The 72,089-nt window shown below is 37.3% G+C and overlaps 1 protein-coding gene across 1 annotated transcript; it reads left to right on the top strand.

Moving 5' to 3' along the window:
- Window positions 1-41,493: 41,493 nt before the first annotated feature.
- On the top strand, window positions 41,494-42,324 carry LOC116416466 (GATA zinc finger domain-containing protein 14-like). The gene has a single exon (XM_031925162.1). The coding sequence runs from the start codon at window positions 41,494-41,496 to the stop codon at window positions 42,322-42,324; it is 831 nt and encodes a 276-aa protein (XP_031781022.1).
- The last annotated feature ends 29,765 nt before the right edge of the window (window positions 42,325-72,089 follow it).

Raw genomic sequence — 72,089 nt, 5'->3', positions numbered from 1 at the left:
TAGTTTGTTTTGATTTTCAATTTTAAATTGTAAATAATATCGCATATATTGTTGGTGCATAATAATATTGTTTGATAGTTATTATTTTTCTCTAATTATTAGTGATATATGTGAGAGTATGTATATAATTTGTTGAATTGCACAAGTGTTCCACGTATGCGTATCCTGCCTTCAATAAAGTACTTTAATGGAATTATTAGATAAGTGATTTATTATAAATTAAAAACAAAAATTATTGTTTAAAACTTTTTCTATCAAGCATTTACTTTGTGGAATTTATTCTATTGTTGCAGGTTCTTCAATGTTTCTGATGTTTGTAGCAGATGAATTTTTCTATCAGCTTCATGAATAGTAAAGTATATTATTTTTAATTTATTAAAATTATTATTTATCTTGTATATAAATGATTTTGTTGCATTTAATTGCAAAGTATAATCCTGGCTGAAAATAATCATACGAAAATCATATGATACTTTCGACCGAATCCTCATATGAGAATCATATGAATGTCGTATGATATATCGTAAATTCTCATAAAAATAAATAATTATTTTACCACTACTTGATACTTATTAATTATATATCTTTCTTTGTACTGCTGATTTGTAAGTTGCATCGAGAATGTATTTTTACATAAATATTAAATTGAAAAAATTCTGGATTTGTGGAGATTTGAACCCAGAACCTCAAGATTATGAAGCAATCGTTTTACCACCGAGCCATCGTGATCTTTGATGTCGATCACTTTAGTAGAATCAAATAGTCATTATATTATCTAACACGTCCTTGTATGCTTTATTGATTTTTAATTAACTATAATGAGTTTATTTTATTAAAACACACTAATAGTAATTGAGTAATAATAACTAAAACATACAAGGGCGCGTAAGTTATAATAACTATTTCATTCTACTAAAGTAATCGACAATATCAAAGATCACGATGGCTCGGCGGTAAAACGATTGCTTCATAATCTTGAGGTTCAGGGTTCAAATCTCCACAAGTCCGGATTTTTTTCAATGTAATATCTATGAAAAAATAAATTCTCGATGCAACTTACAAATCAACAGTAGAAAGATATAATTAATAAGTATCGAATAGGGGTAGAACGATTATTTATTTTTATGAGAATTTACGATATATCATACGACACTCATATGATTCTCATATGAGGATTCGGTCGAAAGTATCATATGATTATCATATGATTATTTTCAGCCGGGATGTCATTGATATTTATTTATAGTCAAAAATTGCATAAAAATTTGTTTACGGTTAAAATTATAATTAAAATATTGTTCTTATTCTAATTTTTATTATTACTATTATTAATTTTTCAATGCAATAATAATTGTTATTTATGTATCTTGTTCAATATTTGTTTAAGAAGTCGATTCTGTAATGCAGTAACCATATATAATTGAGTTAATGATTTACATTTTTATAATTTATATGTATTTTTATAATTATGAGGCATAGTGTTACGTTCAGAGCAAGGAAGATTAAAGATTTATCGTTTTAGACTTTGTGTTTATATGCGGTAGTTGTATATGTATGTTATACACATCTACACATATGTAAGTGTTTAGTGGATGCAAGAGTATAATAAAAAATTCACCAATTCAAGATTTTAAGTAACATGCAAATATTAAATGTATATATATATATATATATATATATATATATATATATATATATTCTGTCTTCGTATTGTGATGATGCGAGTGCTTTTAAAAAAAGGAGTGGTAAGAATGTAACAGGATTACAAGATTTACGAAGACAGAAGAAAGAGAAGGTTTAGTCAGAAAAAAGGTAAAAGGAACCCTGGCAGAAAATTGGCTGGATAATCTGGCCGCGAAACTATCTTTTGGGCAGTTCTCTTCAAAAAAATATCAGCTGTTTATATGCAATAAGATATCAGCTGCGTTTACTCAGTGTAAAACACATCCCAGGATTATACCAGCTGTGTTTTGAAATATTTGCTGTCTGCTAGCGGAACAGCGGAACGATCGCTCTGTCCTTCTCCGACACATTGATTCTAACTTTTTGACAGGTGGCGCGCGGACGCGCAATATTTGAATTCTAGAAAACTGCTTTAAACAATGAAAAACCTGTTGTCTTCACTTATTAATAGTTATTGTCTGTTGTATTCATTTTTTTATTTATTTTCTAAAATTTTACACCTAAAAAAAGTCCAACTGAAGTATCTAGCAAAGTAAATATTACTAAAGACAACAAAAGATTACTGTTATCTATGTCTCAATTCCGACATTTTTCTGCTATCATCTGCATAACGTTCAAACGTTTTTTTTATTTGTTTTCATTTTTCTTTTTCGTTAGGGATTAAAGATATCGTTATCATTTAATATAAAAGTAAATATCGTATTATGTATTACAAAAGCTTCGCAAATCCACCACGGAGTATTTTGTATTTTCAAACTCCTAGGAAAATAGAAAGTCCGATCGAATTTTTCTTTCGGTAGAACGATTCATTAAACTTAACACTACGGCACTATAGACTCGGTTTTTTATTTGCAAGCTTTATTTAAAAAGTTTTATGTAAAATTAGATTTTAATGTTGGCGCTGCAATCGCACGAGTACGACAAAGTACGCGTAAACATCTGTTTGTATTTCCAAGATTTTAGAACAACAAAAAGTCCGATCGAAATATTCTTTCGGTAGAACGATTGAGTAAACTTAAGGTAGTTCACTGAAAAAATTAATATTCTTACAGATTGCTGCAATTTGATAAATATATCCTATTTAGTGCCCTCTATAACGTGGTAAAATTTTGTACCCCCCAAGCGGTATGATTTTTTAAGATATCGGGTCTTAAAGTTGTGTATTTTAACATGGGAAGCATAGGCTAAGACTAAATTTAGAGTACATTTTGTTTAATTACTAAGAAAATAAATCTTACATCTTTTTCAAAAACTATGTAAAATCATAATACGAATCAAGGATATAAAAATTTGATAGGGCAAGCGGTGCTTTTTGAAAAGTTACAGCAATCGAAAATTTCAATTCCATGCTATCAGTATATCTATATATGCGCGCAGTGTTTCTCACTTTTCTAAGTTTTGAGTATATTTGATTCTCTAAGCACTTTCTATCAATATTTTAATATACAAAACTAAAAATTCTAGAGTTTTCACCTTGATAACACTGCATAATATTTTAAAAAATTTATTGTTTAATTCAACCTCGAATTGAGCACCACTGGGCCAAGTGAACTACCTTAACACTACGGTGCCACAGACTCGGTTTTTCATTAGCAAACTTTATTCAAAAAGTTTTATGTAATAGAAAAACAGTATTTTTTGGGACGACATCCCCTTAAATATCATCACAATTAATTTGTTAATCGCGAGCAAAGCAAGCGTTTTTTGCTAGTAATTTCATTAATAAAATAACAAAATCTAATTTAACAATCAAACATAAGTTAATTTTGCGTTTTCATCTTTATAAGTTAGAATAATTCTTCTATGCTAAAAAATATAATGATAATATCAAATTTAGATTATAAATATCAATCTTATCTTCCAAAATATTTTTTAAATCTTTTACTTAAAAGTATACGTGTAAACTGTACAAAGTCATAAATCAAAAATACTTTTGAATGCTGGTATTAGAATTAAAATTTGACCATTTAAAGAGCAAAAAGGCTCTCGACAAAAAAATGCTTAAAAAAAATGAAATTGCAATTGCGAAAAAACTATTGGTCCGACAGTGCTTGCATTGTTATGACATTTTATGCATATTTTAGAATCTTATTTTTTATTTATTTTAATTATTTACTACTCTTAACTTTAAACTATTGCATATTTCATATGATTTATTATACTTGATTATTACCACTATTAAATTTATATTTAAGTCTAATTATATTTTAATAGATTAACAGTTAAAGTTAGTTAAATAAAAATTTAGGTAATTATATTTATTTACTCATTGTTATATCGAAAGAATGACAGTTTCAACCCTGTTAAACGCAAAGTGTATTATTAATAAACAAATAAACTCGGATTAAAATCTAATTTTTTTCTCAGTCTACATTCTCACACATACAGACACACACACGCACACACACACGCCTGCGCGGGATGCCGATACCCCGTTGTGGCGCGTCCCCTGGGTGGCGGATAGGGGAAAGCTCATTGGCGCGTCGAGGTCTCCTCAACCGGTTGAAGGGTGGAGCAGAAATAAAATATGCTCCGCGGACCAAACAGGCTAGGGGAAGAAACCCCGAATATAAATCAAACACGGATAGTGAGTTAATAACATTACTACCCCAAGCGGGTCAAGCCACAGTGCCCAGTCCCGCCGTCGATTCCGATCGGGTGAAAGCCCCGGTGGTCGACGCTGGATCCATGGATTTTGAGGGCAGCCAAACTCACCTAGAAGACGCAGAGGTTTATCACCTGACCACTGCTGCATGTAGAGACGCAGGTGATATGGAAATGGAGGTTGATGCAGACAGAGATAAGAGAGCTGCATGCATAACGCACAGGAATGCGCACTTGGATCGCCTTGGTAGCAGAATCGATAAACTGATGGAGTATGTCAGGGGCAGACACAATGTGCACAAGCAAATTAAAGACCTTGCCTGATCCATAAGAGCGAGCTATAAAAATCTCTGCATCGTAGAAGATAACTTACTGCAATGCCAGCGCCCAGGAACACAGGGGAGGGAAACCCAGGCAACCCCAAGTCTCAGATCCCGGAAGGCGGGTACAACAGAGGAAGTCCCAACTACTTCACAGAATAGACGTAAAGGAAACAAAGGAGCAGATAATCAAGATGAAAAGACAGCGTGGCAGGAAGTCGTCACAAGGAAGTCAAAGAAAAAGGAGAAAAAGGCAAGCAAAAACGATAAAAGTGTCCCTGACGTTGCAAAACAGAACAGGGCCAGCAAGAATGAACAGAAGTGGGCAAGACCTCATAGACCGGATGCTTTAATCATCAAGGCTGCAGAAGGAAAGAGCTATGCAGACATTTTGTCCAAAATGAAAGCGGCTACGTCACTTAACACACTGGGTAATAGCGTAAATAAAATACGCAGAACAGTTGCAGGTGATCTTCTGATAGAGCTTCAACGCACAAAAGAAGTCAAAACCTCAGGCTCCCAAGAAGCAATTAAAGCGGTACTAGTGAAAGGTGCCACAATAAAAGCACTCCAGGAAGAAGAAACCATTGAAGTAAGAGATCTGGACATGCTTACCTCAAAAGAGGAGGTACTAGTAGTACTACAGAAGGAAATTGGCGAGGAGAACATCATAGAAGTCGCTACGATAAGATTTCTGCAAAAGACGTATGGTGACACGCAGATTCCAGTGATACGGGTACCAGCTCAGATAGCGGCTAAGATCACTAAGCTACAGAAGATCAGAATAGGATGGTTCATGCCTACGCTACATAAAAAAAATAATAAAAAAAGCACACACACGCACACACAGACAGACACACAGACGAAATCAAAAATAAAATTTTCACTACCAGTCGACGATGTCCAGGTGTCAAAATCACCTTCCGAATGACGAGACATGGTCAACGCATTGTTAGTATACAACAAACGTACTACTAAAAGAAAATTTCCACTTCCAGAAGACGATGACCAAGTATCAAAATCACGTTGTTGATAGCCAAACGTGGTCTATGATACAGTGCACTAAGTATACAACAAAAGTACCAAAAGAAAATTTTCACTTCCAGTAGACGATGTCCAGGTGTCAAAATCACTTTCCGAATAACGAGACATGGTCTATGATACAACGCACTTAGTATACAACAAATGTACCAAAAAAATGTGTACTTCTAGTAGACGATATCTAGGTGTCAGGATGATCCTGAAGTTAATCCATTATAAATGTAGTATACATGATATATGATGCTTCCTTCCAAGTTATACAAAGTTTAACCACAAAAAAACTCGTTTATAATCATAAATATATTATTAGCGTCAGAATTCACTGAAGATTAAAATTCCAAGAAGTCCGGAAACATTACCTGAAAAACCCGGAAAGTGCAAAATTTAATCTTTACATTAAAATATCACAATATTGTCGAACAAAGAAAATAAAACGGTAGAAATGTTCTTAGATGTTAGAACTAATGTGACAGTTAACAAAATTTCAATTAAAATTGGAGGAATTTTGAATAATTCGAACTGGAAATGACGTTTTCGACAGAAATTTAAGCAAATTAATATTATGTAGATAGACAGTGTGACTGTAAAGGACCGGAGAACCGGAGAAAAATTTTTAACTTTTTAACACTTACTCATGCTTAATATAATGTATAATATAATATAGTATAATATAATTTTGTATCTTGCATCCGAAAAATGAATTGATTTATTGATATTTTCATCAAACATAATTCTCACCCATAAAAAGTGTACAAGATATCGTTACTTTTAGGAAATTTAAAATGTCTAGTTTTTTACATTTTACTTAGCCAGTTTTTGCCCTCACGACCATTTTAAATGGGTGCTTTTCTACCAGGCTAGCAGGAAAATATTTAAATAACTATTGTCTGCACAGTCTTTTCAACGTTAAGTCGGCTATGGTACTACAATGCGGCTTGGATCATCCTGTAAATGAGAAACCATATTAGAAAAATACAGATAAATTACACTTCAAAAATTTACCGGAATTAACGCTTTAAAGTTCAGAAAAGACTGAGCAACAAAACCGCTATCTTGGATATTTATACACATTTTAAAAATGAAAACTTCCCACTATATTTATATCTATGATTTACCGACCTTATCGCTTCCGGTCAGAGAAGGTCAGAGCAGAATGAGCACTGAAACCAATTTTTCACGCTATTTATACATATTTTTGTTCCATTTTTAGTTCATTGCTATGTATTTTTTGCAGTTTTTATAATCTTTGTTTTTTTTTCTAATTTTTAGGCACGACCGCGACACGGAAGTACCTTATAGTTTTGTTATCGAAAAATGTGTGAGATGCGATATTTCACGTAATTTTTGTTTGAGATTGAGATTTGAGAACAAAAGCTTTAATTGATTGCCTGACGGTCGTGCCTTACACGCAAAACGCAAAGCGCAAGCCGTAAGGCCGCGTGTGGAGCGCTAGTTTCTCTTCTAAATAGCAATTATTACTGTTATTACTCTTTGTGTAAGCTTCTCTTTTACGCAGTGTTTTTGCAATGATCATCTAACAATATAGTTATATCGAAGTGATGAAATACATTAGAAACTGTCATTCCATCATCATTTTCCATTGGAATAATATAACCGATGTGAGTTATTTTATGTCCACTATATGAATCCATTATTTTTTGTTGCTCAATAATTAATTGTCTCTGAATATTTTTTTGTGTCATTTTAATTTCATTGGAATTAAAACTATGACTTATGGTTCTTCGTATTGGTATTACTGTAAAATCATAGTTCACTAGGAAATCTAAGTGCGCTTCGCGCACTCATTATCAAGTCATCAATTATATCTTTTTGACACTATGTGTCCGAAATTCGATTTCTTCTAGCTGCTTTGCGTATGCGAAATGCTGGATTTCCACACTAGTGCGCAAAATACAGATTTCGCACACTCAGTGCGCGAAATTCAGAATTTCACACACTGCATGTGCGAAACTCTGAATTTCGTGCACAGCGTGTGCAAAACTCTGAATTTCGCGCACGCTCATCTGCTAAGAACGTAGGTTCGCACACTCGTGTCAAAAAATAGTATACGATACTTTTGCGCGTGGGTGATCATCACACTCGCATTTTGTCACCCTCGCTACGCTCGGGCGACAAAATACGCTCGTGCGGAAATTACCTACTTCGCGGACTCGTATCGTAATATACTATTCCAGAAAGATTTTTAATTTTGCCGCCTGCTAAGAACTAATAGTTTGAAGCGTTTGTAGGTTATGTAATAAACTTTCTATTCCTTATTTCTTGTACCAGGCGATTAATCATCAATTAAATGCTTTATAACAAAGTCCATCACTTTTTTAAGAGAGGATTATGTAAGAAAAATTTGGTAAAATTAGAAACATCGTAATGTTACGTATTTCATATATTTTCAATAAATGTGAACGCATTTGAGAAATGTCAAATTGTAAATTGTAAGCGCATAAATTGAAAACAATAGAAATAGCAAAAGTTATAGCGAATCTATCACAATCATAAATATTATTTTGTGATTGTACTTTTTTGAAAGTAATGTTTACATTTAAATTATTTGGTAATAATCGGTTAATATAAACTTTGCGTTCGTCCTGTAAACATTTAGCCGTGCACTTTTTTGACTGAAGAATCCCAAGATGATTTGAGCATTATTGTTCACTGACATACTCTTTTATTATAAAAAAGCTGCTTTCTTACCAATGCATTAATTAGAAATTATAGTTAAGGATACAAAATATGATTATACGACAAAAAAATTTAGATACATTAATGTAAATATTTGTATTTTATAATTGAAAAGTCGAGAAACCAATATAGAAGTAAATAGTGTTGCGGCGTCGCAGGTTCGTCTGCTTCTTAAATCGCCTTTGCGAGTTTCTCGCGTGAAAATATGTATAAATAGCGTAAATAATTGGTTTTAGTGCCCAGTCGGTTTTGACCTATAGGAGCCGAACGAATCAAATTATGTAACGTTTAAAAATAGTTTTATAGGGTGCATAGCGGCATCTCGTAAGAATGTTAAGTCTTGCGAATAACACTGGACTAATTTTTTATTCAAATTGAATACAGAATCAGCATATATCGCCGTATGCCAGCTATAAAACTCCGTGCACTCCTAAAAGTTCATACTGTTCGGTGAGTAGCTATTTGCTGTGGATTCGCACATATACAATTCATTTTCTGTAGTGTTGACCGACGCAGGAAATATGTTTTATTTTCACACAAGCATCGGGACCGAACGTTTTCAGTAAACCAGACAATTGAGACGGTACGTAATTGAACAAATCGATAGGAATGTTTTTTTTTTTTAATTTTCAATGTTATAATACTGTGGCTGTTTAAAATCACTTCTGACTGCTCGCAGTTATCCATCAAATATTATAAAATAAATTGCGCGTCAAGAGTCTTCGCATTGTGAAAACTGCTTCTTTTTTAGGAACAAGAAAGTTTACAAATTTATCGATACAATCTAGGCCCCCTAAATAATATATGTTAATAATTAAAATAAATTCAATAATATATTGAATTTATTTTAATTTTTCTAAAAATTATTAAAAACTTTGCAGGAGACTTGCCACATTCATGCTTTCTTTTATCGTGATAAACGACTCTGTCGCACGTTTGACACAATCTGTAAATAGTAAAGATGTGCCTGTTACAAGTCGAGTTTTATTTTTAGTTACTACATTAAGGTGCATATAATCAAACCAAATATATAATAATACATTTTAAGTGCTTAGATTTTAAGGATTTCAATAGATTCAGAAGCGAAAAAATGTTGAAAGGTTGAAAAATAAGCCTGAATAAAAAATCAAGTTATTTTTAGACAAAAACCTAAAAAAAGTTCTTAAAGCTTTAAGTAACATATCACTGTTATAAAACAAGGAAAAAACTACACTATATGTTATATATGTGCAAAAAGTGTATAATCGTGAAGTTCAATTAGATTGTTATCATTCCATACTTTATTGCAATCAAACTAAAAAAAGTTTTGCTCGCACATCTCTTGTAGACAGATACATACCGAGCGTTTCAATTTCCCATAAATACAATTTTTATTTTAAGCCGGATCCAAGTTTTTGATGGATTGCTAAGCAGTTGTCGTCACAGAAAGCGCAGCCGCAATCGTCATAACCAAGAGGTTTCCGGACTGCACGGTATACCTCTGTGTGCTAAGACACACGTCGCATAAAGCTGCGCACGTATGCTGATTAATCGCGGCATAGGCAATGCCTATTGAATAGTTTGAATGCATGATATTAAAAGAGTCTCTTTCAATTTGAGCAAACGACGTCGGAGAAGAACAGTCGCTTAAGAAAAAACAAACAGAACGACAGCCGTCGTCAGTGCTAGAGTCGCGATTATTCGTTGGGACGCATGATTGCTAAATTAAGGGGACACTGACCGCTAAAAACTTAAGTTTAAGGAATAAAAAATAAGAAGAAATAAGGTTAAATAATATCCTTATTCTTCGTGTTCCCTCTTATTTTAAAGCGTGACGTACCAAAACTACGACTGGTCCGGGAAGCGGGGGCGGGGCGCGGTCCACACACACTAACACACCCGTTTACTTTTTAAGTAAAAATTAATAAGTCACAAGAAACGGTTGCAAAAGTGCCAGCAACAAAGCAGCTCCCTAGCTCAAGCCAAGTCCTCACGGACAGTATTTTGGAAGACCGGGCGGCAGTCGTTAAGACGGTAAATACCAATGAAAGTTCCCAGGTGTCACCGGGCGGCTGCGGTGTCCGCCCCAGCGGCAAATACCGGTGCCTCCTTGGGAACAGAAAATAGTAGAGAAAAGAAACAGGCATTGAAAGAGGAAGCTAGCTTCGGGGGCGAAGCTAAGGGCTAAGCTTCTGAAGGGCGCTCCTAGGGGGTCTCAGGCTGGGACCCTTACAGGCGCACCCGAAAGAGAGCACTCCAACAGCTCCACCCCGAGGGAGCGTAAGGAGAGGTCGGTTGGGGACGCTCCAAAGAGTTACAGCCAAGCGGTGGCCACTGATTTGAAGGTGGCCATCGTTCCAATCAAGTACCCGGAGGAGCGTCTTGACGAGGTCCAGGGAAAGAAGGCCCTGGAGGCCTTGGAGGGGGAGACTGATGACGCCCCGGACGAAGGATATTTTCCAAGTTTCTTGGACTATTGGTTCCAGAGGGGTGCACAGATCTGGTTGCTTAGCAATGCCACTAAATTGTCGTGTGGGGAGGCACCCAACTCAAGGCTATTGGAATGGGGGACCTCCAGAAGCTGGTCAGAGCGATGATCTACGCCCCCGGAGTGCATACTCCAAAGGTTGTGGTGAAGCGCTTGAAAAGGCAGAACACCACACTTGCACCGGATACCACCATAGAGTTCACGCAAATTAATCTGCACCATTGCAAGAGTGCCTCGTCCGTTCTAGCTAGACGTATGGCGGGGGTGCGTACAGGTATTTGCCTAATCCAAGAACCTTGGATTCACAACGGCAAAATAACAAGCTTAAACGGAATCGCTACACTGATCAGCGGCAGTCACGTTTCGACTAGAACGTGCCTTATTGATAAGGGGATTCAGGCAGAGACAGTGCCAAAGTACTGCTCAAGGGATCTATGTGCGTCTAGAGTAAGCTACAAGGGTATTGAAGGTGAACGGAAAGTCATTATGATTGCCGTGGCATACTTTTTTATGAGGAAACGTGCCCACCAGAGGAAATGGTCGCATTAATTAAAGAATGCGAAGCCGAAGACACCAAGCTTATAATAGGTTGTGACGCAAACGCGCATCACATATGATGGGGCAGCACAGCCTGCAATCTTAGAGGAATAAGTCTATTAGAGTTCTTAGCAGCAAAGAACATGGACTTTCTCAATACGGGCAACAGACTCACGTTTCGAAACGCCGTAAGGGAGGAAGTCATAGACATCACCCTGGCCTGCAGGAACGTGTGGTCCGAGGTTATGGACTAGAGAGTGTCGGAAGAAGTCTCCATGTCAGACCACCAACATATTGTGTTCAGACTTGGCTGACAAAGTACGCTCGATCAACTCATAAGGAACCCTAGGAAAACAAACTGGGTAGGCTACAAAAAAGAACTTAGGGCTAAGATCGGTCACTTTTCTGTCACTTACGGGACGTTGGAGGACATCGATCAGTGCAGTAAGATCCTAAGGAACATAATAATAAATTCTTTCGAGAACAATTGTGAACTTAGGCCGAAGAAGCCAACGAAGGGCGCTCCCTGGTGGAATAAGCCACTAGAGAAACGCAGAAAGAAAGTAAGGCGGCTATACAACCGGTCCAAGCACACGATGAGTGAAGGATAAACGGGTGTATAGAGCGGAGCAAAAGTAATGTAAGAAGGAGATAGAAAAGGCTGGTGTGGATGCTTGGAAGCGATACTGCAAAAGCCGAAGCACGTTATCAGACACGGCCAGACTGTGCAGTGTCTTGCAACACCCGAAAAAGACACTGATAGACTCAATCAGATTGGAAACAGAGGACTGGGCAAAGAATTAACAAAGGGCCTGATAAAGGGCAGGATAGAGGGCCTGATGGAAAACCACTTTCCAGTCTTTAGGGATGGGTCGGGGTCAGAGGCCGTATGGCTGATAGCCCGCGGAGAGGACTGGAGACTGACGAAACGAGTATCAGACAAGGCAAAGATCAGGTGGGCTATAGGAACGTTTAAGCCCTACAAGGCGGCAGGTTTGGACCGTATTTTCCCAGCTCTGCTGCAACAGGGTATGGACATATTAGACCCAGCCTTGGAGAAATTGATCTGAGCTTGTCTGTCACGAGGATATATGCCGGAAGAATGGAGTCAGACGAGGGTGGAATTCCTGCCCAAAGCACAACACACGATCGTAAGGGACTTCCAGCATGACCTCGTATTTACTTTAAACTCTGGAAAGGCTGGTTGACAGATATATCAAGGAGTCATCACTGGTAGAAGCGCTGCTGCACAGCAATCAGCATGCCTACCAGACAGAAAAGTCGATGGACGAAGCGCTGGTGGAAATGGTAAGATTCATTCAAAAAGGCATGAAAAACAGGGGTTTGGTATTGGTGGCTTTCCTGGACATCAAAGGGGCTTTTTGGCAGGTGTGGAGGAGCACGCAGTACCAGCAACTGTCTCTAGCAAAGGAGTGGTGAGGAAGGGATGCCCACAAGGAGGGGTGCTGTCACCGACACTATGGTGCCTGGTGGTGGACAGCTTGCTTTGCATTCTGAACGAGGCTACTATAAACGCACAGGCATATGCAGACGACATCGTCATCCTGATTAGGGAGAACGACGAGCACATGCTAGCAGGTCTAATGCAGTTCGCACTGGGCTTGGTAGAGAAATGGTGTAATAAAGTAAAACTGGGGGTTAACCCCAACAAAGTCAGTATCATGCTGTGTACGAACACGTATAAAACCAAGCCGATGGAAGGGCTTCAACTCCATGAAGTTCCCTTGAAATTGGTAAACGGGGTCAAATACCTGGGAGTCACGCTCGACACTAGACTGAACTGGGGGAAACACATTTAAGATAAATGCGAAAAAGCGATAGGCGCTTTCTGGGCCTGCAGAAGGGCTTTGGGCAATACTTGGGGTCTAGAACCGAGTAAAGAGAAACGGCTATATGATGCAATCATCAAACCAAGACTCACTTATGGGGTACTGGTATAGGGTCACAAATGTGAATTGAAAACTCACACCGAGGCATTAGACAGGGTGCAAAGATTGGTTATAGGAGGAATCACGGGGTTCGTGCGAACGTTACCTACGGTCGCTATGGAAAGACTGTTGTAAATCCCTCCACTAGGCAAGATAATTAGGGCAAATGTGGCAAAGATGTTCTCGATCGTGATCCCAGAAAGAGGGAATAATGGAAGACGGGATCACGCGAACTCCTCAAAAACAGTGTAGTGTGGTTTACCGATGGCTCAAAAAATGAGAACGCCGTAGGAGCATGTGCCTGGAGAAAGGGGGACACACAAGAGATTGTGGGCTCGCTCGACCATCCTGCTACGGTTTTCCAGGCAGAAATCAGGGACATTACAGAAGCAGCCAAATGGCTGTTGGAGAGAAGCACAGGGCAAAGAACTATAAGCTTCTGCTCAGATAGCAAGGCTGCTCTCATGACGCTAGATAATATCAGTATCTCCTCAAAAGAGGTACTAAGGTGCCGACAGGCGCTAGAATCACTGGTGAAGCACAACGCGTTGAGAGTAGTGTGGGTACCAGGACATTCCGGCGTGGTGGCACAAAAAGGCAGACTGGCTTAACTCGCAACTGAGCGACAAATAGACTAACGCCAAAGGGCTAAGACAGGCTAGGGCTCTGATGGGCGGCAGCATACCTGAGGAGTGGCTGCGGACCATTAAGGGCTTAAGCAGGAACAGGCTGAGACTGGCCGTTCACTGGCTGACGGGACTTTGGAGGGTAGGATACCACCTGTGGAACCTAGGACTAAGAGACTCCGGGAGCTGCAGATGGTGCGAGCATGAAACGGAGACCACCTACCACCTGCTGTGTGAATGCCCAGCTTTTGCGGGCTCAAGACAAAGGGTGTGGGGTGTTCCCATGTTGGGGTTAGAGGAGATAAGGTCAACAATGGTTTATAAAGTAATTTCTTTAGGTATAGGAGGCACAGCTCAATGGGCTTCGCCTGAGTGCTCGACTGGCACGTTCCCGTGCAGGGGCCGTCGCAGATCACCTCCGTCTAACTAACTATGACTATGACTACCTAACCTACAAAGGCAGCATCACTATTGAGAACAATTACCTATTACATAATCTGTTTAGTATGTTTTTCGGAAAATAAACTTAAATAATCTTCATAATTTATTTAATTTAAATTGATTTCGTTAGAAAAAATGTAGTTGTTGCATTATGTTAGATTACGCCGCATTTAGAAATAAGCTGGAACAAGAAAAATACGGAAGTTATTCTGCCATATTCCTACTTATTTTCTTCACTACGTTGGTCAACTCTTTATATTAATAAAAATCCATTTATAATAACGTTTTTTGATAAAATAAAGATATTTTGAGGTACCACTTTTTATACTGTATATGAATGATATAAATGGAGATTCCTCGGGAGGTTATAATATTTTAAGCAGATGACACCGCTATAATAGCTACTGGCGATAATTAGATCATAACCCAAATTAGAATTATTTATGAATAATTTCTTGCGTGTGATACCCGAGTGGCTGGTAGTAAACAAGTTGTCCTTAAATATATGAAACACGGCTTGTATGAATTTTGACAACTGTATTCAAGTATACCAAACCAACTAAAAGTCAAGATTCCTGAGAAGGCCATAACTGGAGCGAATAATTTTAAATATTTAGGAATTGTTTTTGACAGCAACCTATAGTGGGATAACCACATACAGCACGTAATTTGGAAAACAAATTATCTAATATATGAATTTCATAGAGTGCCATATTGGAGCGTATTGTGAGAGGAAGTGTGTAGAGTGGTGTGTGCATTTGAGAAGCTGTAGTGTGGGTACTAGAGGGGTAGGAGAGAGGGAGTAGGTGCGAGGAGGAAGAGAAAAGCCCCATCTGAGAAGGGTACAAAAAATCGGTGAAAAAACGGGTCAGAGTAGTGAGATAGAGGTGTGAGAAAGAAGGAGTCAAAGTTGAGAGTTTAGGAAGGAGAGTGAGAGAGACAGAGAGAGAGAGAGAGAGAGAGAGAGAGAGAGAGAGAGAGAGAGAGAGAGAGAGAGAGAGAGAGAGAGAGAGCGGGAAAGGAACAATGAACCTGTCGAATATCGAGGTACAGAAAATAATCGGCGGAACGGAGTACGGAACAGAAGTAGAGTGACAGGGATTTAGAACGCCACAGTATAGTGAAATCAATAGAAGAGGCGGGGAATTCAAAAAGTGCAGCTTCAACGAGAGGAGGGAAAAGGGGAGGAGGAAGAAGGGGAGGAAGAATAGAGAATGCGTTGAAGCAGAGAAAATTGTTATAACCCACCCGCAGGCTCTCTCGCACAAGCCCCTAAACACGCGCAACCCGACATACCGTCACTATAGCGCACCGCGCCAGTAGTTCCGCGCCCGGCTGCTAGGCGGCGACGCCACCAGTTCGCCCTCCCTATAGTGGGAGAGCGTTCCGGAGGGCATATAGAGGCGCCGGGCCCGGCGCTAAGGCATCCTCCCCTCCGATCAGATTCCGGATCTAGTATTGGAGCACGGTGCCTAGGCAACCTGCACAGCTTACCAGAACACGGAAATAAATCTGATTTTTGTTTACGAATAAATTACTCTCGTAATTATTTCGCCTCCCCCTCCTTCTCGCATGCCGAGACCATCTTACGCAGCCTTACGGGCCGAATTGGAGCTCACTCGGCTCTATCTCACTCAGGCCCATCGGGCAGGAGTTTTGGAACGGCAACGTCGGCCTCCGCCAGGAGTCGACGCCGCCACTCAGACCGAGCCGACGAGCGCCCATCAAGACTGTGCTACCCAGGTGGATTGGCCTCCTCTCGCCCCTCCTCCGTCTCCGCCGCAACAGCCTGCTCCCGAGCCTGCAGTCGACGTCATCTGCGCCGAGTGGCCGGAGCACCTGGAACTGGTGGACGCGTCCGCTCGCCCTGCCTCTCCTGACTTCCGAGCGCTCTTGGCGGCTCCTCCGACAGACCCGCCCCCAGCCGCTCTTCCACGGCTGAGCATCATCAGCAGGAAGATAGCAGCGGGCCAAGCCGCTCGGCCAGAGCCCCGCAAGGTCTTGCTGGTCTCCCCGACCAAACGGAAGGCGTCGCCCTCGCCAGCCGTCAGGAAGCGGACCGCCCCGCAAAAGCCCGGGATCCCGAAGCCTAAGGTTGTCCGCAACGAGCTCCTCAGGACTCCGCTGCGACTTCCACCGCGGAAGAAGGTGGCTCACGCCCCTCATCCTCCGGTGTCCTTGGCCGAGGGGAAGATGGCTGAGGCGGCCATTGATCTAACGATCACCGACTAAAGCGCTCCGCGCCTCTTAGTCATTTTTGAGTGGACCGATCCCTCTTTGGGATTGGCCCCGCAATAAATACAAACACAAAGTTCCTCGGAGCTTCCCCCTTCCCCTTATACGAAACTGGGTGGTGTAGCCTTCACCGGGCTGGGCGGCCCTCCCTCGTCCAGACTCGCTCCAAGAGTCGACCTAGAGAGGTCCGAGCAGTGCCCGCTCTCTAGGCAACGAAGAAGCCAAGGACAAGGAACCTCAGCAGGCCTCCTCGCCTGTCTACCTGCTGTCTCGCCGCCTGCCTGAGATCAGGCCCTCCTTCACTCCGCTCTTCAGAGAGAGAGAGAGCCTCACGACCACCAGCAGTTCTGCAGCAGCGCACACATCTCTCCCTCCGCTCGCCCGCTCTTTTGGGCCACCCCAACAAGCCCGCTTACATCAAAATTAGAGGGCAGCTTAAAAGGTAAAGAAGACACAGAGCTCAAAAGAAAAGAGAGAAGTCCAGAAGAACACGTCGAGAAACATAAGAAGGAAAGAACTGGAGAAGAGGCAGAAGAAAGAAACGCATTTGCAGAAGGAGGGAATGTGAAAAGATCACCAAATGAGAAAGAGAAGATGGAAGAAGAGGCAATCGGGTCGTTAAAGTGCACTATGGATATAATCCTACAAAAAGTGGAGAAGATGAGTATGAAAATGGATAAGGAAAAGGTAGAAAGGGAGAAGATGATCGAGAACTGGGAGCAGAAATGGACTGGAGGAAAAATGAAGAGAAAAATAGAGAAAGGGCTAAAAAGTATAGGAATATAGAGAAAGAAAAGGACAGGAGAGGAAGAAAAGCGAGGAGGAAGGGAACATAAGAATAATTAGTTGGAATGTAGCGGGAATAAAAGGTATAGATGAGAGGACCTGGAGATATATAAAAGGGTTTGATGTAATATATCTGCAGGAAACGTGGCTGGAATATAAAGAAGGAAAATACTGGGATAAGAAATTAGGAGATTATGAAGTCAGAGTCAGAAATGCGAAGAAAGGGGGAGAAAGAGGTAGAGTGAAAGGGGGGGATAGTGATGGGGGTAAAACAGGGAACAAAAACAGAGAGAGTAGAGTGGATGGAAGAAAAGACAAACGAATTTATACTGGCGAGAATATTAGGGAAAAGAGATATATGGTGGATAGGTACCGCATACATAAGAGAGGAAAAACAAGAAAACTTTAAAGAGATAGAGGAGATGACGGAAAACGCCAGGGGCGAGAAATTGATTTGGTGTGGAGATATGAATGCAAGAACGGGTCAGGAAGGAGGCGGACTCGACGAAGAAGGTAACGAAGAAGAGAACAGGGAATCGAAAGATGAAAAGATAAACAGAGATGGGGAAGAACTTCTAAAAAAACAAGAGAAATGGGACTCAGTATATTAAATGGTAATACCGAAGGAAACGAAACGGGAGAATATACATAGGAGGAGCAGGATGCTCAGTGATAGATTATGTGATAAAAATGAGGAAGGAAAAAGAGGGGTAGGCAAAATTAACATCGTTTATAGGCTAGAATCGGACCACAACGCAATAGAGATAGAGTTGGGAAAATTACCCGGGAAAACAGAAGAAGAGAAAGATGGAATCGTAGAAAGAACAATATGTAATGAAAAAGCCATAGATCAGTTCAGAGAAGAATTAGGCAAAGGCAAGAAGGAAACAGAATGGTCGGGATTGAAAAGAAAATTGGAAAAAGCAGTCAGAAGGAGAAAGGTAGGCGGTAAGAAAAGAAAGAAAAACAATTGGTCGGATGAAGAATGCAGACTTAAGAAAGCAGAAGTAAAGAAGTTGGGCAAAGCGATTAAGTCGGGAAAGGGAAGGAAAGAGTATATCAAAGCAAAAAGGGAGTGGGGAGTATTAGTAAAAAGAAACATCACTAAAAGCGAAACGCTTTGCTTTTCACATAAGGCACTCGCCGATATTTAATGGCCGATGAATGCACACATACACATGTACATACATACACACACGCGCGCGCGCATACACACACACACATAAAGTATGCAGATATTCAAATATTATTGATAAACTGTAATGGGGTAAGACTTGACGATGAAAGAAGACGGGTGCGTTTGATTTAGGAAAGTACGTTCGTTTTTAACATGTGTAGTATATCTATATATACTGATGTATATAGATATACTACACATGTTAAAAACGAACGTACGTACTCTAAATCAAACGCACCCGACATCGTCTTTTTTGCTGTTCTGATTACCGGTTGTGACGTGGCGAAGACCTTCCTTGCTGCAAAAAATATATATTTTATATAAACAATATACTCACTAAACCATACGTATACGTTGATATTATACAACACCTGACCATGTTGTATAGATGAAATTCGTATTCTTATGAAACAGATTAATTTTTCAGATTCGTCAATTGCACAATCTAAATAAAACTACTCAGTTTCATTCGAATACTTTTATTGATTTACTGCAGTAAAAAAGAATGTTAAATTTTAATGACAATTGATTTGTGTATAAAAGATTTTAGGGATTGTAATAATAATAACATATGAAATGTAAACGTTAATGATACGATTAGACAATAATAATCAACGAGACTTTTCTCGCAATAGAACTATTCCAGCTAAAAAAAAAGACTAAACTATTCCTGATAAATGTTGCACTACAGGATGATACATATACTTGAATTTATTATTCAAGTACAGTATTTTATTGAATAGAAGTATATTAAATAAAATATATTTTGTTTGATTACTAAAATTTTATCTTAATTACTATTAATTGATTAATACATTTTATATTTTATTTTTAAAATAAGAATCTAATATATATTTTTTGTATGAAATCATATAAAATATTATCAACTGAATTTATAGTAGCTAATTTGTTCTGTATGTATTTAAATCCTGCAATGCAACATATATCAGGCAAGTTTAGCCTGTTTTTTTAGAAGGAATAATGCTTGGGCTATAAATTCAGTTGATTTTACTTTTTGAATTTTAAATGTTATCTAGTATATAAATATGAATAATTCAATTATTGTAATTAATATGATTTCATAAAGTGTTTCATTATTCATCTCGTTAGATCGTATTATTAATAAAACCGTTACTTTAAAATCAAAGAATTGTTGTATTCGAATTTAATTATTCATTCACATATTATTTATTTGTAATTCAAACCATAATGGCTTGTGATAACTGTAAATACTTTCAAAAATGTTAACATTTAAAGGAATATTACTAAAGCACAAATCAATTGTCGTATAGTAATCTGTTGTTACAGAGTCTTCTGATATTGTTAATTTTAAACCATGATTTGACATAATATTTATTATATTTTTTGTTTCACTGTCATGAATATTCCTAACATTAATATTAAAATCTCCTATAATAATAATACCTGATGTAATTTGTTTTTTAATTTCTTCGAAAATATTTATTAAATTCATTGTAAAATGAAAATATGGATATTTAGGTGATTTATAAACAGTAATTATGCTATACCTATCGATGTTAATTCCCGTAAATGATACATAACATTTATTTACAGAAATGGTTCTTTCGTAAAAACATTTTATGGATTCGTAGTTAATTTTTTTTGTTAAAGTATATTACATAACCATATGATTTCCTTATGGATCCTATACAGTTTTGTCTAGAAATAATTTCAAAATCATCGATATCTATTACGTCTTTACTTGTCCATGTTTCAACAAGTGATATTATATCGCTATTAATGAAATTTATATCATATCTTATATAATTAATATTTTTATTCAAACTTCTTACATTTTGATAAATATAAGTTATAGTATTTAAATTTCTATGATTTTTTATAAAGTTTAATGAAAGTAATAAAGGACTTTCATGATTCAAACGATGCATTTCGTTTTCAACTTTATCAGGGTGTTTTCTAGTAATAGTCCAGAAGCGCTTGTTACTCGACTAAATGCTACGTATAGCTTCTTTTGTCTTTGATATTATCAATATTTACAAATACAGTTTTATACGTGGATCCTTGCGATTTATGTATTGTCATTGCTTCTGCTGGTTTAAAGGAAACTGATTTCTGTTTATTTGTAACGCTGATGTTTTTGTTATATTAACAGATCGTGAAATTCTATCAATTAGTGTTCAATTCATGGGAATATTCTTAATTTTCATTTTTTCGAAATATTGTGATCTCATTTTCTTTCCTACATGCTGCATCATCAAATTCAATATAAACTTGTAATGGCATGTTTATTTTATTTTTGATTTTCATACAAACGTAATATCCATAATGGATGTTTTTTAATTTTTCAGTTGCTCCATTGGTTAAGCCATCTTCGGTGTCAACATTATTGGTCAAAATATATCTGGCTGTTATTTTCAATAGTAATTTGTTTGATAATCCTTGCATTTTCTGAGCTGGTAACATTTTTGCATTTTCTAATAATTTTGTTTTTGCAGCTGCAGTTCCTTCTCCTATGCAGTTGTCAATACAATCACTGATACATCCTTCTGTGTTTAACGAATTTAAAAATGTATTATTGTAATGGTTCACTGCATTATTAGTACTAAATAACCTTATACAGTTTTCTGGTATGTTAATATTTTGAATATTATTTGTCGCGATTTAAATAAATCATCGTCTATAGTTCTTATTGAAGCTGTTGCTAAATTATTTAGTGCTTCAGCAAATAATTTATCATCTCTTTGGCGCATTATTTCTTTCAGAGTATAGATTTTGAACTTTGACCACAAGTAAGCTCCTTGTATGATTTCTAGAGTTGTGTTTTGTGGTTCGTAAATCCAACCATCCATAACAGGTTTTAACTGATTGAAGTCTCCACAAGCTATAAGTGATACACCGCCGAATAGTTCATTATATCTAAATATTTGCTGTAATCTTTGGTTCACTTGTGAAAACATTCGTCGACCTGTCATATTTATTTCATCAATGACTAATAATTTTAAATGTTTAAATTTTGTAGCAAGCGTATTCGCTGTATCTGTATTTAGATGATTCAATGAAATTTTATTCACTGGTAAGCTAAATGCTGAATGAAGAGTCATTCCTCCAATATTAAACGCTGCTTTTCCAGTAGGTGCACAAAGTAAGACAAATAAAGAATCTGTTTCTTCTTTATACATTTTTATATAAAAACGAAGTAATGTTTGCACGATAACTTTAATTAATCTACTTTTACCAACGCCTGCTCCTCCGCTTATAAAATCAAAGAATTATTGATTCTTCGTTTTTAATTTGTGTAATAAATCTATATGATATTCGTATTGTTCTTTATTTAAGCTCTTGATTAATTCACCGTATTCCGTGTCTGCCGTGAGTTTCGGAACAATAAATGATTCTGCTTTTTTACTGGGTCATTCAGAATATCAATTGCTATATCAGTTTCATTTTCAGCTGCTTCAAATATAAGAAATTCTGATGGTCTGTTATCATGAGTAATATTTTCATTTTCTTCATCTATTTGTATGTTTTCTACAATGTTATCATAATCTATTTCAATTTCGTACACGTACTTTTTTCTATTTTCTTGTATTAAATCTATATTATCATTATACAAAATTTTAGCATTAATTATATCGGGTTCAATTTCTCGCCATGGTTTATACAACATTAACTGTTCTCGATAGTAATTTGGTTCATCTTGATGTATATTATATTTTCTGTATCTAATGATTTTTGTTTTTGATCGTTTTTTTATACATCCGGAATTGTCTAATAATGGTAATCTTTTTGTCAGATATGTTTCTTCATTATTTTCATGACCTGGATCATCTTCATTATTAAAGTCGTTGTTGTTATCTTCAATTCGATTTTGTTTACTTTTAAAGTAATCATATTCAGCTGCGAAATCAGCCAAACAAATATTTTCTAAGGCTGAAGGCCGTTGTTGATAGTGTTCTAATAATCCTGGTACAATTATATCTGTAGAATCTGGATCAAGTTGATACAGTTCGTATTTTTGTTTTATGACTTTTGTACGTTCTTCTATGGGAGATGTATTTAAGTAAATTGAATTTCTTGTACAATTTGATAATGTCATGGACAATAAATGATATATCACTTCTTGTGCTGAAATTTCACTTTTATTTATAAAACAATTAGCTATTGCACGTAATTGCTGCTTAGTTGTCATATCTCCTTTTGTAATTAAATCAGCGTATTGTTTTAGTGTGCTTGTCATACCTCGCTGGGATTTATTAATGTAGTTGGCAACGTAAGATACACAACCATATGGAGTTAATATGCTTTATAAATCCATATTTGCCTGATGTAATTTTAATATTGTAGGGTTATAAGCATTAGTACTTATGTCACAAACATTACGTTTAAGTAAAAGTATTGGTTGTTTTATGTGATATTGTATAGTTTTCAAGTATTCCTCTTCTGATATAGACAAATTGTTTAAAAATTCATCAAATGTCATGTTATCGAATTGCGTAATATTTTTACTTAGACCATCTAAGTATTATCTGATATTTACATATTGTTCTTTTAATTGTTTTTTATTATTATTATTTTGAGAATTTTCAAGTGGTTCTAGGATGGTAGTTTTTCTCATTGGATATCCAGGCATGTTATATCGGCATATTGGTATACAATTAACAATTTTTTTACAATTTTTTGCATGTTTATGACCTTGATATTTTATAAAATCTTTAACTAGCTCATTTTTAGAATCACATGTAATATATTGATCAATAAATTTTTCAACTAAAGATTTTGATAATGTATTATTTGGTTCGTATTTTGGTGCGTTTTTTAACCAAATCATGGCATGAACATGAGGACTTCCTCGATGTTGAAATTCGATTCTGTGATACATGTCTGCAATTGGATGATTTTTATACGGTCCAGATTCTACTTTTAAAACTTTTAATAGACATCTTATTTTATGATCAAAATATCTAGCACATGTAACTGGATCTGATTGAATTAGTTTAGTTCTTTCTTGCCAAGTCAATTTTTCGGCATCTTCATTTGTTATATTTTTATTCTCTAAAAATTTTACAAGTATGCGAATGAGATCTAACCATTGCGTTTCTGCAGCTGATAGTGTTAAAAATAAATCTGGCCTTCCACGCTGCCTAATCATTGCCATCAAAACTTTTTTTTTTATGTTCCCAAAAGGAAGGACTGGATCTATCGCATTTTAGGATTCTAAAGCAATCATCATCTTGTATTAATTTGTCTAGTAAATTATTATTAATAATATTACGTGCTGTAACATTATTAGTTTTTCTTTTTATTCTTAAACTAATTTGAATGTGTGAAAATAATCTTTCTAATCGAACTCTACTATGGTGTATAAATATGAGTGGTATATTTTTTGCGCATCGTCGATCGTACATACGAATTTTAGATTTAGCAATATCTGCCAATGTTATTCTTGAAGAAGTTGTTTTTTTATATGATCTGATTTTTCCTTCATAAATTCTTGGGAAGGCTAAAGACATAAAATCTTCATCATGGATGATTGAAATTGGCATTTTATTCTCACCAGGGGCTAATTTAATTCCAACATTATTTATATGTTCATCTTCAAGTGCTGTTTCTACATTGGATTTAGGGGTTCTTCTTCAATTTCTTCCCAATTATCAACTTCTTCAATATTATCATTTAAGTTAGTTATTTCATTCGTTACATTGTGTTCTTGGTTCATATATACGTTTATATTTCTTTGCCAATTTTGGTCTAGAGTGATTTTATGTTTGGTGTAAACATCGCTTTTCAAAAGGTAATTCATAGCTTCTAAAATGTTAGATGGTCTTATGACTTGATAATCATAGTGATGTTTATCTGTTATTCTTCTACATAGTTTTATGTGTATTAATTGAATATTATTTGGATTTCGTGGTAATTTAGATATAAACGAATTTACATCAACAGGAACATTGACGCAATTTCCTTTAAGGCCGTATTGTTTATCTACTCCTAAGGTTCGAATTTGTAGAAATGGAAGTCGAGGTGAGATAAATCGTTCTTCCATTGTAGTTAAATCTAATAAAGTATCGTCAATTTTGTCAAATACAAAACCATTTACTAACGCTAGTTTTGGTATCATATTTTTTTTATGTATCTTTTACAAGCTAAACATACAAGTATTTTGTTTTGTTCTGTTCTTATTTTACAAATCTCAGAGATATTAATTTTATCAGTACATATGTTTTCATCGTCTAGCTTTAATTTAGTTACAGATCTTTTAAAAAAAAGTCCACCACAACTTGAACATATGTGCGTTGGTCCTTCAGCTATGGATTTATAAAAATCATCAATTATTTTATTATTATTGATTGATATATATTCAGTATTGATTATTTCTTCTTGGGTTTCTAAGGAATTTATATTTTTTGTTTGATTTGTATAGTTTTTATTTTTTCTTATTTTATCATGATCTTTTTCTTTGGTTCTAAAATCAATATCTTTTCTTAATTCTTTTTTTCTTATTACATCCTTTGAACGTTCGATATTTCTAAATTTGTTGTCAAGACGTAATAATCTCATTCTATTATTATTTTTTAATCTTTTTATTTTCAATTTAATATCTAAGGAATTTTTACGAAGTAAAAATTCTATAGGTGTTAAGGAGATTGAGCAATTTTTAATTTTTATTAAATTTTCTGTCGTGTTGCTATTTTTATTAGTTTTAATGTTATATACAATTTTTCCATCTTTAATTATTTTTTTTATATTGAAATTTGTTTGTATGTTTGTTATAATTTTAGGTTGTACTAAATATTGTTTTGGATTAAGAGATTCTGGCATGTTTTCAATTGTATTTTGATTTGATGACATTTTATCGGCATTATCTATTAAATTTGTTTTCTCATTCAAAATTGAATTTAGGCTCAAAATTTCATGATGTGATTTATTAGTTTTGTTATTTATAATATAGTTTTGTTCTTCTAAATCAGTAGATATTAAATGTTCTTTGTTAATACTTTTTGTGTGGTCATGTTTTTGTTCTGTTATTGATGTTACGTTTGGTTTAATTGTTTTGTAACGGGGAATCATATTGATTCTTGATAATACTACAGAACATGGTTTTAAAGTATGTCGTCTATTTATTTCATCATTTTGTTGTTTTTGATTTAAAAATTTTGTATTTATATTAACGTCTTTTTCAATTTTAGGCAATACTATAAAACAAGGCTTTAAAGTTTCGGAAACTTAATAAATTCTTAATTTTTGAAGTGTTCTGAGTTTTGCTATTTAGTAAATTGTTATGTTTTGAATGAGTATTTTTATTCGAAAGTAATTTCTTATCCATCGTATTTGCAGCAACGTTATCATTTATTTTAGTTAACAATACGCAAGGTTCTAATTTATTTTTCATATTAACATCAATTAAATTATTCCCCGTGAAAGTTTTTTCATTTATTTATAAGTTATCAATATCATTTGTTATCTATAATATACCATTTTGCGTATCTTTATCTGAGTTATACATTTTTTGTCATAACATTTATCTAGTTGTGGTTTTTTGAGCTGTTGAAATTCGCTTCTTTTTTTTGATTTTGTATCTATACAACTCATGTCATCTGTTATACTTATTAAATCAATAGTTGTGATATGGTTGATTGTTATAGGAGAATTGTTATTTTTTTCAAGTTTATGATTGTTTTCAATAAGTCCTTTTTTATTAAAGCAGTTATTTGTATCATTTTTTGTAAGATTTATTTCTTCAAATTTGCTTGTTCTTTTTCATCATTTAATGATTTAACAAGAATATGTTTTGATTTAACTTTTTTGCATTTTATATTCAATTCATTTGCAGATATTAATTGTGATTTTTCTATCATTTGTTCAAGTTTTGTATGCCGAATATTAGTAGTTGAAGATGTTGTGTTAATAGGTACATTATTTATTATACAATCGAAGTATCCTGTAGTTCTGTCTCCTGAAAATAGTAATTGTACAGTATCTATGTCACTGTTTTCATTGTTATTGATTCTAAATATTAAATTTATTTGGCCATTTTCAAGTTCATATAAAAACACAGTTCTGTAGTAAATTCTCACAAACATTCCTATTTCAAAATCTGTTCCCATTGTACCAAATCTACTCATTCTCTGACGATAATCATATTTATTTTTGTATCTATAAAAAATATCGGTTGCTGACAGAGTATATTGTACTTCTTCCCAATCGTTAAATACATAATCGACAATTGTATTTCTAATTTGTTCATGTTGGTCCTGAGTAATAAATAATGCAAATGAAAAACTTCTAAATAAGCAGTTACCATCTGCAATTATTTTTTTTTTCCATTTTGGTATTTGGCTATTGTTAATATTAACAATAATTGGATTATAAGAGTTCATATTGATTATTTAATATTTTTTCAACTCTATTAAAAAATGTGTGATTGAAATATTAATTATATGAATTTTTATATATATATTTTTTTAATATTTAATCTGTTTGTTTTTATTCAAATAATATAAATATTTTGTAGCTCTACAGTTGTATAAGATAACAAAATTAAAATGTGATATAACTAGAAATAATAAGGTTACTTTAGAATTTTATCATCAGAATACTAATAAGAGTAACTACTTTATTATTTTTGTAATCAGATTAAAGTATTTTATCAAAATTTGGTAATATTCGACATTAATTTGATTTTATAAAAGAGAATAGTGATTTTTTGCCTTATAACTATGGCAATTGGTGTATTTTTGAAGTATAAATAATTATTGAATTATTAATTTTTATTGATAAGAATGTTACTGTCTTTTTAAAAGAATTAAAATATTATTATCAAAAGTCAATTAATATTCATAGGATTAGTGGAGTAGAAAAATTTATAATCTGAGAATATGCATGAATTTGAATTACTTTAATAGGTGTATTAAACTGTCAGTGTGCAGCAGAAGAAAGTGTAAAAAATTAGTTTATCTCTTAAAAAGTAATGTTGATAACTTAAGTTAGAATAAATAGGTAAATGGAAGCTATGTGAAGGTGATGATCAATTGTTATTATTTTATCTGCGTTATATTAAAGTTAGATGGTTGAATTTTTACATAGATTAGTAAAATTAGTCAAATATAAGTTACCGTAACAGTTTTTACTTAATTGTCTTCGTTGGAATATTCAGATCGAGGCCTATGATAAATTTTGGATTTGTCGTGTCAAATTTCTTGTTAGCATTTTTTTAGAGGATCTACTATTTCTAGCTAGTTGTATTTCTAAATTCTAGTGTATTTTTATATGCAGAAAGTTATAATAACTTTGTCTCTTTTCTTAATGCATTAATAAGTATTTTCACTTTTAATAGTTACAAGAAGTTTTGAACATGATACTTGCTTTTCAAATTGTGTTGTTGCTTTTATTCGAAAACTCATATACATAAATATACATAAAATAGATAGTGAAATGAAATTTAAAGTTAAATTGATCTCAGATGACATATTTTAAATTTTTATTTGGACACTCATGTGAATATTATGGTTTATTGCGAAATGTGAAAATCGTGCAGTATTTCTAGTATAGAAAAAAATGTATATAAATATACAAAAGTGCATAGAATTGTACGTAAGTGTGTATTTTTGTACAGGTATTAAAAGTGTATTATTTGAGATAAATTCAATTGCAATTTTTAAAAGTGAAGATTTTCATTATTGTATTGAGAAAAGAGACAAAGTTATTGTATCCTTCTGAATGTAAAAATACACTGGAAACCAAAAATATAATTGGTAAGAGTTAGTAGATCTTTTGTAATAATTTTTATGAGAAATTTGACTCGGCTGTTAGCAAATATTATATAGGTCTAGAGCTGAAAATTTTAACAGGTACTGTAATTTAATTCTAAACGTTTGAAAAAATATTTGTGCAAAACTCCAGATATGTAGCTTCAATATAATGCAGATGGCAAAGGTTAATGGATTTGGATATCGGCTATTAAAATTATATGGCTTTTATTTACTAGTTTATATTTACTTAAGCTACCATCATAACTTTGTAAGATGTAAAATAATGTTAAGTATGATTTAATTAAAAAACAATCAACAATACAAGCCTTCATTAATAAATCATTTTCTTCTTATATTGAATAAGTGTTATTATACTATATGATATTAACTTCAAAAGGTTAAGTATACATGCAAAGCGCTTTATATGTGTACATGTAGGTGCCCCACGTTAGGTGGCAGCACCTCCCGACTGCAGAGAGAGAGAGAGAGAGAGAGAGAGAGAGAGAGCGGCCATGCTGCGAGCGAGCGCCGACGCCGAGAGTGTTCCGCAGACCACGGCACGAGTCGGTCGAGTTGGAGAGAGAGAGAATAAAGTGATTGTTTAAGAGAAGAGTATCCAGTCTCTAGCCCAGCCTAGACTTCCTCTTCCTACATTGGTGACCCCGACGCAGGCTTCTCGACGACGAGTCAACGACCGCCCACGAGAAGAAGAAACGCACATCTCGGCAAGTCTCTCCAGCCGCGGAGTCTTTGTCTCGCACGTCGCGGACAAAGACATTTTGCGATTGCGTCATTCTTCACGCACATCGCACACTCCCGTGTGCACGCTGGCACGCCGGTGCACACGCGGAGTACTATCGACAACCAAGTCGATCTCCTCGACACACGTTTTTTTTTTCGTGTCGAGGGCGGCAGCAACAAGTCCTAGCGACGCGCCGCCATTTTAAGCTATACGCGCCCAGGCACGCCGGCGCGTATAGTTTCCCCGCAACTATACGTTGCACAACGTGGAAGCCCTCGCCGAGGGACTAAATCTTCTGCGCGAAGCCACCGTCACCGGCGCCTTCTCATCGTCAAGGCCGTGACCTTTGGCGCTCTACAACAAGGATTTGCGTGAAGCCATCGACACCGGCGCCTTTTGTCCACCCAACCAACACCTCCTCATCGGCAGCAGTAGTGGCGAAATTGTAGCGTCGTGTGTGGCGAGACGTGCGAAAATCTCACACTCAGGTAATTTAGTGCGCGCGAGCGAAATTTCCACCGCAAAGCCGCCATCTTGGTTACGAAGCGGCCCTGATTCCGAGAACTGTTTGTGCGAATCGCAACAGTTCGTCGAAGTGTCACGCATACGTTGCGTCAACGAATAGATTCAGTAAATCTATATATATATTTTTTTTTTTTTTAGAATGCGTAATTAACACAAGTGTGTTATTTTTTTTAGTTTCATAAGGCTTAGGGCACGTCAGGCCTCTCACGTGCAGACACGTTGCTTCCTTCTCCCGGACGTTGGTTCACGCAGAAGGAACAACAATCATCTCTAGTTGAGAGAGTCCTCTTACACACGCCGCAAGGTCAACTCAGCGCCGCGGCACATACAGGTTACAAACTTTAATTCCATAATTTTACGTTTCCTATCTAGGAACTTAGTGATTTCAATCATTTTTCTCTTTTATCAAACAAACAAACGACGTTAATAAATAAATTCAAGCAACAGGCTCCCTCGTAAACAGACGCTGTTGCTTCCTCCTCCCGGACGTTGGTTCACGCAGGAGGGACAACACGTCTTTTCCGAGAGCCACGTCGTTTGGCAACGCAGCGTAGCGTTAGCCTTTGCATTTGCACCTAGCAATAAGTTAATTTAGTTGGCGGTTGAACAAGTCTTTGCCTTGCTAATGTATGTACCTGCGAGTATACTTTAGTCTATCAATAATTCTGTACGGCTTGTTTCAACGTAGAGTTAGGCTGATCGTTGCACCCCACCGTTTATGAGCGATAACGAGTTTAGCTTACAATTAAGGTCGGGCAAGCTAGTCCCCAAGACTTTCCTTCCAACTTCGCGTAATTCAAGGTCATTCAGAAGACCCGGGAAAATGTCGTTATTCCACTCTCCAGTCAAGACAACGAATACAAGTACCAGCAACGAAAGCACTCAAGATACCACCACGAGCGACAGCCAACCAAGCATCTCTCCATCGCTCACCACCCACGTTAATTCGGGTTCATTACCGAGCATTTCGTCAAACACGATTTTTGACTACGTAGAGGTAACGAATATGGCAACCGGCTTTGGCCTGCAACCTAACGGTACGGCAAACGCCTTTCAAGATGGCTTTCGCCAGCCACCTGGCACCATGGCAGGAGGCTTTGACTTCAGTGGAGTGAGCCAGCGATCAAATTTCCCAACTTCAACTTCGCACTTCTGGCCCTCAAGCACCACTGGCACCATTACCAACTACACTGGTGCCACCAACAAAAACAGGCACTCAGACGGCCAGCGACGAGCGCCTAATGCCGACCAAATCCTGGAATCGATCGACCAGAAGATTGACAGCAAAATGGATGAATTTAAAAGGTACATGGAGGAATGCTTCGCCTCGTGGTCGCAGAAGCAACCCACGGATCACGTCATTGAAAACAAGGCTGTAATGACAACGACCTTGACCTTCGCAAGCTCGTCTCTGGCAACGACAACAACTGCTAGCACTACCTGCTACAGTTTTTCCAGCTGGACGCCCAACGTCTTCGGCAACATTCCCTCAACTGGTCAAACCTTTCAGCCTGACCTACCTTTTGCTTCAAATAGCAATTCAAGAGCAGACTTCCAACAACGAAATCAGTTTCAAGGAAACTCCATGCTTGGACAGCCACACTGCCTTCCAGCGGCACCAAGCACCAAGCATCTTCAATTCTGGAACTTCCACAAACACGATCCTCAAGGATGGTTCAAGCAATTGGAAGATCTGTTCTTGACTCACAACGTCCATGACGACGAAGCCAAATTCAACTTCGTCGGCACACGCTTGAGTCAAGACATTCACCACGAGCTCCAGTACAAGATGAACACTCTTGTTAGAGGCTGCAAATATGAGGAACTAAAAAAAATCCTCACGGATAAATATGCTGAGACTCCGGAGCAACAATTAAACAGGCTTTTCAAAGGTCTAGAAATTGGTTGTAAGCGACCATCAGACTTCCTCGCTGAACTGCTCAGCCTAGCGCAGGACCGAGTGCCCAGAGATACAGTAATTTCGCTCTGGAAAAGCCGTCTTCCAGCACAAATACGACTAATGGTTTGGAACTACAAAGAAGAAGCAGAACTTGTCAAAAGCGCAGACATGGCCTTCGACATCCTTCAACAGTCACACAACATCAGTGCTTTGAAGGACAATAACCAGCCTGCCACCTACCCGGTCGACAAGTTCGAACAACTATTAGCTGCACTTCAGAAGACAATCAATCCTGAACAGCAAGGTCGTTCTAGGCCAGACAAGCATCACAACAGGTCGCGTACTAATTCAAAGAATAGACGCGATTCGACCTCGGGCAGATCAAAATCCAAGCCGCGATATTCCAATAACACAAACTTTTGCACCTTCCATCGGAAATTTGGCAAGGAAGCGCGTAATTGTCAGCTGCCGTGTGCTTGGAAACGTGGCCCCGGTCAGGAATACAAGATAAGACAGCCAAAAGTAACGGACAAACAGGAAAACTAAAGAATCCTGCTGTCGAGGAGACTGACAGCCGGTCCAACCTCACCGCACGTCTCCACGTGAGAGACAATCTCTCAAATGAAGTCTTCCTGATAGACACCGGCGCGGACATTTCCGTAGTCCCCAAGCCAGACAATTGGCATGACCTCAAGCTCTATGCGGTCAATCGCTCTACTATCAACATTTATGGCGTCAAACGTCGCGAGTTGGACGTTGGCCTACCATACAAAATCGCTTGGAACTTCACCATAGCGGATGTTCCGCATTCAATCATAGGAGCCGATCTCATGAAGCATTACCATCTTCTGCCAGATCTCAAGCTCAAGAGACTGGTAGATGGAAATCAGTTTACGCACGCTCCCGCTTTCGTCAAGTCAGTGCAGCCAGTGCAAATTTCCTTTTTGGCTCCGAACCATAAATACGCACACATCGTGAACAAATATCCCCAAGTCTTTGGCCCTGACCAGTTCAGAACGGTCAAGAAAAGGGGAGTTTTTCACCACATTGTCACCAAGGGCCAGCCAGTCTCGCAGCGAGCCCGTCCTCTCGCTCCAGCGAAGCTCAAGGCAGCGAAGAAGGAATTTCGGAAATGGTGCGAGCTGGGCATCTGCCGGCCTTCCAACAGTGCATGGGCCAGTCCACTTCACATGGTGCTGAAGAAAAACAACCAATGGCGTCCTTGCGGCGACTTTCGCAAATTAAATCTAATGACAGTCCCGGATCGTTATCCGATTCCGCACATGCATGATTGCATGACCTTCTGCCACGGCAAGAAGATTTTCTCGGCCCTAGACCTACGACAAGCCTACCATCAAATCCCGGTAGCACCAGAAGATGTGCCCAAGACGGCAATAATTACACCTTTTGGACTTTATGAATTCCCAGTGATGACTTTTGGCTTTCGAAATGCCTCACAAACCTTCCGACGTTATATTCACTCGGCATTGGGAGACCTAGACTTTGTCTTCGTCTACTTAGACGACATTCTTATCGCTTCCACATCTGAAGAAGAGCACCAGAAGCACTTAGATATAGTGCTCAATCGCCTCAACGAGTACGAGCTGCAGGTAAACCTGGAGAAATGCAGTCTCGGGGTTTCTGAACTCGTTTCCCTGGGTCACCTCATCACGCCTAACGGTTTCAAACCTAACCCAGAGAAAGTTAAGGCGATTCAAGAATTTCCATTACCACGGACCATCGAAGAATTAAGAAGATTCTTAGGTCTTGTGAACAGCTATAGGCGTTTACTCGCGCACGCTGCCGAGACACAACGCCCTCTTAATGAATTCTTGAAAGGTGCCAAGAAGAAAGACAAACGCCCAGTTCCCTGGACTCCGGAAGCTGAGGATGCTTTCCGCAAATGCAAAGAGGATCTCATCAACTTAGCTTTCACAGCTTTTCCCAGTGAAAACGCTGAACTGCGCCTAATCACGGATGCTTCCGATACCGCAATGGGAGCGGCCCTCGAGCAACGCTCGGATGATGCCTGGCAACCCTTGGCATTCTTCTCGCAGAAGTTCTCTCCTGCGCAAATGAAATACGCCACTTATGACAGGGAACTAACGGCAATTTATGAAGCAATTCGTTACTTCCATCAATACCTTGAAGGAGCAGAATTTAAAATTTATACGGATCACAAGCCTTTGATCTACGCTCTTCAGCAGAGCCACGATAAAATGCCAGCAATTCGCTCCCGCAGATTGTCATATATCGCCCAGTATAACACGGAGATTCTTTATCTCCCAGGGGAGGAGAATGACGTTGCTGACGCACTGTCAAGAATCAACGCTTTCACATCGCCTGCATTTTTCAACTGGAGCGATCCTGAACTCTTGGCTGATCCACAAGTCAGGGAAGTCCTCGCTAACATCAACGCTTTCAAGCTGCCAACACTGTTCGACGCCAAACAACTCAGCGAGGAACAGGGAAAGGACTAAGAGCTAAAAGAAATTCTGCAAATGCCGGACCACCCCTTAAAGCTGCGCAAACTTACGTGGGGATCCGCGCACGCAGCATTTTACTGCGACATCTACGAGGACGTCATTCGTCCATACCTTCCCAAGAAATTGAGAAAGGAAGTTTTTAACAACTTTCACTCACCCTCGCATCCTGGAGTCAAAGTCACAACCCGACTCATCCACCAGCAGTATGTGTGGCCGAACATGAGTCGCGACATCGCCTCTTGGTGCAAAGCGTGCACAGCATGCCAGCAATCTAAAGTGACCAAACACAATAAGTTTTTGCCCCGGCATTTCATTGCTCCAGATGCTAGATTCGATCACGTCCATTTGGATCTCGTAGGCCCCTTCACCCACAGCAACGGCTACACGCATCTCCTCACCATCATCGATCGCTACACGAGATGGCCAGAGGCAATACCAATTACAGATACCACTGCGGCTACGGTAGCTCGTGCTTTTCATGACAACTGGATCTGTCGTTACGGTTTACCCACGACGATCACTGCAGATCAGGGTGCCCAGTTCGAATCCAAATTGTTTTCAGAATTATTATCGATTCTAGGAATCAACAGGATCAGAACCTCGTCATATCATCCTGCTTCCAACGGCATGGTGGAGCGTCTCCACCGAGACATCAAGTCAGCTCTCATGTGCCACGGAGACAACCAAAACTGGGTTCGTTTACTGCCCACAGTCATGCTTGGACTACGCACGCGCATCCGTTTAGACACCGATGCTAGTCCAGCTGATTTAGTTTTCGGCAAGTCAATGAGAATTCCCGGTGATTTCTCTCCCTTCACCAACGAAGAGCCGAACGTTCGTTTTTTCTACAACGAATTTCGCGATTACATGAGACAACTGAGACCAGTTCCAGTTAATCACAAGACAGCTACCAAGCCATTCACACGTCAAGGTTTAGATACCTGTACACACGTCTGGCTACAGGAAAAACCTATTAAGCCTGCATTGACGCAGCCCTATACTGGCCCTCACAAAATAATTTCGCGCAATCTAGCGAACCACACCTTTAACATAGATAAGGATGGCACGGTCAAAACAGTCAACATTGAACAGGTGAAGCCCGCGTTCATCCTGCAAGATGATCCCGACGGCACTAAGGAAAATACCACTCCTGAACCGATCAGGATTCCTTCACAGACGGACATCAACCGCGTTCAACCAGCAGACGACACACGTCCAGCACCCCTTACCACTGATCCGGTGGATCACCCTATTCCTTCTCCACAAACTCATACACCCAAACGTACGAAGTTCGTGCCGAACATTTTAAAAAGGAATAGGCATTCGGACTCGATTCTGTTAGAAAACGAGACTTCTAAGAAACGAATCTCTTTCGCTCGTAAACCTCAAGTCAGAACGTTCGTTTCAGAAACTCAACCAAAGAACAAATTAGATTTAGTTTACACTGTTAACACGTTACGAAAAATTTTCTCACGTTAGTTAAGCTCATTTGCGCTGGGGTGTAGCGACTAAGTCCTCTCAAGCTCTTTACTTATTTAATTTATCTAATAATTATTATTTAAACGTCTAGTCATGGACAAGGTCAGAGAAGCTCGAACACAGCTGCAGGCATACAGAAATGCCTCTTCCGATGAGCAGCTGCGGGCGGATTGCTTTCGAGTTGATTTAGACCTCGAGCAATTCCAAGTCTTCCTTCAGCAAGCCCTCGAACATCGCGAAACACGAGCACTCACCACCAGATACGCGAGTTCGTCAAACTTTCCGGTCATCCAAGATGCTCAAGTTCCTCAATTGTTCGTTAACAACAAACCTGTATTGCGACTTTTCCTGCGTGACATCCTGTATCGCGTTACTAGGAAAAAGCTCTGCGAATACTTGTCAGCACAAGGGTGCACCGATTTTTCCATAGATAGTCTTAAGAATACAAGAAAGGGCTCCGTTGCGGTCATTTCTTGCAAGTTACTGTCATCCTCATGCGCTATTCAGATCAAATCTTGTAAAAAAGAACTGACTTTCACAGATCCTAGAGGCAGAATCTCATACATCAAAACGAGACCCGATCAATACACTCAGCAAGAACCTTTACCGAGCACTCAGCCCGCATTCAACAAATTAACGCTTCTTCCCACTCCTCTTGTAGACATTTTACAATGTGAAGATGTGATCAAACGCTTAGCTCACTATCTTACTTACAATGATTTCCTAAATCTTTACACAGCTTGCCATGATGACCCCCAATTCCATGGCACAGCACTTCCATTCGACTCTTGTTACGATCGGTACTCTCACTCCAATGGTCTGAATAGAATGCTTGAGGATGTCCACAACTTCAAATTCACCAGTATTTCATTCAATACGTCAGTCAATATAATAGAAATTCCGTTTATTAACAAATTGTTATGGCGCTGCGTCAGCCACAGGCCAATTCCCGACAAGTATCTTCGTCTGCGCGAAATGGACCTATCAGCTGTCACTGTCTCTAAGAAAACTTTCGATCTACTCTCGGACAGTTTTGCAATAAACAAGCTCACGTTGGGCAGCACCCCAGGTGGGTGCGACGAATTTCTAACAGTGGCCAACTTAGAATCACTGAACTTTGTAAATAACAAAAACTTATCGCTTAAGTTTTTAACCAGAGAAAAATGCAGTTCTCTGCGTTCTCTATCGTTTAACAACTGCCAAGAAGTGCCTATCGAACGTCTGTTCGACTTCGTAAAAAACAACACACACCTTGCAGAATTAAATTTCTCAAATTCTCAAGGTAGAAAGAGACACACAGTCGATCTTATTATGTCAATTTTCTCTCCGTCCAATGTCACTGAAGCATTTAGCTTCAACTATTCAGCCTGTAAAGTGTTCCGTACTGAGATCATTCCTCGAGTAGTGTTCTTGCGTACGAATACTCTCAGGACACTTAATCTCGAAAACAACGACTATTTCAAAGATTTTGTTACAGACATCATAGACAATGCGCCAAACCTAGTCGAGTTGAACTTATTAGGATTGGACTTCAATTATCCGTTACTTCTTTCAAATTTACCTCAATTACGGTCGATCCGGATAAATTACAACTACTATATTGTAAATGCACTCATCAGTGCTGGTCCTAAACAAATCTTTGAAGTATTCATAAACAATACGTGGGGAAAGAAAAGAACTCGAGTAATCAACCTAGCTAACTTAGCTGGAACGATTCACGCCTGCGAACAAATAGATTTTAAGTTTGTTAACTGTCGAATCAATGTTCCGACGCACGTTCGACAAGATCTCGCTACACACGGCGTTAGTCTACGAGCGTTAGACAATACTGTCTCTTTACTAAAGACTTTGTAAATATTTTAAGTTCATACCACGAATTGTTACCATTAGAATTTACACAATCGTTATATTGTAATCTCAGATTCTAATATCTTTAGTTTTAATCATAACTTCTGTAAACGCTCTCCAGCGAAGTGCACGTAAATACGAAAAATATTAAAAATTCATAAGTGCGACAAAGAGAGAAACGAGAGAATATAAAAAGCAAGAGCATTGATAGGAGTTTGAAATTCGAGACGCGCGCGCAAGGACACAAAGACGCCGTGACGTCACTGCAGCCACATATCGGGTGGGACGCGCAGTAACGTCAGTGATTTTAAAATAATTTTTTTTTATTATTTCTTGTGACTCTTACAATTAATAAGTTCGGACGTTTTACTAGTTAAAAATCATTGAGACCCAGTGGATATTAGGAGATGTACCCAAATAAGACAAAACGCAATAATGTTACACAATATCTTTTCTTACACCAGCAATTTTCTTTACACACTCAATGCACAAGCAGTTTGATGAGTCCTGCCACACAACATATACATATAAAAGTTCATTACAAGTACTTTGATATTACACACAAAGAGTAGAATCAAGATTTTGAAAATTGGCATCGCATTCGAGTCACACACCAACAATCTACAATATACCTCCGTAGTTTGATATCACAAATCATTGTTCACTAATCAGTACACAGAGAGACGCATAAAACAGTAACTTCCAAAACATTTACACATAGAATCACACCAATTTCCATTCAACAATTTTTTTTTTTACATTTTGATTGCCGACGCTTGACTCCAAAAACAGGCACAGTCCTACATTTTATAGTCTAATTCAGAACTAACAAAAAAAAAAAAAACAAAACACAAATTCTAATTGACACCATTCGCCTTGACACTCTGTATTTAACTAAAATTACACTTGTAACACTGCACTATTTCTCTTGAATACAGAACACACGTAGAGGTGGGCCCGTTAGGACACTGCTTGTGCTCCAAAATAACCGAAACACCCAGAATCTGCTCGACGAGTGGCACTACAGTGCACTGGCAAGTGATCGCCAGAAGTTGAGCCAGGGCCTTGACGAGACTGCTGCGTAGAGTCTTGGACTCCGGCTTTCGCAGGAGAAAGTCTGGGCTCTTGCACTCGAACCAGCTAACTTGGGTGTTGACATGCCTATTGAGAACCTGTAAATACCAAAAATAATTAATTTCATGCGTATTTGTACCCCAGATAATAATTAATACCATATTTTGACCACTGAGCGAGGAAACGCTAAAATTTTTGTATATGAAACCCATTCTTACACACATTTATTTGCACAACTTTGCGTAAGGCATATGGATTAACAAGGATCCATTGCTAGACGTAGTTTAGGGGAAAGGCAAGAAAGTCTAATCAAAAATATATCGAGATAGCTTGATCAGAACCAGGCGAGGACACATATAACCTGTCTAACCTAGTTTGGCGTCAAAGTATTTCTGCCCAAAACCATAAATATTAATCATTTTGAACAAAATAAAATAAAATCCCAGGGTTTAGGTTAAAACACATCTATTTTGCACAAAAAAACCCAATAAATATTAATAATAATTGTCAAAAAGCGACAATTGACCCTCAGACGCGACAAATTTATAACAAAGTCAGCATATAGCAAGCTGATTATCACCTATAATTTACAGGAAAAGTATTAACAAGCAACAGAGGGAGTGTGTGATTAATAATATTTGCAAAAATTACATAATTATTGTTAATGGTACCAAAAACTTTAAGTATAGAAGCACGGCTCTAAATAAAATACGGTTTTAGAACAAGGTTTGGACTATTAAAAATAAATTTAACATTCGATTATTCAACACAAACAACATTAGAAACACGAACAATAACTTATTAATAGCTAAGTGATAGAAGCACGGTTCAGAATACATGAAAGACGCTTGTCGCACAAATTTCTACTTTTAAATTCTCCAAGTCTATTGAATAAAAACCCCAAGTACACGACTGAGTTATTAATCACACACGCGACAATTATTTTTAATTAAAAAAAAAAAAAAAAATAGAGGAAAGTAGTAAAAATATCTGCTTACACAAAACACACCCATGACGTCATGCAGACTCAGCACTGTCCTCCTTGATCTTGAGGATGTTTGTAAAAAAATTCAAGCTGCTGCTGACTGCCACGAAAGCTGAAAAGAAAGACAAAACAATTTTACACAAAGCAACAGTTCTCGGGTTGTTTGCAAGAAATTTAATATTTATTTAATAAAAAAAAACTTATCTGAGTCAGCTGATAGAGTTGCAGCTGCGACATTGGGAACAATCCTGGGCCCGATCTTTGACCTTTGCAGGAACACCGTGATAGCACGCACACGCACTTTTGATTGAACGATACGAGATGACACGCACGGTTCACCTTTTGCAAAACAATTAGCAATTTGAAGGCGAAAAGTACACGCGACGCAACACGAGGCAACAGCTGACGCAAATGGACTCGACTAGGGAGTTTGACTGTAGCGAGAAGTTAGGCGCGGAGCGGTGCCACACCCAAGCTAGTGACTATAGACTCGAGAGCGGGCGGACGCCATTTTGAGAGCGGCGGAGCGCACGCGAATATTTGAATTCGATTATTGGACTTCGAGACTTTTCAAGAGAATTATTGTAAATTAAAGTAAATTCAGTAATTAAACAATTAAACTATTGCTACTGTATTTAGACCGGATTAACGAAAACAAGGGCGTGTCCATTGGAATTAAATTATTTCCTTACGACTTTGAAATATTACGTGACAGTTTGAGACCATTCAGAAACAATAGTTTTTTTGCATAATAGGGCTTTTACATAAATATAAATAATCTTTACGGTTAAGACTATTATTCAAACATTATATGTTAATAATTATAGGCGAATTAATTTCGAAAACACTATTTAGAGGAAATTCATTTACATAATCGATAACAACAAATAGTCATCTATTATTTTTAAATAAATTAATTAATTTTGAATTATACAAAATAATTAGCATAATTAAATTTTCTTTTCGGGAATTTTTGCGAAGAAAATAAATCACGTAAATATTTTAATTGAATTTACAAAACCGGACCATCACTCTTAATTTAAATTTGACTTAAATTTTGACAGAGGACACGACGCAAATTTTCTTTTTCCCATTAAAAAAATGCACGATTTGACGACTCTCGTTGGATAAGCCTTTAGTTTAGACATATACCCGTGAACACTTAATATTAATTTAGTATTAATATTTTATTATAATATTTTATTGACTACTGGTTTTATTATTAATCATTATCATCATTTATTATTATTTATCGAACCCCACAATAATTAAACGAAAATTAACTATCAAAAATCCCACAATTTCGTTTACGTTACCCCTTAATATACTTCAATATATTATCTATACCCACATCATAAAATTTTAATTACAATAATAATAATAACAAATGATAAATATAATATTGGGATTGTGAGAAGAGGAAATAAGGCTTTAATAAAATAGTGGCACGGAATTACGGACTCTCTATAAAGCAAGAACGTTTTAGAAGCATTTAGAGAACTATCTAGAGGATTATTTAGAATTTTCTACGACAATTAAGAGGCAGTAAATCTATTCAAAATGACAGACGAGACCGGCAATAGGACCGGTGAAAACACAGGAGCAGACTTGGCTACCACCATGGCCAATAGCTTCATGCTTATGAGTTGCGTAAGCGGCATACCAAGCTTTGACGGGAAACATACCAAGTTAAGAGACTACATACAAGATTTGAAGAATGCAAATGAACTTGTAACTGAGGCAATACGACCACAATTTATGCGAAATGGGCTACAGAGAATAACCGGAGCAGCGAAGAAGAGTCTCAACAACAAAACCATAACAACAGTAGAAGACTTAATTAAACATTTAAAGCAGAGATTTGGTCCAGGCAGGGACTTTAGTTATTATAACACACGTATCCAGACGGTCAAGATGAGGCAAAGAGACACTGTAGGAGATTTTTATGACGAATTGAACGTTTTACTGAGCAGTGCCAGGAATGCATTGAAAGAAGAAAAGGGAAGTGACAACCTTGACGCGATGATGGAACCATTGGAGATGCTGGCAGTCGATATATACATAAGGGGACTACCAGCTAATTTATCGGAAAGAGTGGACTTATTCAAACCAATGAATCTATGAGAAGCATACGAAGAGGCTGTGCGACTAGAAACACGCATGGAAGCCAGGATCATACCGGACTCCAGGCCACGAGTGAATCGAAGTTATTATAATACAGAAAGAAGGGATAGTTATAATAATGGATACCGCAATGAAGGTGGCGGATATAATAATAGAGGCGAATATAACAATGAAGAATACAGAAATCAAGATAGATATGACAACAGAAATCGCAGACATGACGATTTTATAGGATATATGCCTGAAGAAGAAGAATGTGCAGGATATGTCGAGGAGGAAGAAGATTATGCAAGATACGACAACGAAGATGAAGACTACGTAGGCTACGTCAATGAGCCTGAACAACGCCAACGGGAATTCCAAGATAACCATAGGAGGAACAATTATAACCGGAATAACTACAACCAAAATGGTTATCAAGGTTATCAGAGAGGAAATGGTAGTGGCAACAATTACAATAGAGGAGGATACCAGAGGGGGTATAACAACAGCAACAGACAAGGAGGGAGTAATTGGCCGTCGTGGAATAGAAACTATGGTCAAAGAAGCCAAAGGAAAATTTTTAATCACGAAAATGGACGTCGTGAAAATTATCAACCTAGTGATCCGGATAGACGAGAGAATTACAATAATTATCCCAATAACTGGAGAAACGGCAATGCAAGAAACTGTCAACAACACGAAAACGAACGAGAGAATTTAAACTCTCAAAGGGCTCGTCATGGAGAAAGAATGACGAGCCAGGAACAGAACCAACAACCTATCCAGAAACCACAGCAGAATGTGGACTACCAGAAATATCAACAACAAACACAGGGTTACAATCAAGGCAGGCAGAACCCAAATCAGAGCAGCCAGAACAACTAGGTGCAGCAAAAGGCACCAGTTATGGCGATAATGACAAGGGAACAGGAACTTCCAATATATGGACAGCCGACTGCAAGGGACCTGAAGAGTTTAATTGGGAAAATGATGAACCAACAGCAATAAAAGTACACATATCACAAGGAACCACGAAACCTTGGTTAACATTCATGATAGACAATGGAGCAAGTGTAAATTTAATCAAATTAAGTTTTATACACGATGACATGCCAATAAATATGAAAGATGTGAGGAATCTCGGAGGAATAACCACGGGAACAGTACCGACTCTAGAAGCAGTTTATTTGCTTATCAGAAATAAACCAGTGAAATTCCACATAGTGACAGACGATTTTCCGACACCACACGATGGACTATTAGGAAGAAATTATTTAAAGAAGGAAGAGGCTGTCATTTCTTATTTTAACAACGCTCTAATGTTAGGCGGAGACGTGATGCACCCAATGCCATTTCTGGGACAAGAAAAAGAATACAGAGAGAAGAGAAAAAGGGCACATAATTCTTACAAAACCAGCAACGTGCTACAAGTCGAAGACAAGAAAGACGATAAAGAAGCACCTGTAACAGATGTATCCAAAAATGAGAAGACACCTGCAAAAACGAAACATGTTTTAAAGGCCAGAACTCGGCAAGTTGTAAGAATCAATCTAATCAGAAGTGAATTAAAAGAAGGATACATACCCATAATCGATGTAGGGAATGAAAATATATTTTTGGGAGAAGGAGTAGTAATTAACGACAACAACACCTGCAAAATGATGGCGATTAATACGAGTGAAGAAGACGTCATGATGGAGGTCGATGCCAAAGAATTAATACCATTTGACACGAAGCCAAATTTTCTAGAAGAAACAGACAGCGAATTTAATGGTGAAGTTATAGTGGACAGAATTAAGAGGCTAGAGAAGGTGAAAGAATCAATTAGAAGAAGTCACTTGAATCAAGAAGAACTAAAAATAGTGGACCGTATAATAGAAGATTATTTAGATAGATTTTTATTACCAGGAGACAAGTTACCGTGTACAGATATGATCCAGCACCACATAGATTTAGAGGACGACATACTTATAAACACGAAACAATATAGGCATCCTCCGAAACATAAGCAAGTCGTCAGAGAGAGAGTGTGGAGAAGAAATTGCGAGATAAAATTATTAGAGAATCGAATTCACCATGCAACTCGCCAATATGGATAGTACCGAAGAAGCCTGACAGCCATGGAAACCCAAGATGGAGGATGGTAATTGACTTTCGCGAAATCAATAAAAAGACAATCAGAGACGCCTACCCTCTGCCTAACATTGCCGACATCATGGACCAATTAAGTGGAGCAACATACTTTTCGATTTTCGACCTTGCAAGTGGATTCCAGCAGATACCAATGGCACCAGAAGACTGTTACAAGACAGCATTCACAACCCTCAACGGACATTATGAGTATACACGTTTACCAGAAGGTCTGAAGAACGCAACAGCGACATTTCAACGCTTAATGGAAAAGGCACTTAGAGGTTTGCAAAACATAGAGATGTTAGTGTATTTAGATGATATTATGGTCTACAGCAAGGACTTGCAAGAACACGAACAGCGAATTAGGCATATGATGAATAGACTAAGGCTCGCCAAATTGGTACTGCAGCCAGATAAAATTGAATTTTTTAGACGAGAAGTAGAATTCCTAGGACACATAATAAGTTCCAGAGGAATTGAACCAAATCCGGAAAAGGTGGAAGCAATAACAAAGTTACCCACACCAAAGACAGCAAAGAATGTAAGAACGCTACTAGGAATGTTTGGATACTACAGGAAGTACATTAAGGACTTTGCGAAGATAGCTAAGCCACTAAATGACCTGCTCAAGAAAAACGTAAAATTTGAATGGACAGAAGATTGCGAGAAAAGCTACCAGATACTGAAAGATTGCCTTGTAAGAGAACCCATATTACAATTCCCAGACTTCAACAAGGAGTTCACACTGACCACTGATGCGTCAGATTACGCAATAGGAGCAGTATTAAGCCAAGAAAAGGACGGCTTTGATCACCCAGTACAATATTTGTCTAGAGCGCTCAACAAAGCCGAGAGTAATTATTCAACCACGGAGAAAGAATGCCTCGCAGTACTTTACGCCTTGCACCAGTTTAGACCTTATTTATTGTGCAGAAAATTTACACTAGTTAGTGACCACGAACCACTAAACTGGATGCACAGCAGAAAAGACCCAGTCCAAAGACTCATGAGGTGGATGTTTAGATTCACCGGGTACGAGTACACTTTTAAGTATAAACCAGGAAAGCTGAATAAAAACGCAGATGCACTATCACGGAATCCACCAGAAATGACTGAAGAAGAGATCAACAAAAATCTACCTAGTATCAAAATAATGGTAATAGAAGAAAAACAAAGTAAATAAGAAAAGACGGCAGCAAGTGTAGCAAAACCAGCCAAGGGAATTGTGCAACCACGCACCAGGATACAATCAACAGGCGACATAGCAAATAAACCTAGAGGAAGAGAAAGACTCATAGGAGCCAAAAACAATAAAGAGGCACCAAAGTTAGAGCATAGCGTGATAGCTCAAAGAACTAGAGCAAGACGCGCACAAGTACAGAGTCCAGTGGTACAGTACATCAAACAAGGAGCAATACCCAAAGTAACCAAACCCGTTGCATCAAGAAAAGCCACAAAACCAGGAAAACCAGTGACAGCTAAACCCACAGCTGAAACATTGACTGAAGCGTCAACAGCAGAAACTAGCTCCATTCAGCTGAAGGAAATCCCAGAAAGTTCAACCGATGCAGACTCCGATACATCGATGACAGTCAACCCATCTAGACGATCGTGGTTATCTTCGACAACCAACGAAGACACCGACTCAGAGAAGCCACCGATACCAGACCCAAGGTATAGTGGACTACGACAAGAAGACACAGAGACGACGGAAGAAGAAACAGAAGATGACGAAGTATTTTCTTTAGAAGGATACCAAGATAAAACTATAAGCAACATTGCAATAGAGGTCAGCGCAATAGAAGGATCCAACACAGAAGAAAGTTCCGAAGACGAATCAATTAAGAACCTATCAGTAAAGACGACTCTAACTAGGGAAGAGGTAGAAGAAGCAAGCAGAAAATTTGAAGAGAGTATGAAAAGATATGAAATGGATAAAGACACCAATACCACAGAATCAGGGACAGAAATTGCGATACAGCTACAGATACCCTCACACTTTTCAGATGATGATGAAGTAGCAGATGAAGTACGTGAAGCAATCTACACATCCGACCCACGGTTTCAAACAGAAGAAGAAATAGATAATGTATGGAGAAAAAGCGTGCAAGAGCACACCACAAAATAAGACGAAAGCACGCAGGAAATTAGGAGTATTAAGTGAAATAGAAGCAGAAGATGGATCAATAATAGACATAAGATTTTCAAAACCGCCTGAAATAACAATGTCTTTTCTCCTGCCTACACCACCAGACCTAGAGCTACTAAACAAAGACTACACTCCAACAGAAAATGATCATGAATCGGAAGATGCCCCAACACACATAACATTCAAGAAGATTCCCCAGAACATAATCACCGTAAGAGAATGCATCACGCACAAAAGAGATAACATTGTTCACTTTCTATCGGCAGACTGCGACAACACTTGGCCAGTAACCAGATTATTAGTAGAAATCGGAGCCATAGACTTAACGAAAATCAAGAGTAAAAAGCCAAAGATAGGCAAAATCCTAGTCACGCCATTCAAAAAACATCACATATTCACAGTAATAATAAAAGACAAATGCTTCAACGTAATAAAAATAGAAAATTTAAACAAGGGACTTCGGAATCTAAAAGAAACACTCATCAATAAAAAAATTACAAGTTTCCGAATAGCGAGAAAAGGAGACATATTAGACCAATTAGAATCACCAATAATTTTAGACGTACTCTACAAATATTTTCACGGAAGCAGAATAAGAGTGACAATGTGTTATGGGAAAGCACAAGTACCAGCTGAAAAACACAAAAAGGAAATAATTAGCCATCTTCACGGCAGTCTAACAGGAGGACACAAGGGAATCAATCAAACTTACCAGAAAATAAGAGAACGATATTATTGGCCAGGAATGAGGAACGACGTTTAAGACTACATTCGAAGATGTGCAGAATGTCAAGAGCAGAAAATAGAGATATTCAAAACTAGAGAGCCGATGATAATAACCGATACACCGATAGAGGCTTTTGACAAAGTATCGATCGACACAGTAGGAAAACTTAAGATGACCCCGAGAGGAAATTGACATCTATTGACAATGCAATGCAACCTAACCAAATATTTAATAGCCATACCCATAAAAAATCTCAACGCCACAACAATAGCAGATGCATTGGCAAAGTATCTCATTTGTCAATTTGGGGGTCCGAGAGCCATACTCTCCGACAGAGGAACCAGTTTTCTGTCAAAAATAGTGGAATCATTATTGAAATTGTCTAAATAAACCATCACTGGAAAGAAGCCACGCCCCACTTATAGAGTTCATTAGAATATACTCCGAAAGGTATGACGATTGGGACCATTTAACACCATTTGCAACATTCACTTACAACACTAGTGTACACGCAGCAACTAATTTCACCCCTTTTGAACTCATTTACGGGCGAATAGCGCATTTCCCTTTGAGAATACCATCCGACGAAAAACTAAAAACCTACAATTTTTACATGCGCGACCTAGTATTAAGGTTAGAAGAAATGAAAATTTTAGCAGGCGAAACTCAAATAGCGAATAAAATTAAAACAAAGAACAGGTATGACGAGAAAGTCAGAGCCTTTAAGGGTAGAGTAGGCGGATACGCGAGACTAATAAATGAACCCCGTGTAAGCAAATTTGATGCATATAAGAATAAACCATTGAGAATAATCGAATTCTTAGGTAGGAAAAATGTCCTTCTAGAGTACCCGAATGGAAAGCGCATACGAAAACATATAGATAAATTGAAAGCCGTAGAGGATACGTCCGATAACTCTTTCAACTAATCGATAACCATGTTACAGGATGAAAATTTTAGAAATAATAATAATAATATTTAATCTACTCAACGTGAGGAGATGCGAACCCATGTACCAGATAGAACCCCTAAACCCCAATCCCGGAATATACTTCGAGAAGCTGGACGTGATCAGGATCAAAAAGGCGACGTGGAAGCTCAACATCTACATTGATGTCGAGGACTTCATTCAGACGCACAATGCAACGGACTCGTACAAAGAAATATTCGAGATCTGCAAGAAAGTAATGGAAGAAAGAAAATGCAGACACACCCTAGACATTGATCTACTGCAAATAAAAGAACAAGAATTAGCAAAGACCCATGAAAAGATAAAAGAGACAATAACAAGTCTAGAACACACACAGTACCCCACAGCACGAATTCCAAGGAGCATCAGGACAAAGAGACTAGTACCACTAGGCATAATTGGAAGTATAAGTAGCAGTTTGTTCGGACTCGTGACTAACGACGAAGTGGACAACATAAATAAAAATATAGACCAGCTCTTCCAGGACCAAAGCAAAATGGTTCATTTACTAGACGAGAATTCCCACATAATCTCAGCAAAATTTGAGGAATTATACAACATAACCAGCAACCACCAGAAAGTGTTGCAAGGATTCGAAAAAGAATTAACAAGACGATCAAAACAATATTACGAGAAAAAGATCAAATGAAGTACCAAGTTGAAGTAGTAATATACGTTAAACGACTAGAATCGACATTGGACCATGTGATTAAAAGTAATGAGAAATTACTAGAAATCCTACGAAAATTAAAAGAAGGAAAAGTACACCCAGACCTTATGAAACAGGACATGGTTCAACAAATGAACATGGATGTAAAAAGAGTGAGTCAAGATTTAGAATTTCCACCACCACTAGAGCACATGAGAGCCGAAGAATTAGCCAGAATATCGGAAATTGACGCCATTCACCAGAATGGGCGAACATTATCAGTGCTACATCTACCTCTAGTAGATCGCATGCCTTATCAATTGTACAAGATGCATCCTATTAAAATACCGCAAAACATGAAAAATGAAACCATGGGACAAGCCTTCATAAGACCATCACATGAATACATCGCCATTAGCTACGATCATACCAGATACATAAAATTCAATGAGGACCAAAGACAAATGTGCATTAAAACGCACTATGCAGACATATGCCCAATACTAGGAGCACTCAGGAATGTCCTAGAATCAAGAGACTGTGAAATGACATTGCTCTTGAACCCCAGTTAAAAGGCCATTACACAATGTGATATACGATACAGACTGAGCGAACAAACTCAGTGGACGTACCTAAATTATGACAAATCATGGCTCTATTCAACAATTCGACCAGAAATACTAAACATCATTTGCCAAAACAAACATGAAAACAAGGTCACGATAAAAGACGCAGGAATCGTTCACATAGCACCAATATGCATAGGAACAACGGCTGAGGCGACCATCACCGGAGAAGTTACCAGGAACACCGAGTTTACCTACGTATACAAACCAGAAATAAACTTAAAAATAACAGATATTTACCCCCTACTGAATCAAGAAGACACCAGTTTAGAAGTGCACAGCTCAGAAAACATAGATGTGCTAGGATCAAATATGGCCATCAATGACGGAAGGCCATTGCATGAAATAGTCAGCAAACTAAGAGAAATAGGCGAACATAAACGACAAAACTACAGTACAAACACAGTACTATATGGAAGCATGACCGTCCAATTAATAATAGTAACGATAATAATAATTATCATCATAAAGATGAAGTGTCTAAGAAAATGGCGCTGCCCAAAGAATAAGAAGCGCAGAAACCCATCACCGAGAATAAACACCAAAAGACGAAAGATCGAAACAAAAGATGAGGAAATCGAACTCAAAGACATTCTAGGCAACCATAAAAACCACGCAATCCTGCGACTAGACCGCGAAAACCCTAAAACGAACGCGCAATCGACAACAAAGAAATTTGCACTACCCAAACAAGAAGCAGAATGCTCATGAGTGAATGAAATTAAAATTTTGAATTTCCAGGACGCTTATACATAGCAAAACAATGCTTATCCAATCAAATTTTTTTTTCTCTAACATGATTGATGTAATCTATTTGCAGACAAAGGAATACACAATGGACTTTAGACCAAGAACAAACATTTCAATGTTCTGCGATGTAGACATACCACTATCAAACATAATAAGAGAATTTGAAAGAGTAGGAGAACCCCAGAACGCCCGTGTAGAAAAACACAAATATGAACGAGAGACCAAAAAGATAACGCTATCTTTCAACTCAGAAAGAGAGATAGCAAAAGCATATGAACTCAAATCCCTATTAGCCAAGCAAAATAAATTAAAGAGGAATAGCAAGAGAGCAGCACCATACCAAATTCCCATGATAACCACAGGACCAAAAACAGCAATCGGAGATTTGATAGACCTCACTCCAAAAGAAGAACCAACAGTTAGATCTGAAGTACACGTGGTTAATCAACCATTAACACCTCAACCAATCAGGAACAGACTGTTCTGCCTACTGCCTTGGGACGGCAATGATAGAGAGAAAGACGAAATGTTCTTCAGACATTTCGCCCAGTTCGGGACACTAGCATACTACGAAACAGTCAGAGACAAAAAGGGACGTTTGTCATACGGATACGTGCAATATTTCAGACAAGAAGACAACAAAGCCGCCAAGGAAGAGAGTGACCCAATGTACAAAGCAACATTTGCCGAACCGCGAAGACTACCACGTGCAGCGCAAGGAACCGCAAATACTAAATTCCATGAAAGATGCAAACAGATGATAGAAGTAGAAATATACAACTTACATGAAATAACATGCAAAAAGCAAATAGCTTGGACCCAAGACAATGTCAGTGAAGACCCACTGAGCAAGTTACAGTCACTACAGGAGACAATTATGGAATTAAAAGAAAAAATAGCAAAACTGGAAAATCAAAAGGAAAACAACCGACATCCACCAACACCCAGGACAAATAGAGTGAGCCATGAAAGACCCAAGACCCCAGAAGCCACCCTCCCTGACCTAGATGAAAATGATAGCAGTATGAGCATAGAATAAGACAGATAAATTTACATTTTGCGACTGTGTTATATAACCATAATAAACAATAGTTAGGACCAATGACCCTGTATGAATGAATGAATGCATGAACGAAAATACATCGCATGAATTAAAATAACCAAATACACATAACATATAATTATCATACCACTCTCTTTGAATTATTTTCAGATATGGACCAAGTTTTGAAAAATATCGTCACCTCAATCGTCTTCGAAGTTTTGGACCATGTCACAATCTGTTTTGACCCCGCGGGAAAACTCCCTATGGTGATGAAGCTATTGAACAGTTATGGACTAAACAATACCGTCACGTTTGAAATTATTCCAAGAGGACCACACCATGACTCAGCGAGATTAACTATTAAGTACAGAACACGGACAAGCGCGACGAGACTCAGAAACGACTATAAGACATCCAGAACAGAGGACAGGATGACAGTAGAACAGAGAGTAGAAGCACCGACTGATTCAGACGACGAACATAGCAGCAGCGACAGCAGTACCACTGATGGAACCGACGGAACGGACAACACTAGCGACACTCCTGAAAGCGACGCTAACGACGAAAATGACGAAGTTATTTTAAATTCAGACGAAGATGTCCTACAGCAAGACAATGACAATAACGAAGACAACATGAACAGCGACAGTGACAACGCCACGGGCAACGACAATGACCACATCCCAGACAACAATGACGACAATTACGGCAGTAATGACATCGACAATGCAGACAACAACGATATCAACAGCGACGACAATGTTAATGATAACGGCTACCCCTTGCAGTACAATCCCCAAAACAACGTGGAATTACTCAAGATGAACCTGACGGACGCTTATACGATAACAGCTATATACAGAGGAGACACAATTGACGCAGAGGCATTGTTCAGACAGTACGGACCATGCCACACAGAACATTACATGTCCACGACAGACGACACTAAAGCCATATCGACACGGTACCAGTTAGACAGACATGCACGGAAAATAATAAATCTGTACAGACAATATATACAACGAACAGACGAGGACGTACAAGGACTTCGACGGCAAGAACGAGAACAGGGACCACCGACAACAGAATACGTTAGATCGGACGATACTATTTGTGTACGAGTACCGCGGACAGTAAGCAAACAAGAACTGACGGAAATATTTGCAACATTTGGAGAAATAGCTGACATACGACGCATCAAACCGAACGACGAAGACGAACGTTATACAGCATTTATACAATACAGACACAAGGACAGCGGATACAAAGCAGTAACAGAAACTGACAATACATACTTACCGAAATGGGCTTATAATCGAAGACAACGGACGACAAAATCAGCGACGACACAGGAAAATGCACAGGAGCGACAGAGAACCGAAGGACCACAGGAACCCGCACAGAGACAAAGACGATGGACGTTGAACCCCGCCAACAACACAAAACTGTATGTTCTCGCACTACCTGACACGACACAACAGGAATTCAGAGCGGACTTCATAAAATACGGAGAAGCAATACAGATAGAGTTAACGAACGGAAAAAAGGAGATTAATGAAAAAGTAGGATACGTTATTTACAAGGACAAAATAGATGCCATCGATGCCAAACTAAACGGACCACGAAAATACAAAATTGACTAGAAGTTAACGCCACAGACTACTGACACGCTATTACATTTTACATGCGGACACCAAATACCGATACAGAGTTTTACAGACCATACACGCGACTGCACCACAACTACACTACGACGACGGCTACAAGACAAAAAAAAAAAGAACAACCGAGTACCAGCAGACAAGCCGACGAGAGACAGAATGCTGACACAGCAGGGACAGCAACGCAGTCAACAAGAGCACCAGTCTCAGTACACAGAGCCTTATACATTGACTACAGCTCATCAAGTGATGAAGAGTTAAATGAAGTAGAAATAGCCAGATCAATACGACAGCGACAACTGACCATAGACAATAGACAACATCAAAATGAGAGAGCAGATGAGGCAGAAGCACCAGCGAGGCACGAGGACGAAGCAGCTAATGAGTTACGACAAGAACTGGACAAAATTGACTTCAAGAAGATATTAGACGTTAGTTTTTAAGTGACGACACCGTGACGCTAGTTTAAGTTAGATTTAAGAAACCAAGAGTGCCATAAAAGTTTTGTAGTCAATAAAAGATGCAGAACATAAGTATTATTGAACCAAGTTACCACTATTGTCATCTAAAATATTGTTTTGTACTACCTTTCATAAAAAAAAAAGAGAAAACATTTTCTTTCACTGACCAATTGACCTACATCCAAACAATACACCTTAATATAATATAAATATTAAACTATAGGAACTAATATCATATATAATATAAACGAAAGCGAATCTACTTACTAACACAAATGAAATATAGTATTAGCATAATATACAGTAGCAGGTTAGGACATATATTTAGATTAATATAAGGCAACATTAACAGTAATAGTTAAATTTATACAGTAAGGTTAAAGTGTACCAGAACATCACCAACGACATGTGTGACAGCGAGGTGAAACCAAAACAAATTACAAGGTAGGACAAAACTAAAGAGAATAGATTACCCAAGATAGAACGATCCATCCAAACCAATCATCCCACGCAAGCAAAAGGTGATGCATTTGAAGAAATTCCATGTATCAATGAGATACAAAGAAAGCACAATTGCCGGTTGCGTACCAGTAGCTTCCAGAATTCTTTTCTCAATAAAAGCAGACCTGACCGTGAGACCTCTATATGAATGCTCTCGACATTCAAAGAGAAAGGATATGTTTTCTCTTCTTAATCAAGCGCCGCAAGGGCTGATTAATATGATCATGTGATCATAGAGGCAAGGGACCAAGGACCGCACCAATTATTTAAAAGCATAGGCACACATCAACAGTTACAACTTAGAACAGCTGATAGACGCCTGAAAAAGCTTGTTCCTGCCCAAATTCCAAAAAAAAAAAAAAAAAAAAAAACTCCAAGATACCTCATACAACTCATTGCCCACAATGCATCTCACAACACCGATATTAAATCAGTAAATAGCAGGTTAGAACTTTAACCTAATAGGACAGTTCGTTATTCAGTTTTAGTTTCTCATTGTGTCACCGGTGTCTGACCATTTACCCTTATATGTGTGTGTTTGTCGAGGACGACAAACGTCTGCAAGGGGGGGGAGGATGTTAAGTGACGAAGTTCCTGGATACATTCTTTAGAAACATTATATAAAAATTACACAAAGCCAGTAAAGAGAAGATCCAGAAACTTCGACGCTTAACTAAGAATCTAAGGAATGTACCCGAAACCAAAACAAACTTCTCCTCCTTCGGCTGAAGCGCGCGTGCACAGCCGACGCTGCAGTTTAGCCGTTGACCATAGTATTAGGCCCAAAGGCCTAATGAGTAAGACAAAGAGCGCGGCTAGGCTGAAGTAAGAGAGGAGAAGTAAGTACCCCGCGTGGGAGAAAGCTTCGACTCTCTCTCAAGCATCACCTCCCCCGAAACGCCACTCCAGGGTGTGCGCTCCTAGAGAAAGAACGCTAATTTTAAGAGTTTAGATTTTGAGTAATTTGCCTTTGAGAAATTCAATAAGTTTTGTTTCATTTGAGTGTCTGATTTAATTTGTGTTTTGATAAGTTGATAATAAACATCACTGCAATCCATGTGTTGAGTTTTGGAAAATAGGTCATTCAGAATACAACCAATTTTGAGCCATCCTCCGTTTTGCTAAAACATCTTGCCAAAAAGGAGATCTAAACCCCGCAATCTTTTCCGAGCAGTCATCCCAGTTTTTCTGAGCATCCTTTCGGGTTAAATTATTTCTCAAATTCCAGAAGTCCACAGAACAAAGTAAGTAGCATTTAATTCAATATTTCTGAACTTTGACATTTCGGTTAAATCAAACAGTTCTGCCTCGACAAATTAGTGTTCTCACTGATCTCCCCCGTATGGGAGAGTAGCTAAGCGCCCACGTTTTAATAATATTTCATTGTTAGCTGGTGGACTCGGTTCTATCCTAACACAGAGAGATAGTTAAATGTAAAATTTCATAAAAATTATGCACTGATTAAGTTTTTTTTATGAAATTATACAATTAAAATAGAAATCTAAATTAAATAGATAAGTTTTTGTGGGAAATTTGAATTTTAATCTATTAATAATTTTGTGTTTATATTGTAATATCAATTCTTTCAAAGTATATGGAACTCAAAAATGTTAAATTGTACAAAGTTATTTGGAATAATAATAAAGACATTATTATTTTAAGCAACGTTTTCGAGGAGTTGCAAAGATTGCAGGACAATCTTCGCCAACAAGGAGAAACGTTGCGTGAATTGCAGCAAAATAATCGAGGAATTATTGAATTATTATTTTGTATTAATTAAACTTTAGTATTTTAAATAAAGAATTGAAAATAATAAAAATTTATTAAAAATGATTGCAGGTAATAATAGAGGAAACAATAATCGATAAGAGGAAGAGGCAAAGGAAGAATTTTTATATATCACTATTACAATAAACAACAATAATTATACAACTTGTAACTTATAACTACATGTATTTAAATAAAAAATAAAAATAAAAAAAGTTTTTTTTAATATATACGCAGACCCACACAGCATGATATATTTCCGAAATCAAATATTTCGGAAATATTGGAACGAAATATTTGAAATCTTCCAGGAATCTTTCGACGAAATATTTCTGAAATAATGTTATGTCCCTCGAATTCCTATATTGAAATATTTTTTTAAAGAATTCAGAAATATTTCTGAAATTTTTCACGAAATATTTCAGAAATATTACTGCAATAATATCATTTCATAAAATGCCCCGCCTTGCAAATCTCTCATGAAATATTTCTTTAAAATATTTCTGATTTATTTCTGAATTATTTCAGTGTTTAATATTTACTGGAAAATTTGCAGTAAAATAATTCCGGAACATTCAAGAAAGCTTTCATAAAATATTTCTTTCCTAGATTTCAGAAACACTTCTGAAATGTTTCTAAGTTTAATAATCACTATAAGTTACTAGTATTGATGATTCAGAAATATTTCTGAAAAATTTAATAAAATATTTCACCTGAAATAATTCAGAAATATTCCACATATCTTCCGTGAAATATTCTTCAAATGTTCCCGAATTGCTTGAAGGTACAGTCGCCGGACACAATAAATTTGCTTTACGCGCCACAACATGGCGGCGGATCTCTTGTTAATTGGACTCCTTAGATCGGTCATGACTGTCAGGAAAGCGATATCTGACGTCATGACCGTCCTAACCTTCTTCTTCTTCTTCATTTTATGGCTGTGGTTCGCTGTCTATGCGACTGCGAAGCCGATGCGCCACCTTGTTCTGAAAGCCCAATCAACAAGAGACCCGCCGCCATGTTGTGGCGCGTAAAGCAAAGTTATTGTGTCCGGCGACTGTACCACGACAACGTGAATATATCTTATTTTATATATATATAATTATAGTAAATACATAAACAGTTTGTATCTTTGCTTTTACGCCATCGGCTTTCGTAAACTAGTTAATGTTAGTAAGATTAAACTTTTGGATGAAATTATACGAAAAATAATTGAAATCATGTAAGCGGATAAACTGTTAATTCGTTAATTCGAACCCCTTTTGTTTTTGAATATAAAGAATAACTCCATAGTTTGACAGCAGGTACAAACACATAATTGATCCAGTGTGAATTCATGCGCAGGCAGCTAGAGTTAAAATTTATTTTAAGAGTTCCAATAAAATATTAAAGAATTATTTCATAAGTATTTCAAGAAATGTTCCATTGGAATATTTCCGAAATAATAACATGATAGTTTGCGAGACATATGTATGGAATAATCCTGAAATATTTCGAAATATTTCATTGAAATCTTTCATGCTGTGTGGGGAATGCGGTTATCTTCAAAAATGGTCAAAAATGTCTTTTTAGATCCATATGTTGAATACTAAGCATTCTACAAAAAAAGTTAAATTAAGAAGTTGTAGATCTTTGAAAAATATAACTATTTTCTATTGACATGAGATCATGAAAATGCTTATAACTCAAGTTCGTAGCTAATCGGTTTCCTGTAGCAAAAAAAAATCAATTATTTATCATAATACTTTGCGGCTCTACGCTTTACATGAAAATGTTAAAGATAAAAGTTGTAGTTATTCTTAAAACACGGCTTTTTACGGTGACAAACTTGCTTACTTTCTATTTATCATTTTCTTTATTTAGTTGCAATTTGTTAGTTCGCAATGGTCAGTGCAATTGTTGAAATTTTTGAGTTAATGAAATATATCAATGGGGGAAGTAGAGCATTTGAAGAAGATTGCAGTATCTTAAATTCTAATTATATTCTATTATGTGGGTTTTGTAGTACTTCAATGTGTGATGTTGCGCTTTTTATAACCGATTCCGGTGAGGCAAACAATCAGTTTACACTAGTTTTTACTTCAATCTCCGTACCGCGGACTCTTACATCTACAGAAGGGGACAACGTGTAGGTCTAGGAACAGGTATGCCTGGCGTGGCAGAGGTGTCGAAATAAAGCTTATTACACAATGTTTATTCTGAATAACAATAATCGTATATTCTACAACCCCCAGTATGGATCAGACTTAGTCTGATTACAAGTTACCCATAATAATTCAGCCAGAGATTAGAGGAGAGATTGCCGATGAGCATGGGCGAAAGTGTGCCATGCGATATGCAGTCGTAAGCTAGCGCCGCCCTGCGGTTTTCGCTCCGAACTATACGCATCTAGAAGCAGCGGAGGAGAAGTAGGGGCGGCCGAACGCAACTAGCTTCCCCACCAGCAGCAGCGGCGAAGAGGGAAATAGAGAGTACACGCAATCACATCGCGGCGCGGTAGAGCATAGAGGAGAAATAACATAAGCGGCGATAACTGTCAAGGATTCGGGCTTCCGCGGTGAATATGATTCATAAACAATGATATATTTATAAACAATCACCGATAAACTCTATTACATACTAAACTCTAAGCCCTTAATGTCAGTGGCCATGATCGTCTTTATGAAATCAACCCTCATAATTAAAAACTTTAATTTTTTAGACGGATTATGGTTAAACCGATACAAACACGTTAAGCTTAAGCTTAAACAAAGCTAAATTAAACTAACAAGCCACCCCAGCCTCCCAATAAACATATGCTACTTTCAGTTTTTCTCCATCAACGATAATTGTGGCGGCGCGGTCTACGTTGTTGCTTGGTATTCTTATGCACTCGGGTTCGAGTCCGAGTCTCAGCAAATGTTTTTTTTTTTCTACTTGCTGATAAAATATACAGTATACAATAATAACGCAATATGCCATTCTGCTTCTGCAATTATATTTCAATTTAGGTAAGTATACGGTGGGCCTGCAATAAATATAGGTATAATTTACTTCTTAATCGTTTATGAAAAAAAGTATACAATGAAACTTCTTGAATTTTAGGAATACAAATTAATAATCTTTTTTTTTTTAATATCAATGTAATAAAACGTTATCGTACTAATAAGATAATTTAAATTTATTTAAAATTGTATTTTTTCTTTACATAAAAAACTATAAATAATGGTAGTTATACATTGCAGGTCCCCTCTGTACCGTATACATACCTAAATTGAAATATATTTGCAGAAGTAGAATGGCATATTGCGTTATTATTGTATACTATATATTTTATCAGCAAGTAGAAAAAAAAACATTTACCGAGACTTGGACTCGAACCCGAGTGCATAAGAATACCAAGCAACAACGTAGACCGCGCCGCCACGATCGTCGTTGGCATATGAAAATTGAAAGTAGCATATGTTTATCGGGAGGCTGGGGTGGCTTATTAGTTTAATTTAGCTTTGTTTAAGCTTAAGCTTAACTTGTTTGTATCGGTTTAACCATAATCCCTCTAAAAAATTTAAGTTTTCAAAAGTTTTAGATTCTAATTTTTTTATACTTATGTTGTTGTTTAAACATTCTTTTTAGTCCAATAATATGCCCGAATAGTTATTTGGTGTTGGTTGAAACTACCGCGAGGTGTGGATGCGCAAATTCGACAGTCGCCGTTTGTCACTTTTCCTCCGCCGCGTCAGGCGCGGTGGACCTAAGAATATATAGCGCCTCTCCCTTCTCCTCCACTGCCGCTGGATGCGTATACTTCCCCTACGCTCCTTTTCTAGATGCGTATAGTTCGATCGCAGACCGCAAGTGGCGTCATGATCGAATTCGCCACGCATTTTTAACACGGCATCGACAATCTCTCCTCTAATCTCTGATTCAGCTTTAAACTCGGCGCGTGAAGTTATTCGATGATGAACGAACTCACCAAAATAAACATGATAATCCCCGGTTACTGGTTTGACGAACAAATAATGAACTTTTACTAGGAAAACAACCAAGACCAACCGTGCTTCCGTGACTCTAAATTCCGTATTTAAATCGCCCAAAGTGGCGTCAGCGTCGCGATCAAATGACGCGGCGTCCGTCAAGATGGCGTTCGGTCGTTATAGTTACCCTCTAGGAATCGCTGGTATTTATTCGCTCGTTGTCGTCTTTCCCGCAGTGGGAATATTTGCGGAAAAGCGCGAAAATCTCCTAAAACGTCGCGAAAACCACCTCAATAAGGGATTCTTCGGTGGCGGTACGAACAACGGTTATTCGTAAGGCGAAACCGCGACATACTTTTCTAAACGAACTTTTTGCGCTCAAATTCACTATATATTTTGAATATACTATATTCTACACTACACCTAGCATAAATTTCTTAAAATCCTTATATTACACTTCATACTTCTCTAAACGAACTTTTTGCGCTCAAATTCACTACATATACTGAATATACTATATTCTACACAACGCCTAGACTAAATTTTCAAAATAACCTCATATATCACTTCATACTTTTCCGAACAAACTTTTTGCACTCAAACTCACAATATATATATTGAATATACTATATTCTACACTACGCCTAGCCTAAATTTCTTAAAAAACCTTATATTACATTTCATACTTTTTTGAACGAACTTTTTGCACTTACACTCAGTATACAATATTTTGCACAACGCCTAGTCTAAATTTTCAAAATAACCTTATATTACACATACTTGCTCATACTTGCTTGAATTAACTTTTTTCACTTTAACTCTACACCATGCCTAGACTAAATTTTCAAAATGTTTTAACTCTAAATCCTTTTTTCACATAGAACGAAATTCAATCTTTATAATTCTTCAGAATATTGTTTGAGATTTTTTCTATATTTACTGCGTCAAACATCGCCTTGAAATTTTCGCCAGTTCCGCAAACTTGGTAAGCCCAATCGGATGTTCAGGAAACTGTTCTTTAAATTGATTATGAAGGTTCTTAATATCAGTAAGTAATAATCTTTTCTGCACTTTTATTTTTTCACCATATAAATAAATACTGACGGTATCTTTTTTATTTGGCATAATTGTGCTATTAAGATCATTTTCGTAAAAATCTTCAACTTTCTGAGTAGTTTCTGCAGGTAATGTTTTTCCACGTTTTACAACAAGAGAAGCCAAAACTCCATCTGATTCTCTTAACTGTTTTGCTTTACGAGCCATTCAGTGAGACACACCAAATTGGTTCATAATTTTACGTATTGCCCAGTGTTCGGGCAAAATAGTAAGAATACTGACACGTAATGGATCGTTCTCCGGCAGGGATTGGAATTTGTTTTTAAGTCCAGTTAAAATATCTGTAAGATCATCTTGCATAGGTGCATCCGTGTTTGAAACCGAAGGTGAGTCAGTCTCTGATTCAAAATCAACACTCATACTGACGTTTGGAGATGACAAATCATGTAGTTTGTAAAAGGATTTTCTACATGTATCACAAATCAGTGAAGATGTTGGATAGTCAGGATAGACATCTTGAAATTCTTTGGAGATCTTCCTAAGAGATTTGCTGTGTCCTGTATTAATATCAAATGGATTAACGAATCTATCGATACGATATTTTTTCGCAGGAGAAGACATTGTTGTAGGATATGAGAAAGCACAACCAAAACAAAAAAAATGTTAGAAATAACAAAATTACGGCTAGTACAGTTGAACAAGGAGTTGCCGATAAAGTAAGACTTACTCAACAACTGCCTTAAAAAGGATGTTGAAGAAGAAATCGCCAATGTATCTATTAATGTACCTATTAACTATCCTAAAAAGGACTGTTGGAGAAAAAGTCGCCTATGAATAAAGCCGCTGATGGACTTGCTCACCAACTATCCTGAAAAAGACTGTTGGAGAAAAAGTCGCCGATGAAGAAAGCATTCCTTGAAGAAAATATTCCTTTCTATGGGTTGCTAAACGTGGGAAGGGGTTGGGGGTGTATGTAAAAAAGAGGGATGAAATAAATCACTTGAAAGCAATAAATTCCTTTGCCACAAAACAGTTTTATTTGCTGAAGTCTTTGCACAAGTTGTCATTGGACACGAGCCGTGTACTTGCAGCATTAGGCTGTTTGAAGAGGGGCGAGGTACAGCGCTGGACCCGGCCTCCTTATGTGCCCTCCGCGACGCTACTTCACTTGTGGGTAATGCGCAGCCGCCTAGCGGCGCGCTGCGGTACTAGCGCAGCGGTGATAAGCGCTGCAGCGTGCGTGGCGTGTTCGGCGGTTGCGCGTTAGCAGGGGCTTTTCGCGAGAGAGCCTGCGGGTGGGTTATGACAAATATCCGCCAGTTTATATTGGCCATATTGAATTTTGAAATTTCGAGGTTAAAATAAGATTCAGCGACCCCTTAAACTCCCATACCGATACTTTAAACTGATTTAAAATCGTTCATTGCGGTAAAATAGTTTTGGTGATTGTATAATGTCCGCCATTTTGGATCGGCCATTTTGGATTTTAAAATTTCGAGGTTAAAATAAGGTGCAGTGGCCCCAAAAACCCTCATATCGATACTTTAAAGTGATCAAAAATCATTTGTTGCGGTAAAATGGGTTTGGTGGAGGTATAATGTCCACCATTTTGATTCCGCCATTTTTGATTTTGGAATTCCGTCAGCATTGTCAATAATATGTCCTATCATGAGTTGTACATGCTTTTTGGTGGGATATTTCACAAATTAGAACCTTTTTACTTTTTTTTTTGTTGAATGTGCTATGAAAACGTGGGTTTCAGGCTCCATATTTTATGCGCCACATTGGATTTTTGAAAAGGCCAGAACTTTTTCAAAAGCCCTTGACCAGACGATCATTTTGCAACCTCAAACGTCTTGTTAGGTTAACCCAAATTTTGGGTGCACTGATGGTCCGGTTGACGTGAAACGTCCCATATATATATGTATATATATATACATTTAATATTTGCATGTTACTTAAACTCTTGAATTGATGAAGTTTTTATTATATTCTTGCGTCCACTAAACACTTACATATGTGTAGATGTGTACATACATATACAACTACCGCATATAAACACAAAATCTAAAACGATAAATCTTTTATCTTGCTTGCTCTGAACATAATACTATGCCTCAGAATTATAAAAATACATATAAATTATAAAAATATAAATCATTATCTCAATAATATATGGTTACTGCATCACAGAATCGACTTCTTAAACAAATATTGAACAACCCTACTGAAAAAAAATCAGATGACAATCAACTGATAATCAGCTGATAATCATGCCAAAACGTCAGCTGATTATCAAGTGATTTCGGCTCAGTATTTTTAATAAAGCTGATAGTTATAAATATGCGTTTATGTGAGATAAAATGTTGATGATAATATTTTTGTTTTTCAATAATTTAATTTAAACAAATTTTTTTTTAATTGTTAAAAAATAAAAATTTTGGAGCTCACAGCCAGAGTTTTCGTGTTATCATCCTGATGGTAAGTACTGGCCCTCATTACTTGAAATTTATAAATTTTACTTATTTTAAACAACTTATAATAAATATATTAAAGGTTACAAATTTTGAATAATTATCACCTGATTATCATCAACATTTTATCTCACATAAACGCATATTTATAACTATCAGCTTTATTAAAAATAATGAGCCGAAATCACCTGATAATCAGCTGACGTTTTGGCATGATTATCAGTTGATTGTCATCTGATTTTTTTCAGTAGGGAAGATACTTTTACTAAATTGTAACTTATGCATTGTATACATTAATTAAATTGTAACTAGATTATACATGGCAAATTATAACAATCATAAATAACAATCATTATTGCATTGAAAAATTAATAATAATAATAATAAAAATTAAAATAAGAACAATATTTTAATCATAATTTTAACCGTAATTTTAACCGTAATTTTAACCCAATTTTTGACTATAATGAAATATCAATGACATATTATACTTTGCAATAAAATGCAACAAAATAATTTATATACAAGATAAACAATAATTTTAATAAATGAAAAATAATATACTTTACCAGTCAAGAGGCTGGTAGAAAAATTCATCTGCTACAAACATTATAAACATTGAAGAACCTGCAACAATAAAATAAATTCCACAAAGTAAATGTTTAATACAAAAAATTTTAAGCAATAATTTTTGTTTTTACTTTATAATAAATTACTTATCTAATAATTCCATTGAAGTACTTTATTGAAAGCAGGATACACATACATGGAACACTTGTGCAATTTACCGAATTGTAATCATACTTGCACATATATCACCAATAATAAGAAAAAAATAATAACTATTCAACAAAATTAGTATGCACCAACAATATATGTAATACAATTCACAATTTAAAATTGAAAAGTCAAAACAAACTAAAATCTAAAATACTAATTAAATATAGAGTGTAAACTTCAATATTAAAATTGAACAAACGATCCGAATCATAAACTACATAAATATTCGGGCGTCCAAGCAAAAGTGGCACACCTAGCGGTAGAATTTAGAAGTACTGAGAGTTATACCAAAACAATCAACAATTTAGGTACCTTAACCGATAAACTAATTGTTTAATCTGTCCCCACTGTTGTCATAAATCAGTGCAACCCAACTGTTCAATTGAATCTTTGTTTCTCCTAATAATATAGATAAATTATTATAAAAATTTCAATAAAATGCATCAATTTCCCATTTACTTGCTGATTTAGAAGTAAAAAAACACCTACATTTGCACTGCCCAGAATTTCCTACCTGACAACTATAATGAGTGTTCAGAGTCTTACTGTTACCATTATTAGTGGTGATTTGAATATTTATTTCATGTGGGTAATCAGTTAACGAACTAGAGTTTAATCACAAATCAAAGTATTTATCCACTTACACATTTTGAACATTTGCGACGTGTAGCCTGCTTGGCTACACGTGTACACTAGTACTAAATTGTCTGCGCAATCAATGTTGTTCCCTGCTGCAATTTATCATGCAGCAGAGGAACAATAATATTGATTGTCGTTGCGCCGAGGAAAATAACCTCACCTGCTAGACTCGTGGAGCATCGGTGACTCCCCTGCGGGCTTGGCAAGTGACTATGCCCTTCACAGTATCGCAGCCGCGGTCTGTCAGGTGTTGTCGGGTACCGCTGTACCGACGCAGCCAGCACGCACCTGCTCCTAAACACACTAGAAGTCGCGTCGCGACACGAGTAAGCGGATTCGGGATGAGCACGGTGCGCGGCACAAGGCGGACTGACGAGTGCGCATCACGGCCGCGCATCTGTGAGCGTACCGCGGTAGCTCGGTGGGACGATCGAATGGGAGAGCGAGAGCGCGCGCGTAGAGAGGGGCTCGCGCGCGAAACCGAGTATCATCGCGTAGTCGGTGAGACTAGTGGGGGGAGCGCGCATATACCACTAGCGCGCACCACTAACCAAGCCATACCACCGCACTGGCACGGTCCAGTGCGCTAGTGGGAGTCCCGTGCACAGCGACTGCACGATGCCTTGAATATAACTTCAGACCTAGATGCCACGTCAGGACGATATGACATGTTCGCGCGGTCTCTTTCTCGCTCGTTAGACGCGGCCGGAAGGGAGCGTCCGTGCGTTTGACGCCGGCGGTGTCACGCCGCCGTTAATTAATATAGGGGGCGCGGATTCGGGTTTTCCGGGAACGCGCAGGACTCTTAGGGTGAACGAGACTTCCTTCTAGAACACAATATCCTCGACGACTAAAGGACGCACTTCTTACCACCAACCCCATTTCAACGGATCCAGAGCGATAGATAGAGGAAGTCGCCGGGCAGTAGGAAGAAGTCGGAGTCGAAGAAGAAGATTAAGTAAGTTGTTGCATATTCGGCACGAGGGCCACTAATTGTTGGTTGTGGATGTATTGGTTGGGGTACGCGACGCGGAACGAAATTACGTGTGTCGAGAACGAGAGAATACTCGTTTCGGGGCGTTGGGACGCGGTCGATCTAACTGGATCCCACCATTTTAATAAATCTGTTGAGCCGCTGTCGATTGCTCAGCAATCCAGCAACGTACTCGGAGAATGGTCAATCTTCTGTTGATCGTTAAGCGATCCAGAAATCGTCGACTAATTGGGTAGCGCCGCTGTTGATCGCCAAGCGATCCAGCCTCATCAGGAAGAACCATCGAGCCGCTGTCGATCAACAGATCCAGCAATTAGGAGAACACTAAGTCGAGACGCCGTTGGCCTTTTAAGTCCGGCAACCCGAAATTCCCGTAAAATAGTTGCGTGGCGTCGTCGAGCGGCTGTAGCGTTATCCTCTCAACGAGTAGTAGTCGCGGTTTCGCCTTACGAATAACCGTCGTTCGTACCGCCACCAAAGTATCCCTTATTGCGGTGGTTTTCGCGACGTTTATGAGATTTTTGCACTTTTCCGCAAATATTCCCACTACGGGAAAGACGACAACGAGCGAGTAAATACCAGCGATTCCCAGAGGGCAACTATAACGACCGAACGCCATCTTGACAGACGCCGCGTCATTTGATCGCGACGCCGACACCATTTTGGGCGATTTAAATACGGAATTTAGAGTCACGGAAGCACGGTTGGTCTTGGTTGTTTTCCTAGTAAAAGTTCATTATTTGTTCATCAAACCAGTAACCGGGGATTATCATGTTTATTTTGGTGAGTTCGTTCATCATCGAATAACATCACGCGCCGAGTTCAAAGCTGAATTATTACGGGTAACTTGTAATCAGACTAAGTCTTATCCATACTGGGGGTTGCAGAATATACGATCATTGTTATTCAGAATAAACGCCAGGCATACCTGTTCCTAGACCTACACGTTGTCCCCTTCTGTAGATGTAAAAGTCCGCGGTACGGAGATTGAAGTAAAAACTAGTGTAAACTGATTGTTTGCCTTACCGGAATCGGTTATAAAAAGCGCAAAATCACACATTGAATTACTACAAAGCCCACATAATAGAAATACTGCAATCTTCTTCAAATGCTCTACTTCCCCCATTGATATATTTCATTAACTCAAAAATTTCAACAATTGCACTGGCCATTGCGAATTAACAAATTGCAACTAAATAAAGAAAATGATAAATAGAAAGTAAGCAAGTTTGTCACCGTAAAAAACCGTGTTTTAAGAATAACTACAACTTTTATCTTCAACGTTTTCATGTAAAGCGTAGAGCCGCAAAGTATTATGATAAATAATTGATTTTTTTTTGCTACAGGAAACCGATTAGCTACGAACTTGAGTTATAAGCATTTTCATGATATCATGTCAATAGAAAATAGTTGTATTTTTCAAAGATCTACAACTTCTTAATTTAACTTTTTTTGTAGAATGCTTAGTATTCAACATATGGATCTAAAAAAACATTTTTGACCATTTTTGAAGATAACCGCATTCTGCGTATATATTAAAAAAAAACTTTTTTTTATTTTTATTTTTTATTTAAATACATGTTATAAGTTACAAGTTATATAATTATTGTTGTTTATTGAATTCACCTCGATTGTTTTGCTGCAATTCACGCAACGTTTCTCCTTGTTGGCGAAGATTGTCCTGCAATCTTTGCAACTCCTCAAAAACGTTGCTTAAAATAATAATGTCTTTATTATTATTCCAAATAACTTTGTACATTTTTTAACATTTTTGAGTTCCATATACTTTGAAAGAATTGATATTACAATATAAACACAAAATTATTGATAGATTAAAATTCAAATTTCCCACAAAAACTTATCTATTTAATTTAGATTTCTATTTTAATTGTATAATTTCATAAAAAAAAACTTAATCAGTGCATAATTTTTATGAAATTTTACATTTAACTATCTCTCTAGTATATTACAACATTTTTTAATAATAATACTTTGTTAAAAATATTTACACCGAATTTTACATCAAATTTTATGTAATAATTTAGAACTTTCATGTGTACAATTTTACATAAATCAATTAAATTGTAAAACTTTACGTACAATTTTAAATAAAATTGCACGTAAAGATCAATATGTAAAATGTTATGTGAAATATTACAGAAAGTGGTTTAAAATCTTTACATAAAATTTTACATAAAATTTTATGTAAATATTTTTGACAAGATAACTTTTTATTGTCTTGATATTTTCCTAGTAAAATTTTAACCAATCTGGCTGGCATATTTTCTATGATGAAAACTACTTATACAAACTAACCAGTTTCGCTTATATGTATACATATAAAGCGCTTTGCATGTATACTTAACCTTTTGAAGTTAATATCATATAGTATAATAACACTTATTCAATATAAGAAGAAAATGATTTATTAATGAAGGCTTATATTGTTGATTGTTTTTTAATTAAATCATACTTAACATTATTTTACATCTTACAAAGTTATGATGGTAGCTTAAGTAAATATAAACTAGTAAATAAAAGCCATATAATTTTAATAGCCGATATCCAAATCCATTAACCTTTGCCATCTGCATTATATTGAAGCTACATATCTGGAGTTTTGCACAAATATTTTTTCAAATGTTTAGAATTAAATTACAGTACCTGTTAAAATTTTCAGCTCTAGACCTATATAATATGTACTAACAGCCGAGTCAAATTTCTCATAAAAATTATTACAAAAGATCTACTAACTCTTACCAATTATATTTTTGGTTTCCAGTGTACATTCAGAAGGATACAATAACTTTGTCTCTTTTCTCAATGCAATAATAAAAATCTTCACTTTTAAAAATTGCAATTGAATTTATCTCAAATAATACACTTTTAATACCTGTACAAAAATACACACTTACGTACAATTCTATGCACTTTTGTATATTTATATACATGTTTTTCTATACTAGAAATACTGCACGATTTTCACATTTCGCAATAAACCATAATATTCACATGAGTGTCGAAATAAAAATTTAAAATATGTCATCTGAGATCAATTTAACTTTAAATTTCATTTCACTATCTAATTTATGTATATTTATGTATATGAGTTTTCGAATAAAAGCAACAACAAAATTTGAAAAGCAAGTATCATGTTCAAAACTTCTTGTAACTATTAAAAGTGAAAATACTTATTAATGCATTAAGAAAAGAGACAAAGTTATTATAACTTTCTGCATATAAAAATACACTAGAATTTAGAAATACAACTAGCTAGAAATAGTAGATCCTCTAAAAAAATGCTAACAAGAAATTTGACACGACAAATCCAAAATTTATCATAGGCCTCGATCTGAATATTCCAACGAAGACAATTAAGTAAAAACTGTTACGGTAACTTATATTTGACTAATTTTACTAATCGATGTAAAAATTCAACCATCTAACTTTAATATAACGCAGATAAAATAATAACAATTGATCATCACCTTCACATAGCTTCCATTTACCTATTTATTCTAAGTTAAGTTATCAACATTACTTTTTAAGAGATAAACTAATTTTTTACACTTTATTCTGCTGCACACTGACAGTTTAATACACCTATTAAAGTAATTCAAATTCATGCATATTCTCAGATTATAAATTTGTCTACTCCACTAATCCTATGAATATTAATTGACTTTTGATAATAATATTTTAATTCTTTTAAAAAGACGGTAACATTCTTATCAATAAAAATTAATAATTCAATAATTATTTATACTTCAAAAATACACCAATTGCCATAGTTGTGTGCCAAAGTATGCTAAAGTGTGTCAGAGTGTGCCAAAGTGTACCAAAGTGTGCCAAAGTGCAGCAAATTTCCGAATTTGAACACTTTGGCACACTTTGGCACAGTATGGAAAACTTTGGGACACAATCCATTTCCACTAGGGAATATAAGGTTTTTTAAGAAATTTGGGTTAGGCGTAGTGTAGAATATAGTATATTCAATATATATATATATATATATATATATATATATATATATATATATATATATATATATATATATATATATATATCTATATAGTGAGTTTGAGCGCAAAAAGTTCGTTTAGAAAAGTATGAAGTGTAATATAAGGTTTTTTAAGAAATTTAGGCTAGGCGTAGTGTAGCATATAGTATATTCAGTATTGTTGTGACCGAGCCTGAACGTTGCGCAATTCGAACACCATGAATCGCGCATAGCTACCCTTAGCAACGAGATCAACGACGTCGCGGATGTTGTTGTTTAGTTAGAGTCTGGTTCTGTCAGCTGTTGAGAACAGTTGTGTTTACGTATGGATTACGTTTAGGTATGGATACATGGAGAAGAACAGGTAATAGGGGAGATAACCAATATACTGAAAAAAAATATGGAAAGGGTGAAAAATACCATATGAATGGAAAACAGGTGTGATTACGCCGCTTTTCAAGAAAGGGAAGAAATAGGAGGCAAAGAACTACAGAGGGATAACAATTATGGACACGGGTTATAAACTATATGCGGAAATAATAAGAGGAAAGCTGGAAAACGAATTAGAGGTAAGGGAATTATTGGACGACACACAAATGGGTTTCAGGAAAGGAAGAGGGATAGCAGATGCTATTTTTATTCTGAGTAAGGCAATAGAAAAGGAATTAGAGAAGAAAGGAGGTAAAGTATACGCGTTTTTTGCAGACATGACAGCAGCCTTCGACAAAGTAAAGAGGAGAGAGATCTGGGAAATGATGAGAAAGCTAGGAATAGGTGGCAGAATAAGGAAGAGGGTAAAGGAATTGGACAAAGGGACCAAGAGCGAAATCAGAATAGGAGAGGAAAAGATAGGAGGTTTCGAGATACATAAAGGAGTGAGACAAGGGTGCCCATTAAGCCCGACGCTATTCAACGTAGCAATGGCGGACACAGAGAAGGAACTAAGCAAAATACAGGAAAACAAAATAAAGGGGGGATAGTATTAGGAAAAAAGAAATTCTGGTCGATCGCATATGCGGATGATGTTGTGATGGTGGCGAACAATGCGACAGGGCTAAAGCAGATACTAAAAAAATTCAATGGATAATAGAGAGGAAAGGTCTAGAACTAAACACAGAAAAGTCGAAGATAATGGTATTCAAAAATGAAAAAACTTTGATTACTTAGGATATATGTTAAAAGAAAACGGGAAGGAAGAGGCACAAATTAAGAAATTAAAGGAAAAGGCAAGCACGGTAATGAGTTCTATGTGGGGACTAGGGGAAGAATTATTCAGAGACAACTGGGAACTAAGAATGAGGTTATTTGATACAATGGTAAAAAGTGTAATGGAATACGGGGCTAGAAGTAGTAACTAAATAGAACGCAGGAACATTTAGTGAGCAGGGGGATACGAACGGAACGGAAGGAACAGTGGAAAATTCAAAAGGCACCAGGCGCGGACTAGAATACGGCACAGATGGAAAGTGGAACGTGGACGGGGAATGAGAAACGGAACAACACATAAAAGAAAACACGTGATGAGCCACAGATAGAAAAGAGGTTAGCAAAGATAAGACAAGTAGTAAACGGAGAAGAGAAAAAAGTGAAACGGAGAAGATGTATGGAGACAAGAAGAAAGACAGAGAGATGAAGGAATTGAGAGAGGAGATGGAAGGTTGGAAAATTAAGGCGAGGTTCGAGAGAGAGAGAGAGAAAAGAGAAGCCCTGGAGAAGAAAATGCAGGACGTGAGAGAGGATGTGGAGATTTTAAAGAGGAAGATGAGAAACTTGCAGAAGGAGATAGATGAGATGAGGGACGGCCGTGAAGGTAAGAAAAGTAGAGTGGAGGCGATAAAGAAAAGGCAAGGGATAAGAAAAGTGAGAAGAGGGTATAAGAAAGGAGAAGAGATAATTTTGAGAGAGAGAGAGAGAGAGAGAGAGAGAGAGAGAGAGAGAGAGAGAGAGAGAGAGAGAGAGAGAGAGAGAGAGAGAGACAGAGAGAGAGAGACAGAGAGAGAGAGAGAGAGAGAGAGAGAGAGAGAGAGAGAGAGAAGGGCGAGAAGGGCTGACGCGGCCAGCTAGTCATATGAGAGGAGACAGCAATTGCAAAATATGGGAAAGAGGTTTAATAATACACCTAAACAATTGGACGGAAGAAGATTCTATAAAAGACTGGTTAGACGATATCATGGAAGGAGTAGAGTGGGAAATGGAAGATACGAGAGCGGAAGACACAATAAAATCATTTTTAAAAGGAAAGAGGACATGGAAGCGATATGAGAGAGGAGAGCGGAAATCATAGAAGGATGCAAAATACGGCGGAACCAGTACGTCAGCACTCCTCGCAGGTTAACTACTTCTGTAAAACGTACGCGTTAATCCTTTGTGTGCCGAATGTTGATTGAGCTACCGTGATCTTACCACTTCAATTTCACAACTGCTTATATCTGTAGCGGCACAAGGAGATTAAAAACCCGCAAGCCGATACGTAAAGTGCCTTTGTACGCAAGACTTGCTGCCACAACAGACAGTACCTGGTACGAGGATACAAAAGCTTTGTATCTGTGCATCGTCTACTGAGTGCGTAGATAATACTCAAACTCTTTGTACAGTAATATAATACATCTCTTCACTTCTTAGTCGAGAGGCTTGTGATTAAAAGAGAAAGTAACTTCAATATATCTGTCAGTGGGAACCCGCAGCTTAGATAAATTTAAATATTAGTCACAGATAAATTGTGTAGAGATAAGACCTGTAACCATCTGTTACCCCACGAAAGAGACAACATGGTCTAACGTCTAAGAGAGAGAGATTATAATAGTAAGTAAACTGTTGTTACATCAGAATAGTATATCCACGATTACAGATTGATAAATATTAAAAGAAAACCTGGAACATCGAAGAATAAAGAGTAATGAGATAACATCATGGTGTATCAGCAGTTAAGTGCTAGTGGGCCTCAAATAAAATAAACCGTTCAGAATTCACTGTACTACAGAATAACCATCTGTGCAGATATAATCTGGCTTTATGAAGATATCTGTGTGTAAATGTAAAATGTCGACTGCTCTAAGAATTTACGCAAACCACGAGACGTAATGTGTAGATCAGGTCCGGATAAAAGGAATACTGCGAATAATCATTCGTGCAGATACGTTCTGGCTTTATGAAGATATCTGTTTGTGAATGTAAAATGACAACTGCTCTATGTAATAACGCATATCACAAGACGTAATCTGCAGATTTGGTACAGATGAAAGGGATGCTGCGAAAAACCGTCTGTGCATACACGATCTGGCTTTTTGAAGATATCTGTGTGTAAAGATAAAATGT

Source organism: Nasonia vitripennis, assembly GCF_009193385.2.
Source record: "Nasonia vitripennis strain AsymCx chromosome 2 unlocalized genomic scaffold, Nvit_psr_1.1 chr2_random0006, whole genome shotgun sequence".
Lineage (NCBI taxonomy): Eukaryota > Metazoa > Arthropoda > Insecta > Hymenoptera > Pteromalidae > Nasonia > Nasonia vitripennis.
The sequence above is the reverse complement of the archived record's forward strand: the minus strand, read 5'-3'. Positions and strand labels throughout refer to the sequence as shown.

Excerpts from the sequence above, each read along its gene's own strand:
- LOC116416466 (XM_031925162.1), top strand. The coding sequence starts at position 41,494 with ATGGAAGCCAGGATCATACCGGACTCCAGGCCACGAGTGAATCGAAGT.